This window comes from Marmota flaviventris, chromosome 4 (assembly GCF_047511675.1).
Source record: "Marmota flaviventris isolate mMarFla1 chromosome 4, mMarFla1.hap1, whole genome shotgun sequence".
Lineage (NCBI taxonomy): Eukaryota > Metazoa > Chordata > Mammalia > Rodentia > Sciuridae > Marmota > Marmota flaviventris.
Genome location: NC_092501.1, coordinates 66596753 through 66668841, shown reverse-complemented (window position 1 = coordinate 66668841; position 72089 = coordinate 66596753).

Here is a 72089-nt window from a genome sequence, read left to right as displayed (position 1 = left end):
AGCTTTACTTTTACTTCCAGTTTTGTTTGAACTATGGAAAAATTTTGGTGTATATATTTAATTGCCTAAGTATTTCTAATTCATAATAACAAAATGTACTATTCCTAAACTAGTTGCTTCTCAGTTATAATAAATTATAAAAACATTTAGATCCATAAAACACATAAAAATAAATAATAGCAGTAAATTCATGATATTTTATCCATGATATTACTCATATCTTTTTTGTGTAAACATATAATTCCAATAAAGATTAATTCACTGTCATAAAATGCATAAATTCAACCTTTTTTTTTAACATTTGACAGATTTATGTTACCATATGGACTTGATCAAGACCAAGGCCTTTCTTTCTCTTTATTTTTGTTTTGTGTTTTTCCTTAATTTCTGTTTTAGTCAGCTTTATCATTGCTGTGACTAAAGGATCCAACCAAAACAATTGCAAAGGAGAAAAATTTATTTGAGGGCTCTCAGTTTCAGAGGTCTTAATCCATAGAAGGCTGGCTCCATTCCATGGGGCTCAAGGTAAGGCAGAAAAGTGTGGAAGTGGAAAGCAGCTCACATGGTGATCCGAAACAGGGAGAGACTCCAGTCACCAGATTTAAGCATATACCCCAAAGCCACAACCCAATGTCCCACCTCCTCTTGCCAAAAACCCACCTGCCTTCAGTTACCACCCAGTTAATCCCATTATGTGTTGAATTCACTTATTGGGTTAAGGCTCTTGTAACCTAATTATTTCTTCTCCAAACCTTCTTGCATTGTCTCACATGTGAGCTTTCTGAGGGAAACCTCACATCCAAACCATAACAATTTCAGAATTGGTAAACTAATCCATTGGCTTACCAACTCTAAACAAAATGGAACTATCTTCTAAGTTGTATTCACACTGTATGAAGAAATTTTATATTTTAATGAACTTTTATTCAGATAGTTTTCTTAAAGTCCATATATTCATCCCTTGTATGAGCTCATTCATGAAAAACTGAATTTAAAATGATGTATTAAGGTGTGAGAAGAGTCCTCTTCTTTCCTAGAAGAATCGTAGTCTTGGGCACATAAGCCAGACTTCATGTTCATCAGGACATAAGCATCACAAGGCTCTCTTCCTGTCTTCTAACTGAAAACTAATACATAATGGTAATTTAAAAATGAGAGATTCAGAAGTCAAAATGACTTCAAACCAACTTCTTTTCCTTTTTTTACTGTTTCCTTCTTATTTTTTTCCAATTTGAAAGTTATTATCATATTCACTAGCCTTCAGAGGCATTGTTGAGGTTGAATATCTTGATGAAAATGAAATTTCTAGCATACTTGGCCTTCAATAAATTTTAACTATTAGTCTACTTTTATTAAATAAGGACTTTTCCCCCTAATTTTGTTGGGAAATATCATTTAAAAATTAATTGATTCTGTGAAATTGGAAGGAAAATTAGAATGATTGTCTACAGAAATAATACCCTGGTATGTGGTTGAAGGCAAACAGATTATAATGAGACACCTTTCTGAAAATATATCTACTTTCACTCTTCACCATCATAATACAAGTAGCTTAATTTCTAATTACTCAGTTAATGAGGTGAGCAACAGAAAGTGTGTATTTAATGAGAAATGCTAATTTTCAAGTATTGAGCAATTTGTGCCTTATTAAACATCAATAGAAATGCCCATATTTCTAATCAAAAGAAATATTATAAAATGAAACCAAATTTTTCTACATATTAAGTTGCAATTCTTCATCAAAAAGACAAAATTAATACCATATTTTAAAATAATATATATTTAAAAGGTGACTTTTTCCTATTAAATATTTGCATCTTTTACATACATGAAAAACATGTTTGACAGAAAATGTTAGCTATAAATGTACATCTCTATTAAGAAGATTATATTTAAAGAAGTGGTAAATCAGAGCACATTTTTATTGGTTTTAAAATGAATCCTATGATTCTGGTAAATAATAGAATAAAATGCTTTAAAAACTCATTACTTGAATATCTTAAGAATACACAAAAAATTGGCTTCATAAAAATATCATATAACTATATTAGAATACATAGGTACACATCACCATCCTATTTTTTATCTATAAACAATTTGTATTTAAAAATAACATCAAATAAGCTAGTATTAGTTACAATTTGATAGTGTTTTCAAGACCTGTACACATGCAGAGTTAAGCATCTTAAAATTAATCATTTAAACAAATAGCACTTAGAATATTTTCCTTTGAAAACTCTTTTATTTTTAACCTTAGAAAATTTAGGACTTCGTTAGGTAATAAATTCCTTAGATAGAACTTTAATTATGAAACTAAGTGTAAAATACAATGTATTAGTATAACTATACACTGTTCTCTAAAATTTAGGATTTTGGTATTAAGAAAAGGCCAACTGTTACTTGAAGATGAGTTATACTACACTTTATTTCCACTTCAAAATAGTTGTTAATTTTCACTGAATTTACATGCACATTTCACATTTTTATTTTCAAAAGTAACTTTCATTTTCAAAGAACACAGAAATTTATAGACTTTATAGAAGGATCTGAGTCTTTCCATTTTACAAATGTGAACAATATGTTTTATAGGGGTTAAATTACTTGGCCAGTCACTTGTCTTTTTTGTAGAATTTTGAGAATTTTGAGAATTTTATGAGTTCATTACTATTTTTTGTTTGTTTCAATGAATTTCTTCCTCAAATCTAACAGATAATTCTAAATTTTATAGTGAATCATTCTCTACATTCAGAATTTTGGCTTGCCTATCTAAATTTTAAAAAGGACTTTTTACTATTAGACAAAATTAAGGGGAATCAGATTAGATGAGATTTATCATGCTTTCTTTCTTTTTGTTTTTTAATGAAATGTTTATTTGAAACAATAAGATAAATATATTTTGATATCATACATTGTCTGTATTTAAGAAATACTGTTATTATATTGGAATTTGAAGAAAAAACTATTACATTTCTACAAACCAATATTCCATTAATATTCAGAATATAAAATATTTTAATATATTTTGTTGTTTTTAGATATAATGACAGTACAGTACATTTTCACATATTATACATATATGGAGTACAACCCATTCCAATTAGGATCTCATTCTTGAGGTCATATATGATGTGGAGTGACACTGGTTGTGTATTCATATATGAACATAGGAAAGTTATGTCTGATTCATTCAACTGTCTTTCCTATTCCCTTCCCTTCTCTTCCCTTTATACTCCTCTGTCTAATCCAATGAATTTCTACATAATATAAAATATTAAAGTTGAAATCTGAATTTCTTTTACTAATGAAAATAAAAATGCCTAATATTTTAACCTTATGGTTCCATTTCAAGTACAAAGAGATGATAATTCTTTTCATTACTTAATGTTCGATACACAAGAGGTGTACTGAATCAAATTGATAATTTACATTAAAAATTATAATTTTGTTTTTTGTCTGGAAACAAATTTTTTTCCAGTACTGGGGATTGAGCCCAAGTATGCTGTACCATTGATTTATATCCTCAGCTTTTGTATCTTTTATTTTGTGACAGGGTCTCACTAAATTGCTGACACAGGCCTTGAACTTGTAATCCTTATAGCTATAATAGCTTCCTAAGAGTCACTGTGATTATAGATATGTGCCACCATGCCTAGCCCTTGAAAATGAGATAAAAATAATAAATAAGTTTTATGTTATCTTTGCTATAAGACATGATACATTAATATTTTCTAAAAGAACATATTCAATACTGAGAAAGTTGCATGTCAATTAATGAAGAAAAGAAGTAATTTTCTGAAATATAATGTGTGTTTCAATATTGAAACCAACTAACTTTAAATCAAACAATGATAACCTTTAACAGGAATATGAAAATCTCATTTGCTAAATGAAAATTACATTTCTAGATTATGTTGAGCATAAAATAATGTGTTTTTGTTTCCATTTTATCTTTAACTTTCAAAATTTTTCTTTATTCAGTTTTAATACATGAAAATAGTGGAAATATCTACATTCTATCATACATTCCAAGTACTTGTGAAATTTCATCATCTGTTTTTTTCCTACTCAAAAAACAAAAAGCAAAAAGCTAGGAAACTTCCACCCTAACCAATAAAATCATTGTACAATACAAAATTAAGAGAGTTCATCTATGCATTCTATATAGATAAACACAAATTATTATTCTCAGAATTTTATTTAGAGTCTTGCAATTATTTTACTTTGTGAAACACCTAAAAATGGGACATGTCAAGTAATATTAGTCCTTAGTCCATGTTTATATAAAGTGATAGATCAATAGATAATTTGATTTATAAAAACAGCTCCTCCTTTTCAGCATGGAAAAGATGTAATTTTAGTGCAAGTATTTTCAGTGCTTTTTTACTGATATTCTTGTGACAGTGCTATAGAGCCTTTGCACTTTAACATCTTCCATCTGGCTTTACTACTATATTTGTATCTTTTATATTTTAAAATAATTATATACCTACAAGAAGTTACAAACAGAATACAGAGAGATCCAATATATCTATTACCAAGTTTTCCTTAAAAGTGACTCATTCAAAACTATTGAAATTTTCTAAGCTGGGGACATTAATTGGCACAACAAACAACTAGAATTGAATATTCACCCTTATGAAATTTTTTTAAAAATATGGCTCTTTGACAAAGACTATAACTGATTTAAGTATTTCTTATCTAATGATTCCATGCTTATTTATTTTTCTCATTAAACTTCAAATATTGCTTGAGCTTTTATCATCATTTAATTAGATTATTTTAAACCACATTGTAGTTTTCTTTCTTATTTTAAATTTATTTTATTCTGTTAATTTTCTGAATTTCCTCAATATTCTTATTCTGTCATTGCCACCTTCTGCTTTATTTCTTTCATCAGAATCACAATTTAATTTTTTTGATTGTATGTGGTTTTTATTGTATATATTAACAAGAAAACGCTATTTATTTGTAACTGTTAAAGTTTTCTGAGTTAGAACGAAACACAAATAGACATAGAATTTATCAACACATTATGTTTCCCTAGTACATGAAAGAGAAATTATAAAGGTAATTTAATCTATGTTTTTCATTGCTTTATAGAGAAAAGAAAAAAACTATTGTTTGCAAATAACCAAAAGATGCTCAAATACCGTGTATTGTATTTATAATAAAAAAATCAAACATGCAAAAGTGTAGTGTGGTGACAGTGTGATTATAAGTCGTTTTAATAAACCTAATTATTAGAATTATTTATATTGTCTGACTTTGGGCATTGCTTCACTTCAATCTGTAAGTTTATATGGGCAACACCAAGGAGAGCTCATCTTGAAACCATCACCTTTCTGTGCAGTCTACTTCCTATTTTTTATATGCAAAGACTTTTGAGAATGGATTATTTCCTAACACCAGGTGGAGGTAGTTCTTAAATTGTATATGAATGTCAAATGTAACTATAACTTGTCATTGCTTTGTTTAAATTTACATTAGCTTTAGAACTTTGAATCTGTTAAGTCATAATTTGATTTATAAAAACCAAAAATTTCCAAATTTGATTCAGTATGTAAGTATGTAGTGTCTGTGTTATTTTTTTTAACTTGAAAACCTCAAGAAATATTGACTGTATTCATTAGTTGGGTAGGCATACATTAAGTACTATATGTTACAATGTATAAGGCTTTTTAAAAAAGTCTTAACAAAAAAATCAGAGTAAAGTTTATTAAGATCTATTTGAACTGACACATTAAAATATAAAAATTGTACTTGTTTATTGGATAGCATGTGATGTCTTGATACATGTATACATTGTGTAGTGTTTAAATCAGGGTGAACACCTCTGTCTCCTCATTTATCATTTCTTTACAGCAAAACACTGAAAATCCTTTCTACTTTACTTTTTGAAATACATAGTATATGATTGTTATGTAGACAACCCAGTATTCCAGCAGCACACCAGAACTTCTGATCCTATCTAACTAAATTCTTCCCATCTACAATATGCTAAGAAAATGTCTACAGTAATTCTTCATCAAGGATATTATTTAGACAATGCAGACAACTAAGAAACATGTCGAGTTCCTCCTTTTCAGCATGGAAAAGATGTAATTTTAGTGATAGTGACTTATATTAAGTTCTACTAATGTATACCCAAGTTGTTATATGGCCTGCTCCCATGGAATTTCAATTTGAGGAACACTACTAAGCTCTCAAAAGTTACCTCAAATTTCCTTTGTATGTCTTTGGTCAACCTGAAATCTTCAAGAAGTCACCGTTTCTGGGAAGGGGATTTAGCTGCAATATGATCATTACCATTTTACAAATGTAAAAACTCAGGTCAGCATGAATGGAAGAGATGCTACATATGAACCGTGGCTCTCATGCTTGAACATATCCCCAGCACTTGCATTTACAGAATTCTGAGAGTAGAAAGTAAAGTCCCAAACCTTGGATGTATATGCAAGTGACTTTCATCTTTCCCTCTGGTTATAAACCCAACATTTTCTTTCTAATAATTCTACTTGAGCCTGAAAAACAGAGTAAATTCTTCCTTTTTAGAGTTTTAATTCAAGTAATTAAGAGTCAGTGGAACAAACCATAGTGTGCAGGTATGACAAAACAGAAAATAATAAAGTTCATTAAATATTTCTAAAAAGTCAAATGAATTTACTTGTTATAAAGTCAGAGGTTAATTATTCTGTGTTGTTATTTGGTTTGTATTTAAATGCTCTCTGAATAAACAAAACCAATCACAAAAAAATGACTCTGTGAATAGAAATATACAATTGACTTAAAAGAATGTGAAAGTTTCACTTGCACTTCACAATTTCAAAGTATTTTTCCTATATCTTTATAAAAATATTTGCCTGATACTGTTAAAATCCAGGTCCCTTTGACCTTTATGAATTATCAGATATATCACTGAGACGCATCATTTGTCTCATAAAATTCAGCCTACTCAAGTGCAGATGTTCCACTGAGATGGTTATGAGGAACAGCTGGTCAATCTCAGCCCCTCAATAAGTGATTATACGTAGCTTATCATAATCAGTGATTCACAAATGGAAAAGGAAGTGTCCAACAGAATCTTTTCATCATAAGCCTACCTATTCAAAAGAAAGAGACACAAATAGATAAAATGGTAATAAAAAGGATGCAGAGATAAAACTGAGTTTGTATGATGATCCCATATATTTATCTTCCGTAAAAATGTTTTGCATTTTTCAGAACACTTATCTCAAAAACTAATTTATTTATTAGTGGCTGATTCCTGAATTCGGGTTCCTAAACAGTATCACCTTTCAGAAGGGCCTTGCCAATGCCAAGGGTTTTTGTTTGTTTGTTTTTAATTAAAATGTGAGAGGAAAAGAAAGGAAGAAATCTTGGTCATTGTTACAGTTTATATATGAGGTGTCCCCCAAAAGCTCAAGTGTGAGACAATGCAAGAAGATTCAGTGACGAAATTATTAGATTAAAAGAGGTATAACCTAGAAAATGTATTAGTCCACTGATATGAATTAACTGAGTGGTAACTCAAGGTACGTAAGGTATAGCAGAAGGAATAGGTCACTGGGAGCATGCTTTTGGGGTTTATATTTTGTTCTTGCTGAACACAGCTCTCGCTTTGCTTCATAGTTGCCAGGTCCAGAGCGGCTTTCATCCATCACACCTTTCTGCCATAATGTTCTTCTTCACCTTAGCCAGAGATATGGAGTGGGCCAATCACAAATTGAACCTCTGAAACCATGCACCAAAATAAACTTTTCCTGGCCTACATTTTTCTTCTTAGGTCTTTGGGTCACAAGGATGAAATGCTGACAAAAACAGCCACTGTGAACTAAAGAAGAACTTTCAAGATGGGATAGAGAATACATATAAAATAACTCTAGATGCTGACGATGTCTTTTAAAAATTCCATACAAAAAGGAGAAAAGGGTCCACGTAGGAGCATTTAAGACCAGCTAGAATATCATTAAGGAGGTCAAATTACTCATGGGTGTATTACTTGTTGGTGAATTACAATGTACAATTGGTTGAAAAAGTTAAAAATGGATGAGATCAGACAGAAAAACTTTGGAATAATTTCTAATATATTTTTTCTGGGGAAACAGAATGGAGAATTTATAGGAGACTTTGCTCACAGATCTGTTTCAAGACAACTTGCATTCATGGTAGAAAATAAAAAAAAAAAAAAAAAAAAAACTATGAGTAAGTAAAAAGCAAGGCAATATGGCCTGAAAAGAAAGTTTATTTCTCAGGATAGTCTATTAGTAAGCAACTATGCTCATAATGAATATTATACAGTATATTTTCATATTCTACTGAACTCCGCATAGCTTCCCCCAAATACACAAGGAAATGAAAAAGAGCAGAACTCCAGGATTTTATTTAATTCAATATTGCATAAATATTAAATGTGGGCAGGGAATTGTAAATGGCAAAAGAGACTGCTGAATCTAAATTGTGATGAAAATACCATGGGGAAATTGTGGTCCCAATTTGCTACTTAGAAAGAAAATTTATGTGAATAACAATACTAGACTCTGAAAACCTCCATTTAAGGGTTATCTAAAATGTTCTGTTGTTAAAGAGGTCTTGTTCAATTTCTTTAATTTTCCTACCGGTGGTTCACATTGACACTGCTCCTGATGTGGGTCCTTATTCTATTCAAAATGGAAACTACACATACACTCAGTAGGAACTGATGCATTCAAAGTCATATTCTGTTCTGTGGCTAGCACCATGCCAGGACTCAACAAATGTTAAAATGGTTAATTAACTGTCAATAGTAATCAACATTCCAGCTTCAAGAGGTTCCCTCAAACACCAGCTCTTTATAAAGTGAGTTCCCAGTGTCTCATTTACTTCAATGTCCAAAACAGCTTTCACTGAGATTATCAAACATTGGGTTTTAAATACCTTCCTGAATTGATTCCTTTGTTCAGAAGAAATCAACCATATCTTACCTTCTCTCTCAATACTAAATGTTAATGTTCATTCTCACTTACCCTGTCATTTTACTCTGTAAAATAATATACAGTCCAGTTTCAGGTGTTGCTTTAAAAATTCTTCAATCTTTGATATTTGTGTGAACCTTCAAATGTATTAATTATTACATCATATTTGTAAAATATCATTAATACAATTAAACAACCTCAAAACAAAAATATTTTCATACATTTTCTTTAAATGTCTTTAGAAACTTTTGAACCACATTGATTTGCACAAAAATGGAATATAACTCATACTATTATTGAGATGATGCAAAATGAAAATAGAATGTTGCCTTCCATTTCTTTACCTAAGAACCTTCTGTACCCTGTACTGTACTACATTGGTATTTTCCTGGTTTCCCTTTCACTTAAGTAAATGCTCTGTTACATGTTTTTTTCAGGGTGAATAATTTGACATCCTCTTCAGAATTAAAATGTATAAGCTAGCATATTAAATTGTGCAGACCTCTAAAAATAATAGAAAATAATGCCCCCCCAAACTGGACAAATGTTTCTCAAAATATATTCTACACATTATTGGCATTGAGATAGTGGGCGAACATGCTGATTCATAAACTCCACAAGGGTTAATGAAATTGGCAGCTCTGGAAGATGAGGTAGAAAATATGTGGTCTTCCAAGATTTCTAGGTTATCGTATATGCAGCAATTGAAAACACATACTGAATTTCAGCACCACTTGGCAGAATTTTCTATCTCCTTACACCCTGATATTCTCAGAAACAACTCAGATGTATGTGCTGAACTATAAGCTTAATCGTCTAGTAGAATTCACTACCCTAAGAAACATTCATGTCAGAATAACTCAACTAATTAATTTCTAATGGAAAAATTATTTTTAAAAATTTAAGATGGGTAGAAATGTAGTTGTTAATATGAGCCAGGCAGCCATTTTCATGAAAAGGTCTAAAAACAATGTGGGTAAATGAATACTCTCCTTTGGATTAAAGTCTTTTCTAAGGGTCACCATAGTTTTTGTGCCATTATTGTTTCCTTAAATAAATGTTACAAATGTTCATCGCATCCTCCATTCTACAGCCTCTCCTTTCTTTGAAGCATTTCATTCTTCGAAATTTGACCAGTTTTGGCAAGTCACTCAGGCAAGAGTAGAAAATCAAAGTGGTTTTGCATGAGTTTAAAGCTCAAAGCTGGCTGTCAAAAAAATCAATCACCATTTACAGTGTAGAGCGATGTGTAAAACTTTAAAGAAGAAAGTTATTGCTTCAGTTCTGTTCTCAAAGAGTAAAAAGCAGGAGTTTAAAGATAAATTCTTTTCACTTGTGTACACCCAGAAACATATGTTGAAATGTTTGCAATTTAAGCTCCTCAAAATAATTTAATCAGTAACTACAAATATAAATCCGTAAGAGATGTAGATGAAAAATACAATATGAAATCAATTTTAAATAATTTTCAAAAAACTTTAAAAACCATTGAAGCACCTTAAATCAGTGTATTACAATGCCTTTAACTACAGTTGAGTTATTCAAACCATATTTGAAGGCTATATGCATATTTCTAGACTTTCGTTCTCACCCCAAAGAAATACAGAGTTTTCATCAACTAGATTGAAAAACAAAATGCCAGGTAATTCAGATACCATAATTCCTTATATCTCTGTCTTAAAAAAATATTCTCATTTTAAAATCATTCAATGTTGAAGAATTTCTGAATTCTCAAAGACAAAGAAAGACCATAATTACTTAATATATTAAAATACAAAAAAAATGTGTGTAATATCTCAAAGTCCATTCAGAAAAGATGGTTGGTTATCCAGTCAATGTGATCAGCTCTGTAAGATTTAATGCCTGGCTCAGTGAGAATACTTTTTTTCTGGCACTCTATGCTAGATAGCACAAAAAAAGAAATTGTGAAGATTAGTTTCCGCTTAATAAAAATACTTTTTAAAAATCAGAATAGACAGCAAATTTCTCTTGAAACTTCATACAACTAAATCAGAGAATGGTCTATGCTGGCAACTGTGCTTAGAAGGCTGACCTTGGGTAGATGTGGAGTTGAAAATCAGTGCTCTGGCAAGTCATTCATTTTCTGACTTAATCACTATGATAATCCCAATATCCTACCCAGAGCAGCATCTGGAAAATGAGTAAGACAGTCCAAAGTTTGAATCAATGGCCCACAAGTAAGTGTTTTCCTAGCATTTCATAGTTCCAGAAAGAAGTTACTCATGGTGGTATTTTAAAAGAAGAGATGAGTCACTGACAATTTCTTATTTTAGAAGACTAACAATATCAACCAATGGATAAATATCAAAATAATTGAAGCTTTATTTGCATGAAGTTGCGTTTGCACATCTGAAATTTAGAACTGCTTCTCTAGTACTGCTAATCATATTTGATATTAACATATTGAATATTGCTGTTCTGGAAATGAAAGATAATACAAAAAATGAATGTTATCTGTACTGGACAACTTGTGTATGAAGGAATCTGAATCATTATTGTTTTCTCAACTAATTTTTTTTTTCTGTTGCCCAACAGGAGAAGAGAGATTCCACTTACAGAATAAAATAATGTATAACAAGAAAGCACTCAAATTCAAAGTAAAAAGTTCTTCGATATATGAAATTATTAATTTTATTATTTAAAGATTACTGTAGGCCAGTTTCAGAAACTTTTGTTCTTAATCTAACAGTGTTTGGAAGAATAAAAAATATTATTGTTTCAAGCCAAGGAATTAGAAGATCCACTGAATCAGCTCTGAAGTAGGTGTTGCTATACAAAAGATATTAGAATAGTTAAAGATTTTATTTTATTTTATTTATTCTAATTAGTGATATAGGACAGAAGAATGCAATTCAATTTATATTACACAAGTAGAGCATAATTGTTCATGTCTCTGGTTGAACACAAAGTAGAGTCACACCATTCATGTTTTCATACTTGTATTTAGGGTAAAGATGTACATCTCATTCCGCCTTCTTTCCTACCCCCATAGTCCACCTTTCCCACCCTCTCCTTTGCCCAATCTAAAGTTCGTCTATTCCTCCTATGCTTCTCTCCACCATCCCCATTATGAATCAGCATCCTTGTACCAGAGAAGACATTTTTTTTTGAGGGGAGGGATTGGCTTACTTCACTTAGCATTATATTCTACAACTCCATCCATTTACCTGAAAATGTCATGATTTTATTCTCTTTTAATGCTGAGTAATATTCCATTGTGTACATACACCACATTTTCTTCATCCATTCATCTACTGAAGGTTATCTAGGTTGCATCCACAATTTAGCTACTGTGAACTGTCCTGCTATAAACATTGATGTGGCTTTGTCCCTGTCCCTGTAGTATGCTGTTTTTAAGACCTTTGGTATAAACCAAGGAGTGGGATAGCTGGGTCCAAGGATGGTTCCATTTCCAGTTTTCCAAAGAATTTCCATACCGTTTTTCAGATTTTTTGATTGTGCTAATTTGCAGTCCCACCAGCAATTTAAGAGTGTGTCCTCTTCCCTACATTCTTGTCAACACTTCTTGTTTGTATTCCTACTAGCTGCCATTCTGACAGGAATGAGATGAAATCTTAGAGTAGTTTTGATTTGCATTTCTTCATTATATTTGTTAATTGATTGTATATCACCTTCTGAGAAGTGTCTGTTCAGTTCCTTGGGCCATTTATTGATTGGGTTATTTGATTTTTTGGATGTTAGCTTTTTGAGTTCTTTATATACCCTAGAGGTTAGTGCTCTATCTTATGTGCAAGTGGTAAAATTTGCTCCCATGCTGTAGGCTCTCTATTCCCCTCACAGATTGCTTCTTCTACGGAGAAAAAGTTTTTTAGTTTGCATCCACCCCATTTATTAGTTCTTGATTTTAATTCTTGCACTATAGGAGTCTTATTAAGGAAGTAGGGGCCTAATCCAACATGATGGATATTTGGACCTACTTTTTTTTCTTATTTGTTGATAGATCTTTATTCTATTTATTTATACATGGTGCAAAGAATCAAACCCAGTGCCTCACAAATGCCAGGCAAATGCGCTACTGCTAAGCCACAGTCCCAGCCCTAAAGTCCAAGGATGGTTTTTCTTCTATTAGGTGCAGGGTCTCTGGTTTAATTTCTAAGTCCTTGATCCACTTTGAGTTGAGTTTTGTGCATAGTAAGAGATAGGGGTTAATTTCATTTTGTTACACCTGGATTTCTAGTTTTCCCAGCACCATATGTTGAAGAGGCTATCTTTTCTCCAATGTATTCTTTTGGCGCCTTTGTCTAATGTAAGATAACTGTAATAATGTGGGTTAGTCTCTGTCTTTTATTCTGTACCATTAGTCTACCAGTCTATTTTGGTGCCAATAACATACAGTTTTTGTTACTATTGCTCTGTATAGATCAGGGTCTGGTATAGTGATGCCACCTGCTTCACTCTTCTTGCTAAGGGTTGCTTTAGCTATTCTGGGTCTCTTATTTTTACAGATGAATTTTATGACTTCTTTTACAATATTTATGAGAAATTTCATTGGGGTTTTGATTGGAATTGCAATTAAATTTGTATAGTGCTTTTGGTAGTATAGTCATTTTGACAATATTAATTTTTCCTATCCAAGAAAAAGGAATATCTTTCCAACTTCTAAGGTCTTCTTTAATATTTTTTTCTTTAGCGTTCTGTCGTTTTTGTTGTTGAGGTCTTCCATTAGGTTGATTTTATTTATTTATTTATTTATTTATTTATTTATTTATTTATTTATTTATTTATTTATTTTGAGGCTATTGGAAATGGGGTAGTTTTCTTCATTTCTCTTTCATAGGATTTGTCACTGATATACACAAATGCCTTTGATTTATGGGTGCTGATTTTATATCCTGCTACCTCCTGAATACATTCACTAGTTCTAGAAGTTTTCTGGTAAAATTTTTAGGGTCTTCAAAGTATAAAATTATATCACTGGCAAATAGTGGTAATTTGATTTCTTCTTTTTCTATCTGTATCCCTTTAATTTTTTTTCGTCTAATTGCTCTGGCTAGTGTTTCAAGAACTATGTTAAATAGAAGTGGTGAAAAATGGCCTCCCTGTTCCAATCTTTAGAGGGAATGCTTTCAATTTTTCTCCTTTTAGAATGATGTTGGCCTGGGGCTTAGCATAGATAGTTTTTACAATGTTGATATAAGTACCTGCTATCATAAGATGAGACTGGAAGTATTGATTTTTTTTTCTATTTCATAAAATAATTTGAGGAGTATTGGTATCAGTTCTTCTTTAAAAGTCTTGTAGAACTCAGTTGTGTATCCATCCAGTCCAGGATGTTTCTTGGTTGGTAGGCTTCTGATGGAGTCTTCTATTTCATTGCTTGAAAATGTTCTGTTTAAATTGAGTATATCATCCTGGCTCAGTTTGGGCAAATCATATGACTCAAGAAATTTGTTGATGCCTTCAGTATTTTCTATTTTTTAATTGTTTTTTAAATAATTTTTATTTATATATGACAGCATAATGCTTTAAAATTCATATTACCTATATAGAGCACAATTTTTTATAACTCTCGTTGTATACAAAGTATATTCACACCAATTCATGTCTTATGCATGTACTTTGGATAATGATGTCCATCACATTTCACCATCACTTCTTAATCCCGTGCCCTCTGTCTTCCCCTCCCCCCCTCCCCTATCTAGAGTTTGTCTATTCCTCCTATGATCCCCCTCTCTACCCCACAATGAATCAGCCTCCTTATATCAGATAAAACATTAGGCATTTGGTTTTTTGGGATTGGCTAACTTCACTTAGTATTATCTTCTCTAACTCCATCCATTTACCTGCAAACGCATGATTTTATTCTATTTTATTGCTAAGTACATTCATACAATGCTGGTGGGACTTCAAATTGGTGCAGCCAACATGGAAAGCAGTATGGAGATTCCTTGGAAAACTGGGAATGGAACCACCATTTGACTAAGCTATCCTTCTTCTTGGTCTATAACCAAAGAGCTTAAAAACAGCATACTATGGGGACACAGCCACATCAATGTTTATGGCAGCACAATTCAAAATAACCAAAATATGGAACCAATCCAGATACCCTCCTGTAGGTGAATGGATAAAAAAAAATGTGGCATATATACTCAATGGAGTATTTTCTATTTTTTCAAATACCAATTTTCAAAATAATTTCTAGTTATCCTCTGTATTTCTGTAGTGTCTGTTATGATATTTCCTTTTTCATCACAGATGTTAGTAATTTGAGTTTTCTCTCTAATTTTCTTCATTAGAATTGCTAAAGGCTTATCAATTTTATTTATTTATTCAAAGAACCAACTTTATGTTTTGTCAATTTTTTCAATTGTTTCTTTTGTTTCAACTTCATTTATTTCAGCTATGATTTTAATTATTTCCTGTTTTCTACTGCTTTTGGTGTTGATTTGTTCTTCTTTTTCTAGGGTTTTGAGATGTAATGTTAGGTAATTTATTTGTTGATTTTTTTCTTCTCTTAAGGAATGAACTCCATTCAATGAACTTTCCTCTTAGTACTGCTTTCATAGTGTCCCAGAGATTTTGATATGTTGTATCAGTGTTCTCATTTATCTCTAAGAATTTTTTAATCTCTTCTTTGATGTGTTTTGCAACCCATTGTTCATTTAATAGCATGTTAATTAGTCTCCAGGTGTTAGAATAGCTTTTATTTTTTATTTTATCATTGATTCCTAATTTCATTTTATTATGATCTGATAGAATGCAGGGTAGTATCTCTACTTTTTTTGTATTTGCTAAGAGTTGCTTTGTGGCATAATATAAAGTCTATTTTAGAGAAGGATCCATGTGCTACTGAGAAGAAAGTGTATTTGTTTGTTGGTGGATGAAATATTCTATATATGTTAGTTAAGTCTAACTTATTGTTTTATGGAGTTCTATAGTTTCTTTGTTCAGCTTTTGTTTGGAAGATCTATCCAGTGGTGAAAGAGGTGTGTTAAAGGCACTCAGAATTACTGTGTTGTGTTCTATTTGATTCTTGAACTTGACAAGAGTTTGTTTGATGAACGTAGATGCTCCATTGTTTGGGGCATATATATTTATAATTGTTATGTCTTGTTGATGTATGGTTCCCTTGAGCAGTATGTAGTGTCCTCTCTATTCCTTTTGATTCATTTTGGCTTGAAGTCTACTTTATTTGATATGAGGATGGAAACCCCTACTTGTTTCTGCAGTCCCTGAGATTGGTATGCTTTTTCCCAACCTTTTCCCTCCAGTCTGTGGATAACTTTTCCTATGAGATGAGTCTCTTGGAGGCAGCATATTGTTGGGTCTTTTTTTTTTTTCCCCCATAATTCCAGTCTATGTCTTAGTTTCTCCTTTGATTAGTTTTTCCTTAATGTAATACCTCCCTCTGCTGATTTTCATTATTGTTTTTGATTCCTCCTCATGGAATATTTGTCTGAGGATGTTCTGTAGTGCCAGCTTCCTAGCTGTAAATTCTTCTAACTTTTGTTTATCATGGAAGGTCTGTATTTCATCATGATATCTAAAGCTCAGTTTTTCTGGATATAAGATTCTTGGTTGCCATCCATTTTCTTTCAGAGCTTGGTATATGTTGTTCCAGGATCTCCTGGATTTGAGTGTCTGGGTTGAAAAATCTGCTGAGTTATGAATTGGTCTCCCTCATATGTGATCTGATTCCTTTTAAAATTCTATTCTTACTCTATATGTTAGGCATTTACATTATAATGTGTAGGGCTGGGATGTGGCTCAGCACCACATAAAATAAAATAAAGATATTGTGTCCACTGAAAACTGAAAAATAAATACTAAAAAATTCTCTCTCTCTCTCTCTCTCTCTCTCTCTCTCTCTCCTCTCTTCTCTCTTTCTCTCTCTCTTAAAAAAAATAATGTGCCTTGGTGTCAATCTTTTGTGATTTTGTACATTTGTCCTCCTATAAGCCTCTTGAATTTGGTTTTCCAATTCATTCTTCATACTGGAAAATTTTGTGATATTATTTCATTGAATAGAATGCTCATTCCTTTGGTTTGGAACTCTATATCTTCCTCTATCCCAATAATTCTTAAATTTGGTCTTTTTATGCTACCCACATTTCGTGAATATTCTGCTCATGGTTTCTTACCATCTTTACTGTGTGATATACATTATTTTTGAGATTATATATTTTGTCTTTATTGTCTGAGGTCTTGTCTTCCAAATGGCCCAATCTCTTAGTGATGGTTTTTATTGACTTTTTAATTTGATTTATTGTTTCTATCTTTTCAAAAATTTCTGTTTGTTTATTTTCAGAACCTCCATCTCCTTATTGAAGTAATCTTTTGCTTCCTGTATTTGCTTATGTAGCTCTTTGTTGAAATGATATTTTACTGCCTGTATTTGTTCTCTTATATTATCCTTTAATACACAGATCATTTTAATTATGTACATCCTGAATTCCTTCTTTGTTATTTCTTCTGTTGTGCTAGCCATGATTCTAATAATGTAGTATCTTGATTTGTTTGGGGTACCTTCTTTCCTGGTTTTTTCATGCTGTTCATGTGTCTTTCCTTCTAGCACTGAGGATCCACAGCGTGAAGCTTTAGGCTTATAGTGCCCTTGTAGGGTTCCAATACCTCTCCTGCTCAGCTGGTATTCCAAGGTGAGAGTTGCCACAACTAAAGAACCAAGATGGAGGTGGCTGTTTTCAGCAATGGAGTGTCAAGTCTGGTGAGGGGGCCCAGGCAGTGGTGTTTGGCAATGTGCTCAAAGATGCAGCTTGAACCCAGTGTGGGCTCTGCAGGTGTCAGGAGGCTTACCCAAGCCTGCTGTAAAGATTATTTTTCATTTTTTTTTAATCACAGATGACTTTACTGGAGAGACCAATACATTTCCAGTGTTACGAAGACCTTGCAGTTTAACAGGTTAACAAAGGATGAATTCAGCAAACACAAACACAGACTTCTATATAAATGTAATTTTATGATGAAAGAGAAAAGTTAGAGGATCCCAAGGGAAAGAAGTATTAGTTCACCCAATAGAATTGGGGAATTTTGTTTTCTTTACAGAAAAAAAAATGAAATAATCTGGATCATCAATTTACAGGATAGCAATCAACTCCACCTGGGCATGGTAACACATACCTGTATTTCCAGCAGCTCTGGAGGCTAAGGCAGGAGGATTGCAAGTTGAAAGTCAACTTCTGCAATTTAGTGAGGCCCTAAGCAACTTAGGAAGTCCCTGCCCCTAAATAAAAAATAACAAGGGCTGGAGATGTGGCTCAGAGCTTAAGCTCCTCTGAGTTCAATCTCTGGTATCAATGAATAAGTAAATAGATTTCAAAATAAATAAAACAAAAAAGAATAGCAATCAACTTCAGAAATATTAAGAACTTATCATATCTAAGTCAAATTTTGAATTCTTATCATAAAATATAAATTAATATCATTCTAACCTTGAGATTGATATGTGTAGGTGAACTAAGACAACAAAGGAACAAATGTGAAGGAATGTGTTGATAATCTACCTATATTTTGGTTAAAACTTTTTGTTCAACGTTTAAAGAACCACGATCAAGTGAAAAATGAGTAAACTTCACAAATATTTACTTCCCAAGAAAGAAACACAAGTGACACATGAATAGATTTTTTTAAATAATCATAGGAGTTGTTGGGGAAATTACAAATCAAGTCTTTTGTGAGATAACACTGTACAGTCATTCACCTTGAAAATGTACATGCCAGTCAGATCTCTTATATATTGCTAGGGATGTAGTATAAATTGTTACAACTCTTAAAGAAAATTGGCACAATCTTACAAATTTGATAACTATTCCAGCTATTTATTGTAAGGCAGGAAAAGAGAGTATCATTACTATTATTCAAGGGCACTTGAATAGTAACAAAAATGACAAAATATCTGCAGACAGCCAATATGCCCACTGACAGGTGAATGGAAAAATAGAGATATGTGTTTACAATGTGGTCCTATAAAACAGTGAAAGTGAATAAACAATAGCCATACGTGGAGCTGTGCATGACTTTTAAAATGAATTGTTACTAAAATGGAAACACCAGTAAAATAATATTTATAGATCAATATCTATTTGACAAAGATCAGGTTCAGGCAAAGCCAAGCAAGACATTGTTAACTTAAAGAGATGTATGTGATACTTTTAAGAAGCAGGGATAGTGGATACCTTGGAAATGATAGGAGAATGATACAGTGAAAAAGGAACACACACACACACACACACACGCACACACATATTACTTTAAAGTCTGAAATTAAAAAAGAAATAAAATAGCAGCAATCATGTATTATCAATAATAATAGTGTTCCATTAGTCAAACATGATTGATCTAATTATGCTCAAGTCTCACATTATTTAAATAAAGAAAGCTATAATATGGCTATTTTTTCATAGAGAAAAATAGAAGTAACTCTCAAAGAATAGCAACAGAATATTACATCTAGCAGTAACTTTAGTGTAACTGCAGTATTCATTATTAATATTCCACACACAATACTCCAATAAAAAGTAGTAACATCATATCTAATATTTCCATGTCAAATTTAACCTTAAAGTTTTACCTTTGGAGAAAATCATGTAGCTAGTATTCTACAATTATATATTCACTGCGTGTGTGTGTGTGTGTGTGTGTGTGTGTACACATACAGGAAATCAATTAAGGAATTGTATGTGAATCATGGTGTTATACATCATTCTTTCTGACTTAATAATAATTTTGATAGAATTTATTATTATGCCTATTTTCTTTTCTTCAGTGCTGGGGGTCTAACCTAGGACGTCCTGCAGGCTAGGTAATTGCTCTTCCACCTAGCTACAACCACAACTGCCAAAGTGCTGATATAATGCAAAAGAAAATCTTGATTTTTAAATGTTTAGAAATGAAAAAAAAAGTCTGAACATGATCTCAAAAAACTCTTTCTATTAATTAAATCCAAAAATCTAATGGCCATTGGATATGTAGATAATGATGTTATAGTCTAAAAATTGTGTACTTTTAAAAAACTAATTTTGCTGTTTAATTCTGATTAAACCAAACATAATAATCTTTTTAAAAGATCAGAGTCTTATAAAGGAAACAAAAATTTAAAAAAAAACAATAAATACTAAAAGTAACCAAAGAAATTTAAGCAAATTCTTATTAGTCATATTCTATTATATGATCTGCACATATTCTCTGCATATCAGAAACATTTAACAATCAAATATTAAAATGGAACTCACAAAACCATATCTATAACTTATAATTTTGTTTTTATTGAAATTTGATCAAGACTATTGACAATTCGCATGCTGTTGTAAAACATCAGAGAGATCTTGTGTGGCCTTTATATAGTTTCCCCAGTAGTAGAATCTTGTAAAAAATAGAGTACAGAATATGTTATCAGGATATTGACATTGCTACATACAAATAATTTATTCATACTTCCCTATTTTTTTATTTAAATTTTTTTCCATATCTTTATTTTATTTTATTTTTATGTGGTGCTGAGGATCGAACCCAGTGCCTTGCATGTGTGAGGCAAGTGCTCTGCCACTGAGCCACAGCCCCAGCCCAAAGAATTTTTTTCTTTTTTTTTTTTTTTTTTGGTGGTGCTAGGGACTGAACCGAGGGCCTTATGAATGCTAGGTAGGCACTCTACCAACTGAGCTACTGAGCTATATCCCCAGCCCCCAGACCTCCTTATTTTTACATGTACATATATCTGGGTATGTATGTGTATATGTGTGAGCTTATGTGTATTAGGTTCCATAGATTTATATGGTAGGTTTGGGTACATTTTCCACCACCACAGTTAAGATGCTAAATAATTCCATTGGTACAAAGATTCTTTGTATAATACTTCTGAAGCCACTTCCCAGGCCTAACCCCTGGAAAACACAAATCTGGGTTTTTCTCCATTTCTATAATTTTTGTCCTTTCAAGAATACTGTACAAATGGAACCATATAATATGCACATTTCTGGAACTAGAATTGCTCATAGAGTACAATTATGTACATCAGTATTTTGTTTCTTGTTGTTGCTAGTCATCTCATTGCATGTTTGCAACAGTTTATTTAACCAGTCAACTCTGGAAGGACACCTGGAACATTTTCAGGTTTGAGCTATTATGAATAAAACTACTATAAATGTTTGTATGCAGGTTTTTATGTCAACATATTTTTATTCTTTGTAATAAATGTCCTTGGATACAGTTGCTGAGCCAAGTCCTACTCACTGTCATAATATAACACTGATTAATAGAAAACAATACATGTTGTTTTAAGCTATAGGATATATTACATTATGATGCAGGAATAAATATCCCAATATTTTCATGACTCTCATGACTATCATAAAGATGTTGGGATGTTCATTCCTGCATAATAATGTAATATACATTTCTGCTCACATACATTGAGAAAACAACAAAAAGAAAATGGGGAAGTTTTCAAATAACATTTTTAATAGAAATAATAATTGTTATTCATAGGCAACCCAACTTTAAAAAAATAGATTCTTTCTTTAGTTGCCTTATTTCTTCAACCATGTGGATCTAAAATTGCTCAAATGATTCTAGCTCCACAAAAAACTACAAATACTTGGTAGTATTTCCCCTTCTGTGATGGGTAAGGTTTTTACAGTTATCAGTGAAACCCCCAATTCATTCAAATCCTGACAGATATATATTTTGGGGGCAGCAGGTTACACCCTATACAAAAAGTAGTACAAGAAAAAGCATTAGCACTTCCAAATATACTTTTGTTCAATAAATCATCACCTGCTTCATCTCTATTGCCCAGATATAATCCTGTCTAAGGAAAAATAGATCAGTAAAGAAAGGAATATTTACCTACTTATTATTTTCTTTTAAAATATTTAATTTTTATATGCCTTAATTTTTCAAATCATAAAATATAGAAGCTGATAGTGGGACTTATACAGTCCTGTAATCTTTTTCTCTTTCATTGGACATCCAATTAAAAGATTTTTTTCCTGTAGCTAAGCAATGAAAAATTATAATTAAACAATTAATTAAGAATAGAGGACATTAATTATCAATAGTAACAGAGTCTAAAATATCAGTGGCATAAGAATAAGTTCAAGGACATATAACCTAGCAAAGAAACTGAAGCAATTTTGCATTAAAATTTGAGAGGAAATGTTTTACTTTCTCCAAAGGAAAGCTAAAAAAAATCACTAAAAATGGTAAATAATCAAAACTCAAATAAATGAATACACACACACACACACACACACACATATATATATATATATATATATATATATATATATATATTCTATCACATATATTTAAATTACAAGGCTACTACTATTTATTTATTAAAGATAAAGAAATCTCTAAAAAACATTGTTAAAACCAGCTAAAATATATTTATTGGAAAATCAAGATTTTTCTCTATATCAAAGTCATCAGTCATAAGATCTACTGAAATGATAATAATTTTGAATAATTTCAGCATTCAGTTAAAGGGAAAAGATACTTCTTAAAACACAAGTGGATTTTTTGCTGAATCATGCTTAGTTAGAATAGAAATCATGAGAGGTGTAATGACAGTTTATTTAATAAATACAGCAAATATTGGGGCTCATGATATCTATTTAATTTTCAATCATCATAAAATTTCAACTACTTTTAGATTTACACCTAAATAGATCCAAAACAGTTCAATGTGGACAGACACACACAATTAGGGAAAGGACCAGGTATGAAGAAGAAAAGACAATGTAAGGATTTAGTTAAAAACTAATTGAATCAATTATGTAGTTAAAAGAATTGTTTTCCAAGTAGCTGGACCTAACACCACCTAACCCATCTTGTTATTTCTCTTAGCTGTATAAATTGAATTTTACTTCTTCTAAAAATCTCTACCTCAGTTTTGAAATTTATTATGCCTATAATTTAACTTGTATTGGTCTACTAATTGATACCACATTCCATAGCTTACCATCTTTGTAACAAATGCAGGAATTGTTGAGATTTATCAAGAATGTAACTTCATGAGTAAAGCATGAGTTTTGTGCTATGTAGCACTGCACATTTTAAGTGAACCAGAATAAGGTATTCTTTTTGTCTGGAAGAATCTGCAGCTAAACTCCAGAAACATATAAAGCTTTTCTTACAAAGTATATGGCTCATTCAGCAATGTACATAAAATTGAACTGGTAAAGTATGCTGATTGATCAATAAAGTTTGTGGCTCTATTTGTAAAGTGTGCAAAGATTAAAACATTTTACTCTTTGGTTCAGTGAGTTAAGTACATAATGTTTCAAATAGTATATTACACATTTGCAGTCAAGTACATTGCACATTGCAAATTAGTCAACCAGGAAAACATGCTATTTCAGTGATTAGGTAAGAATATACAATGTGAAATAAAATTAGTAATTTGGACAAAGAATTATACAAAATGCTATTCACTAATTCTTATTTCTCTTCATCTTTTAAAAACTCAACTATTTCAACATCTATTTTATACATAGCTCTTCTTTGGAAGCCTTATATTAGTTATTAAGGACAAGCATGAAAATATACTTATCACAGCTTTAAGACTTAACAAAATATATAACAGAATTCATACATTTGATACATAAGGCTGCTATTGTAATTTAAATTATATTTGCTATTGTATTTAAATTGTATTTTAAATTGTATTTAACTTGTATTTAAATTATAATTTAAATAACTAAAAATCATACTTTAAAAATTCTGATCATTCACATGTGTTTCTAACCAGTAATATTTTTCCTATACCAAAAATGGCAATATGATATGCTAGAGGGTAGAATTTTCAGGGAGGGTTGAACCCTTTCAGTTGATATTCTGTGTGGCTATGGTTATAAAGTGAATGTCTCTCATAAATAAAGGTTTTTGGAATGTGCTATTTTCTAGGGACTATGGTTCAGAGAGTTCAGGGCTCCAATTACAGCAGAATCTGTAAAATTTGATCCATAGCTCCATCTGGAAATACTGGTAATAAGGGTGCGATGTCTCTTTCAAGAGCAAGCTGTGTGTCATTTGAATGTTAAGTTACATATTTAAGGAAAAAAGGATTTAGTCCAATTGAACAGAGGTTTATAAATCTCTGCGACTCGGTCAACACAGAACACAGAAGAGAAGTATAAATCCAGATCCTTTTTCTCAAGGGACCTACCATCTTTTGGAGACACTTTAACTTATACACAGAAAATAAAGTAAAATGAGAAAACAACTGTTAAGCTCTAAGATATATAAAGGCAACAGGGGCTGTGAATTTCCATAAATAGAGGATGCTTTGTGAAATTTGTGTGACTTGAAATATGGATAGGATTGTGCAAAGAAATGAAGTGATAACTCTAGGTCTTAGTCTTGCTATAGTAAGAAGACAGTGAATAATAGAAGTTTAAAATTCAAGTTGGTTTACAAACAGTTAAGCTTACACCACCACGTATATCATGAGAATTGGTTCCAGTAATTCAGTGAGATAATCACTTAACTCATCCAAATTCTTCATGTTGCCTGCAATATGTTACAGAAGATTAGCAGTTAAGGTTAGACAAGTATAACATGCCCAGATTTTAGAGTAATCTGAGGGGTAAAGTAGCCTGGATTCAATTTAATTGCACTTGGATTTTTTTTTTCAGAATATTTTTCTGCTATGAATTTCCTACAAGTTTTAGGAAGAATACAATCATAATAATTGCAGTGTTTTAGGAAAATTAATTTGTTTCTACAATGGGCTAAAATGAATGGAGATTACTGATAGGGGATTAATTAATTCTTAGATGATACAGATATGAGTTTATGGTGAAGTAGAACTAGATAAACATTATTAGAGACAAAATAGCTGAGTTTGAATTTAAAGGGATTATGGACAGAACTAGATAAAAAATAAAGGTTGAATCAATGTGAGATTCTAATATGATTCTCAGAACTCAATTTTAGAACATTTAATTTTTGAGACTTAGTAGTAATGTTTTGAAAAATACAGTATTGGGGTATTAGGAAAAAAAGATGATACAAGTTAGAGGTATTTGCAAAAAAGGCAATGACTAATCATGTGAAAGCAAGGAGTAGAAGATTCAGCATATGACTAGTTAGGGGATGAGCACAGGAAGGCAAAAAGGCACAGAGGAGGAGAGCAAGGAGGGTCAGATACCATAACAATAAATTATTTTTAAAAAATCAGTGATTTTTAAAACTTGCAAGAAATTAAAAAGTGATAGATTAAATTAGAAAAATGAAGTCATAGGATTTTGAGGGAAACATCATTATCCACGTATAACTTCATTTCAGAATTGTAAAGATTTTATATTTCTACCATTGTACTTTTTCCTCTATAAAAGTCTATTTGTTTTTGCTAATGGGGGTGTGGTTATGTATGTATAAGAGAATTTAGGAGAAATGGAACAACAAGAGAAGTATAAATATAAAGCATAGCATAACTTATTCAGTGCCACAATATTGCAAATGATGTCAGTGGGATTAAGTCAATAAGACCAAAGTTACATTTCTGTTTAATGACTGAGAAATCTGAGAAAGTTTGAAAATTGGTAGAGTGATTAATAAACTTATATGTCAAGTATTAGTTGAAGGCCTATTATGCCTCATGAATAATTATAGAGGAAGAGCACATAGTGGTATACAAGACAGACTGGGATATTGCACTACTGAGCTTACCTTCTTTTAGAGATAAACCATAAGTAATTGGGAAAACAACATAATTTCATGTGGAAATAAGAACTTGAAGCCAACCTATCACTGAATGGGAAGAATACTGTATGTCATGTAGTGGTATGTCTCCTAGAGAAAGTGATTTTTGAAAAGTAATTTGAATTTTGAGAAAGTGTTGGTATGCCTTGGCAGAGAGAGCAAATATCAAACAGGAGCCCTCAGTCAGGATGAGCAAGTTTGTCAGCAAGTCTGATCAGTGAATGAAGACAAGGGGATTATTAAATGAGGTAAAGACAGGTAGGCAGAGTCCATATTACATAGGATTCTGTAGAACTTTGTAAGAAATCTGGTCTAAATATTAAAAGCAAATATAATTTGGTTTTGTGCATGGCACTGATCTTTTGTTTGTGTTATCTTGTTTTTAAAAGCCTACCTTCACTATTTTATAGAATAGTTGGTTTAGAGAAGTAGGAATTGGAGATAGGCAAACTATTTAGGAAATTATTAGTCTATACCAGAGGTCCTAGCAGTTTTAAACCAAGGTTGCTGCATGAGATGTGCAAAACAGGATGCAAAGGCCTTGATTTAACTCATACAGTTTTGAATAGAAATAATGGCCATATACAGGATATGTTTGGGAAGTTGATCCAATATAATACTGGTAAATAAATAGGATATAGGGTCAAAATATAAAGAATCAATGTTGTTTTTTCTGTCCTTGGTTATTGGTATAAACAAGGGTAAGTGATGTACTGGTTAACATTTGTAGAGGTAAAATTTGTTTGGTCAAGAAAGAAGATAAAAGATTAGTATATTTTTCTTTTCCATATATCAATATTTCTAATGGGTTAAATGTATAAAGGTAATTTATATAATGTTTTAATGTAGGAATTTTAATTTTACTTATAGCTTTCTTCCTTAAAATATTCTTCATAGGCCATTTGGAAGGCAAACCTCTAGGTAATACTGCAGGATGCCAAAGTAATTTAAATATAAATGACATATGCCATATTTGCATTTGACAACTTAACCTAGGTCCATCCTACCTACAGGGCTTTTAAAGTGTTACAGAAAGAAGGAAAGCAAAATCTTTTTTTAAGTATTGGGCTTCACTTCTCCAAACGTAGTGTGAATTGTGGAAAGACAAATGCCTCTGCTTTGATCTCTGTAGGAATTTGGGGTCGCAATCCACATTTGTAGCTGATCCATGAGCTGTGTCTTGTCTAATGAACAGACTCATGGTGCAATCCTTTGGGCTTGTTAGTTTCTCTCTTATTGAGTCAGGATGCCTCTGGGGTACCTTGGTGGTCCACAAAAAGTAATACTAAAAAATGTAATCTTTAGATGGCTAAAAAACAAGAAAAAGAACAGTGAAATAGCATACCTTGCTGTGTTATTCCTTCCATGCAACTAATCAGTATTCCTCAGGCTTTATTTAAGCAGCATGAGGAAGTCTAATTAAATCAACATAAGCCTTGGCCAAACTCATGGTTATGATACATGAAATGCAATTGATATGACTCAGAATATCCTGTCTTCTTTCAATATTTCATAATAATCCTACTATTTTAAGACTAACTTTCCTCATAATGACATCCTACTGAATGGTGAAGTTCTAGACATGAATATAAAGGGACAAAGTGTTTGCCCAGTCATCATGTGGTCTGTCTTTTCCTGTTGATTGAGAGAGGTTAAGGGCTTATCTGTCATGAAAACATTCAATGTTCCAGCTGTGCACCTGTTATCATCACTGCTACCACTCCATTTTACTATGTGCATTTGTTCATTGCATCTCCAGAAGGCCACAATATTGCTATATGTTAGTGTGTTTATTTGTACTCTATGGTACAAATAGACCCACAAAATATTACCTAACCACATCGGAAATGGGACAACAAGGATCAGTTTTGATCATTAGAGAGAATCATTCATGGTAGCTTTCTGAGATGGCTACACATAACTTTAAAAGTTTAAAAAAGTTTATAAATATGTATTCTGGAAACAACAAATCTGTGATGGGTTATAAGATTTTGTAAATAATATTTTTTTAAAGTAAATTCTGTATAGATATCCAGAAAGTTTTTATGGCTTATCTTACTACCTGCTAGATTCTGTCTATTGACTTGTAATCACTGATTAAAAGTCAATTTTTATTCCACAAGCCACTAAAGAAAATTTGGTCAGAAGAAAGTACTATAATGTATTATATATATGATATTATATATATATATATATATATAGATATAGATAGATAGATAGATAGATACAAATATATGAGAGAGAGAGAGAGAGAGAGAGAGAGAGAGAGAGAGAGAGAGAGAGAGACTACTTCTAGTAACTATAAAGAATCATCTATAAATTCCATTGCATTGTTGGGATAGATATCATTTAAGTTCTTAAGTATTAAAGTTAATTTTGGTATTATCAAACCTATATATTCACAATATTGCTAATTCATTTTACACATGGTAAGTTCAACTCGTAGAAAAAATATGTAACTGGCCCAAAAGAAAATGTTAGTGCTTTTTCCAGCATTCAAGACTAGGCAATATGACATCAGAAGTATTGACCTTTAAACATATTTTATAGCTATATGTCTAATTTATACACTGATTCATTCAACAAATATTCATTGAGTCACACACAGTAGAGAAACACTATATATAATCTTAAAAATATCACAGATAAATTTTTTTAAGTATAAAAAAAATTAAAGTCTTGTGCACATGGCTGCAATCCCAGTGGATCTGAAGGCTAAGAAAAGAGGATTGTGAGTTCAAAGACAGCCTTAGTAATGGCCAGGCACTAAACAATCGGTGAGACCCTGTCTCTAAATAAATACAAAATAGGGTTGGGGATGTAGCTCAGTAGTCAAGTGCCCCTGAATTCAATCTCCAATATCACCACCCCCACAAAAAAAATTAAAGTCTAATAGAATATCTTCTTTTAGCTGGACCAAGTATGATGGAAAAATAAGGCATTTAAATAACATGTTTCTCTTAATATAAGCTAATACCTAGTCTGCCAACATCTAGACTGCTATCTTCATGAGATATTTTAGTTTGGCACACTGCTTCACATTGAAACTTGGATCTGTACTTGATTTTTTTGTGAGCATTCCAAGGTTAATTAGTGAATTAAACTATTACTTTGAAATCTTCCAGTGTCAGAAGGTATTTTCCAGAGTATTACCCTGATGGAAACAGATATATGGGAAGTAAGAGAAGAACAGGTAAGAGCATAGATGTTGAGATTGGAGATCCAGGTTAAAATTAAAACCCTCAATTCCAAGTCACATAGACTTATCAGGTTTCCATCAGTCAAGTGGAACAACCAATACTTATAAGACATGGTAAAATGAGGAGGGCAGTTTCAAGATGGCTGAATAGAGAATGCCAATTTCTGGGTGTTCCATGGAGTAAAACCAAGCAAACAAATAGGCAGCTTCTCAGCAATATGAGTGAATGAGAGAGAGAGAGAGAGAGAGAGAGAGAGAGAGAGAGAGAGAGAGAGACTGGAATTTAAAACTGGACATTAAGAGAAGACAAGGGATTCAAAAGGTTGGCTATAATAAAGTAAGGAAGAAATCCCAGCACCATAGCTCCTGACAGAGCCAGGCTGGAAGTATCAATCAGTGAGGTCTCTCCATAAGCAAAGTGGAGGGATAAGGGAATTTTAAAAACCCACATTTTTAGAAAACCTGAGGCATGTCTGGGTACAAGGCATCTAGAAATCAAGGACATTGCCTGACAAACCTGAAAGGCATGGTGCAAAATATCCCTGTGTGGGAAAGAAGCTGCAATCTTTTCAGGCACGTGTAGAGGACAAAGGAAGGAACCATTTTGCAGCCATAGCCTGGGGACAGGCAGCTGATGGAGTCTACTCCTGGTAAACCTGAGTTGGCTCAAAATACAAGCCTAGTAAACACACACTGTATGACATAGAGTGTACTTAAGTGACCAGAGAAAATCCAATGTGAGAGAAGTTTACACTGGGACAATTGGTTGAAGAAATCAATCCAGCCCCCTTCCCCTCCTCCAGTCCAATTGCTAGCAGGACCAGCTGGGAGAGACATATCTTGCCTGGAACTCCAGACAGCAGGGGTCAAAGAAACTGAGTTTGGAGACTGAATCTGAGACTAGGAAACTTAGGATCTGCAGGTGATTTAGGGGACTAAGAGCAAGCTTCTCTACTACATGAGTGGAATCTAGGGGAGATCCCTGGGGTAGAGTTTTCCAGCATGACAGCACTCACTGGGCCAAAAAGGTTTGCTGATTAAAAATTTTGAGACCAATTTGCATTCAGTGAAGAGCCTGGATTCTATCTAAGATGTAAACTCTGCCACCAGGAAGTCCACCTATGGGTTTATCTCTATCACTTCAGCAATTTGGAGGATGGAGCATCACACATCATGTAAACCCACCTAAAACTGCTGAGAAGAGAAGCTGAGACTCTTCTAAACTTCAATGGGGAAAGAATTCTTTAACTTTCATGGAAATTTTTCTCTCCCCACCACCTTTTTTTTTTTTTTCTATATTCACTTGTGGCATAATATGGACATTTATTCATACTCACATTTGTGGTTTTTTTCCTCACTTCTAGTATTTTGAAGTCAGTTATTTTTCACTAATCAGTTTTATGAGGATTAGGATGTTTGATTAGTATATTTTAGTTTTGTTTTGTATTTTTTTATTTTTAATTTTTAAAAATTTTTACTTTATACATATTTTCTTTCCTGCCCGTTTGGTTCTCTTCATTCTTCTTCCCTCTTTTCTTTCTAAACAGCCAATTTCTATTATCCTCTTTCACTCATCCTTTAAAATTTTACTTTTATTTTCTCTCCTCCTCCCTCACAATCATCACATCATCTATCACTTCTGTTCTCTGCCTGTTTATCACTTGAAATTGTAAACCCTTTTGCAAACTTGCTATTTGTATTGTAAGCAATAACTGATCCTATCATTTCTGTTTATTATTACGATTAACATCCTTGATATCATAGGAGGAATTGTTTGGCTTAATGATGTATATTGTCTGTATTTGCTATTTTTATTATTTGTCTCCTACTAAATAGTGAAGTACTGGAAAGCTTCATGAACAAAATAAGTCCACAGGGTAGAAAATCTACTGCCTCAGATCCACACTGTTAGCTGGGTAGACACACAAACAACATGAAAAAAGAGAAAAAAATCATCCTCCCAAAGCCAAGATACTTTAATAATAGGATGCATCAACACCAAGGTGGAAGAAATATCAAAAAAGGAGTTTAGAACATTCATAGTTAAACTTATCTATGAAGTAAAGAATGGTATAAGAAGTGAAATCAGAGAGAAAATACAAGAAGTGAAAGATTAATAAAGACAGAGATTCTGAAAAAAATAAGCAGAATTCATCAAAATGAAGTAATCAATAAACCAAATTAAAAATTCAATTGAAATAATCATCAACAAACTAGATAATTTGGAAGACAGAACCTCAGGCAAGGAAGACAAAATATATAATCATTAAAAGCCAAATTGACTGCGCAGAAAAGATGACATCACATCTCAAAGCCCTACAGAAAGAAGAACAAACCAACACCCAAAGCAGTAGAAGATAGGAAATAATTAAAATCAGAGTTGAAATCAAAGAAATTGACACAAAGGAAATAACCCAAAATTTGGCAAAAGTTGTTCTTTGAAAAAAGACAATAAAATTGATAAACCATTAGCCAAGCTAACAAGAAAAAGAAAATTCAAATTTAAAAAATTTGCAACAAAAATGATAATATCACAACAGACAGTACTGTAATACAGATGATAATCAGAACCTATTTTGAAAATGTCTACTCTAATAAAATAGAAAATCTTGAAGACAGCAACAAATTTCAAAGACATATGACCTACACAAATTGAATTAGGAGGACATAGATGTGGGAAGCCATCCTCACACGTGACTGGGCAACTCCCGGTTTGGGTCTGAGGCGCTCTGGCTAACTGTGTCGGAGCTTTCCTGGCCCTCTCCTGATGCGAGAGCCTGTCTGTGTGGGGGTGTGACTGACCACTGACCCCGGGGGCCAATCACTGACCCTGACCTTGGAGTGCGGCCCCCCTCAGCCTTCATTGGATGGAATTCTCCCCTGAATTTCTTGTTCCCCAATAAAAGGCTACTCCCTGGCATGCTCCCTCTCTCTCTCTCCTGCTAGCCCTGAGTAATCCTTGCCGCCCTACCGGGTGGTTGGAGGTGTGAGTCAGAGGGAAAGCCGTCTCGGACCTGGTCATAGAAAAAGGTAACTGAGTCTGTGTGTTTTATTTCCATCTTGCTAGCTAACTTTTATGCCAAGAACCTCTTTAATGAAACCAGTGTGCTGATCGCATGGTGGACATAGATTTAAACACATCAATTTTAAGCAATGAAATTGAAGATGCCATCAAAAGCCTACCAATCAAAAAAAGCCCAAGATCAGATGGATTCTCAGCTAAATTATACCAGACCATCAAAAAGGAACTAACACCATACTTCTCAAGTTACTCCATGAAATAGAAAATGAGGTAACCCTTCCAAACTCATTCTATGAACCTGGTATCCCCTGGACACCAAAACCAGACAAAGACTCATCATGGAAAAAAAAAGTTCAGACCAATATATCTCTGGTGAACATAGGTGCCAAAATTCTTAATAAAATACTGAGAAATTGCATGCAAAATGTATTAAAAAGATAGCACACAATGATAAAGTGGGGTTTATTCCAGGGATGCAAGGTTTATTGAACATACAGAAATAAACAAGCACAATTCATTATATCAATAAGCTTAAAGACAAGAATTATATAATTATTTCAATAGATGCAGAAAAAAACATTTGACAAAATTCAGTATCCTTCATGTTCAAAATACTAAACCAACTAGGTACAGTAGGAACATACATCAACATTGTAAAAGCTATATATACATTAAAACCAAAACCACCATCATTCTAAATGGAGAAAAATTTAAAGCATTCTCTCTAAAAACTGGAACAAGACAGGTATGCCTTCTTTCACCATTTCTATTCAACATAGTCCTGGAAACTCTACCCAGAGAAATTAGAGAGAAGAAAGAAATTAGAGGGATACAAGTAGGAAAAGAAACACTCAAACCATTCTTATTTGTTGACAACATGATTCTATTTTTTTTAAAGACACACACAGAGAGAGAGAGAGAGAGAGAATTTTTTAATGTTTATTTTTTAGTTATCAGCGGACACAACATTTTTTGTTTGTACATGGTGCTGAGGATCCTGAGGATCAAACCCGGGCCGCACGCATGCCAGGAGAGCGCGCTACCACTTGAGCCACATCCCCAGCCCCAACATGATTCTATATTTAGAAGACCCACAAAACTCCACCAGAGAACTTCTAGAATTACTAAGTGAATTCAGGAAAATAGCAGAATATAAAATTAACACCTATAAATCAATTGTGTGCCTTTATATCAATGACGAATCAACTGAAATAGAAATTAGGAAAAGTACCCCATTCCCAATAACCTCAAAGAAAAAAAATATTTGGGAATCAATCTAACAAAAGTGGTGAAAGACCTCCACAATGCAAGCTACAGACCACTGAAGAAACATATTGAGGAAGAGTATAGAAGATGAAAATTCTCCAATGTTCTTGGATAAGCAGAATTAATATTGTCAAAATGTCCATACTACCAAAAGCATTATACAGATGTAATGCAAGTCTTTAATAAGTTCTGATCATGTTCTTTATGGAAATTAAAAAATAATAATCATGAAATATATTTGGAAAAATAGGAGGCCCATAATAGCCAAAGCAATCCTCAGCAAGAAAATGATGCAAGAGGTATCACAACGTCAGACCCTTAAATTATACTATAGAGCTATAATAACAAAAATGGCACGGTATTGCCACCAAAATAGATATAAAGACCTATGGTACAGAATAGAAGACAGACCCACCTAAATACAGTAATCTCATATTAAACAAAGGCACCTTAAATATACATTGGATAAAAGATAGCCTCTTCAAAAAATGGTGTTGGGAAAACTGGAAATCCATATGTAATAAAATGAAATCTTTCATGCTGCATAAAACTCAACTCAAAGTGGATCAAGGACCTAGGCATTAGACCAGAGACGGTGCACCTACTAGAAGAAAAAATAGGCCCAAATCTCCATCATGTCCTCTTAGGAAACAAATTCCTCAACAAGACTCCTAAAATTCAAGAAGTAAAATGAAGAATAAATAAATAGGACTGTGTCAAACTTAAAAGCCTCTTCACAGCAAAGGAAAAAATTTAGAGCATGAAGAGAGAGCCTACAGAATGGGAGAAATCTTTTCCACCTATGTACCTGAGATAGAGCAGTGATCTCTAGTATATATAAAAACTCAAAAAAAACTTGACACCAAAAACAAGCAACCCAATCAATAAATGGGTTAAGGAATTGAACAGATGAAATAGTAATGGTCACTTAAAAACAGCATACTACCGGGACACAGCCACATCAATGTTCATAGCAGCACAATTCACAATAGCTAAACTGTGAAACCAATATAGATGCCCTTCAATAGATAAATGGATTTAAAAAATGTGGCATATTTACACAATGGAATATTACTCAGCATTAAAAGAGAATAAGATCATGGCATTTGCAGGTAAATGGATGGTGTTAGAGAAGATAATGCTGAGTGAAGTTAACCTATCCCAAAAAACTATATGCCAAATATTTTCATTGATATAAGGAGGCTGAAGTGAGATAGGGAGTGGGAGCATGGGAGAAATAGACAAACTCTAGATAGGGCAGAGGGGTTGGAGGGGAAACATAGGGACATGGGGTTATTAATGATGGTGGAATGTGATGATCATGATCATTATTATCCAAAGTACAGGTATGGAGATATAAATTGGTGTGAATATACTTTGTATATAACCAGAGTTATAAAAAATGTGTGCTCTATATGTGTAATAAGAATTGTGATGCATTCCGCTGTCATATATAAATAATAAATAAACAAATAAATAAAAATAAAAGAGCAAGGCAAAAAATAAAAATAAAAAAAGAAATCAAAGACAAACTGATTCAGACTTCAGAAAGTATTGATGGAGAAGAGACCCCAGGATAAGGACTTTTAAAATATTTTTCACTTATATTCCTCTATAGCAATGTAAGAATGTTAGAACAGTAGCAACTAGTTATTTTTTACAAAATTTTTTTCATTGTGAAATAGCTTAAAATACAGAAATGCAGAAAAATAATTTCCATTTTTGTCATTGAAAATAACTTTGATATTTGGACTTTCTGTCATAATTTTTCACATAAACTACTATTGTCTTATACATGTTATTTTGAAATATATTTTCTTTGCATAATTTAACATGATAAATTATAATTTATTATAAACTGTGTTAGATTAGATCCTAACATCTAAAATGAATTAAAGTGACTAGCAATTACAATTTTTAAAGGCTTATAATGTTTTTAACTTTGATTTTATTATTTTTTGAAACAGATGCTTAAAATGGATAACTCATTGTGCCAGAATTAATTGAAGTTATTACACAATAAAATATTTGACCATGCACAATATTACTCCATTGTACTGGCTTCTACTTTTTTTTTTTTTTTTGAGAGAGAGAGAGAGAGAGAATTTTAATATTTATTTTTTAGTTTTTTGGCAGACACAACATCTTTGTTTGTATGTGGTGCTGAGGATCGAACCCGGGCTACACACATGCCAGGCGAGCACGCTATCGCTTGAGCCACATCCCCAGCCCCTGGCATCTACTTTTGTTACTGGTGTCAACATACTTTATATACAACCAGAGATATGAAAAATTGTGCTGTACATGTGTAATAAGTATTGTAATGCATTCTGCTGTCATTCATTTAAAAAAATAAAAAGAACACATTACTATTTTTATTTTGAACTGTCTTATATCCATCATATGAAAACTAATTGTTAAACATGTTTATAACGGATGCTAACTCTTATTGGATTGACCACAATGTCAATTTAATTATTGTTAGGCGACTAATAAATGAAAAATAAAGTCAGGAATTAAGAGTTTATACAGCTCATTAGCAAGTTTTTCTCTATTCAAAACCACTTATTTTGAACACTTTTTGCATAAAAAAATAATAGACATATCTCATTGCTTTAAATTGCTTACATTTTTACCTTTCATTGTGAGTACTTGGACCTGAACAGAACTGGTCCATTACTAGACTCAAGATGAACTTGTCACCCTCCAGGAGGGTCCAGGGCCTACACTAGGCAGGGGTCCTACAAGAAATAAAAGCTAAACAATGAACTAATGTGAGGAAAGATTGAGAATCCACTGATGCAATATGAGGCATCTACTGAAAAGATAAGCGCACAGTTAAGAATTCTGAAGGTACATAGTCTCTGAAAATCAGGGTCAATATCTATATAATATATATTGAGAAGAACAAGCAGGTGGTGGAGCCAGAAAAATTACCTCAGGTGGGAAACTGGGTTAGATTGCATAATTGCAAAGATGATCATTCTAATAAAAGGAATCTTGATTTTTATATTATTATAGTTATGTAATCAAATGTAATGGGTTTACCCTTTGGTGAGTGCAAAGTCAATAAACCCAACCAGGAGAAAAGAAAAAGAAAGAAAGAAAGAGAGAGAGAGAGAAAGAGACGGAGAGAGAGAAAGAAAGAAAGAGACAGAGAGAGAGAAAGAAAGAAAGGAAGAGACAGAGAGAAAGAAAGAGAGAAAGAGAGAGAGAGAAAAGGAAAGAATTAGTAATGGTCAATAAATATATGAGAAAATTGGCAACATCATTAAATGCAAATTAAAACTACATTAAGATTCCACCTCACTCTCAGAGTGACAATTATCAAAAATACAAGTAACGATAAATGTTGCTGATAATGTGGGGGATAAGGTACACTCATACATTGCTGGTAAGACTGCAAATTGGTAGAACCAATATGGTGAGCAGTATAGAGATTCCTCAAAAAACTTAGAATGAAATTACCATTAGACCCAGTTATCCCACTCCTTGGAATATACCCAAAGGACTTAAAATCAGCATAGTGATGTGGCCACATCAATATTCATAGAAGCTCAATTCACAGTAGCTAAGCTATGGAACCAACCTAGGTGTCCTTCAATAGATGAATGTATAAAGCAAATGTGGGATATATACACAATGGAATATTACTCAGTCATAAAGAAGAATGAAACTATGGAATTTGGCATTTGCTGGTAAATGAATGGAACTGGAGACTATCATGCCAAGGGAAGTAAGCCAATGCTCCCAAACCAAATTCTGAATGTTCTCTCTGATGTGCAGCTGCTGAATCACAATATGGGGGGATTGGGGAGAGGGGAGGTTCACCTGATTGGACAGGGAGCAATGGGGAGAAAGGAGGGGGGATGGGAACGGAAAGACAGTAGAATGAATTGGACATTACTTTCCTATGTTTATATATGAATACATGACCAGAGTAACTCCACATCATGTACAAACATGTATGTATGATATATCAAAATACATTCTACTGTCATTTATTACTAAAATGAACAAATAAAAAAAGACCTAGTAAAATGAAAATCAAGTGATACACCAGTAAATAGTATCTTTCAACCGATAGCAACCACCCAAATACTTGATAAATAATGGATAGATTAAGGGGAGAAGAAATATACCCTAGGATGAAAGATTTTTACCTCATAGATTTATTTAATAGAATTATTATAAATCACAATGAAATAATTCATTATTGCAGTGGTTACTACAGGGTATACAGTGTGAATTTTGCAAGGTTAGTTTTTATTTCCCTCCTTATACCTAATGTAAGTTTTTACCTTTATGATCAGCACTTGTGATTTCACCTCATTTAATTGTAAATGTTAATTAATACGTTAACTAAATTATGGGTTTAAATAGTTCTAGTCTTTAAGAAAATTATACAATAGCCCCAATAAAAGTTATCTTCCTTTTGCAACTAGCATATTATCAAAATCAGTTTATCCTTTTTACCAATTCTCTATATTCATATTATACAAAATCTTTGTTAGGAAACTTTGTGGTGGCTTATAAAATAATGTGGTGAGGGAGGAGGTTCTGTCCTTGGTTTCCTATAATAAAATGATCTCTAATAATGTCCCTTTGCAGTATTATTTAAATAAATATTCTTCTTGTTCTAGAAAAGTTGAAAAATGTGACTCCAAAAAGAATGGTTGTGGCTTTCTGACTTCTTTCTTAGGTAAAAATAAATAAAACATCATGTAAATACAGGAAGCAGGATTGCAATATTTAAAACAAGTTGGGTGGTGAAATATAGCTTATTTGTTTAAGGGCCAGAAGATAGCAATTTGTGACATGTTACCATGTGGATCAAGAATTAAAACTGTTGACCTGCAAGATACAGTAAAAATCCAGCTATCCAATCATATCCTGTTTTTCTTTTTAAAATTACTTTTTACAGCAGGCTTGATTTTGATTCTTTTCAGTGTGTTTAAAATTGATTATGGAACACTGTTTTACGTATTTCATTTTATATTCTCATTTAACATATCACTATGTATCATAAAAATGATTACTATTATGCCATAAAGGGATAGAGAAACAGAAACTGTCCTATTTGTATTAATAACCATAGTTAGTATTGTTGTAATCACTTGTGTTCTCACATATAACCATTGGGTTATGGACTATTATCCTTTTATTTACAATTTCGGAAAGACAGAATGATTTGCTGAAGGTTTAACAGATTCTAAGGATAAAATCAATAATACCATACTCTAATTTCAACCCAACCTCACATGCTTGCCCAAACACTTGTGCACAATCACATACCAAACTAACTTTACAAACCCAGATTAATTTGAAAATACGGGTTTATTCTCAATATCTCCAATGTGTTTCAATCAATTGACATCTTAATATAAAAAGATTATTAGGGCTAATTTACTTTTAGCATATATTTAAAATTACATTGTTTTATTCTATTATATAGTGCTACTGAGAACCCTTGGAGAAAGAGTGGAAATATAAGTTCATCTCTTTTACTGAGATGTGGGGATGAAGCCAATTCTCTATTTTCTTAAGAGAATTTATATACTATCTATAAGATAAAATTATGTCAAGTTTCTTAATTTCATGGCAACAATATTGAAGCAAATTCAAGGATATTTATTGCAGTACTATTTTCAATTGGGAAATCACAAGCAAAGCAAAATGTTTTCAGTAAATTTAAAATTAATTATAATATATCAATAACAGAATTTCACAAATATTTAAAAAATGAGCTTTCAGTTCTTAGAAAATTACCATGAGTTATTATTAGTTTTTTTAAAAAATGCATGTTCACTCTCAGTGCCTACATGATTATTTCATGTAAGGTAAAAAAAAATTACACAGGAAAAATGTTCAGATTATTACGTATCAAATTCTTAATAAAGATTAATTCCAAGATAGATGAGGGACTGGTGATGAGGAGATGTTAACCTTTTATTCTATATCCTTCTGTACTTCCTGAACATTTTATGGTGCAAAATATTTATGTATTATGTATAAAATAAACATAAACATGAATTTTAAAATTCATAATTGTAAGAAGTTTTGGTCTGTTAGTGACCTTAACATTTTCCATTTATGAGTTCCTAAGATAGAATCTATTATATAGCTGACATAAAGTTTGCAGATTGAAACCTACTGGTCTTTGAAAGTAGACAATGACTCACTGCTGAAGTGAAAATTTTCATAATGACTAGATATCGCAATCTCATTTTTTTTTTCTTCCTAATGTGAACAGAAAGGAAAGTAGACCAGATGGTAGAAAAGTGTATCTTAGAAAATATTTTGAAAATAATTTTCCAAAAATTTAAGGTATCTTCACGAATTAAATCATTGCTTTTGATTCTTTGGGGCTTTTCTCATGGAAATATAGTTATTGTTCTCTGATAGTTTTGAATTGGTAGATGCATTTCTTCTCTTAACAGGAAAATACATTATTAAGGTAAAAAGAGAAAAAGCTATAAGCAATGGACAAGAATAAAAACTACAAAGGTGTTTTAAAAAAATCACCATTTTGCCATCAGATAATTTCATATTTAATTGAAAGGAAGAATAATGGACCAACTAATTTGCATTTTCTAGCTCCCAACAAGGATACCAACTAGGAAGAAAATGGGTCATTTTAATTGTTAACATCAGCAAGTTGAAGCACTGTCACCTCCTATATTCCTCATGAGCCTCCTCCTGATTCTACCACACACTCTAGAAATAGGTTTTTGTGCTTTGTCCCTTGGCCCCTAATATCTTCAGTTGTTCCGGGTTTGCCTAAAGCTCAGTTGTCTTTGCCTCCCTGCAGATTGCCAAAACTGACCTTTCTGAATCCAATGAAACTTCTGTCCCATCAGAGATCCAACTTTTCATTCACTAAATTTGCAATTATTACTATCTCATATAAAAATTTTTCTAAGAGAAAACACAAATACCCATTTTTACTAGAGATATTTAAGCAGGGATGATAGGGGAATTGATTCCAAAGAAAATCACATTATATACATATATAAATATATGACAGGGAACCTCACCTTTATGCATAGGTAGAAAGAACCAATGAACTATAAACAAATAGAAGAGTGAAAGGAAGTCTAGTAGAGTAGGGGAAGGAGAATGGGAGGGGGAAGGAACAAGAAGGGAAAAGGAGAGGGAAAATGAGTAGATTGTGAACTTAAATTCCATGCATTTATGAGCTTGTCAGGATGAAACCAACTATTATATATAACTGTAAAGTTCTAAAATAAAAAAAAATCTTGTAAGTAGTGCCACAAATAAGACACATCTAATGCCATTATGAGTTAATAGTACCCACTGTCTGAAGATAAAACAAAAATAAGTAATGATTTTGAGAAAATGAATATGCATATGTGCTTCCTCTATTATATTCCTTCTATAAGAGTAGCATATTAAGAATAGTAGAGAAATTAATAGTTATCCTGAAACTTATGCCAGGCAGTTAAAAAGCTAATCAGTACTTTTGGAATCTCTCAATCTGTTAGTGAAAAAAAGAATCTCTCAGTCTGGCAGTGAAGAAAACAATCTGTGGTAAAACCAAAATACTCAGGGAAAATTTTTTCCAGAAATGAATATCCTAAAAATTACAATCTGTCCTTCATGTTAACTCATGTCACAGCTTGGAAGTTGAATATTTGTATTAGGACTTATTTTCAAGCAAGCATTCTGAAGGCAGGACAAGACTCGGCAGGAAGAAAAGAAGTTTTACGCTTTCCCTTCTATGTTCTCTTCCTTGAATTGACTTTCCTACTCACAATTCCTCCTGCACTCAACCTGGCCAGCATATCATATCCTGCAAGATTTAGCTGTTTTTATTTCCCCAAGTCCCAAAATACTCCAAACACATCTTTACTGTAGCATTTAACAATGCTCTATTAAAAGCGATTGCTGTGTCTATCTCTCCTCCTAGGAGACTATGAAACTGTGAACAATGAAGGCAGAAATCTTGTTTATTTATTCTTACAGACCTAAGCAGAATGGTGTAAATTGCCTGGAGATAATATTTTCAACACTGAATAAAAAATTATAAAAAAATTTTTTATAGAAACTGTTCATATATCATGTGTTGCATGAGTTCATTGCAACCTATATTTAAGTAGTTTTATTATACTCATTTTACAATTAGGAAACTTTCTAAAAGAAATCAATGAATTTATTTTTGTTTACACAGATAATAAGTGGTTAACATTACAAAAACAACTTTAGTTCTCTCTCAACATTATATTCTGCCTCTCATAAAGGGAAAATGAAAAAATAACAAGCTTATTTATTAAATTTCAATCAGGCAATGGCCATTTATCACTGATATTGACTCTATCTGATTTGTCAAGTGTCTTAAGATAGGAGGTAAACTATCTTCAATCCAACTGTAAAAGTGGGAGCCTAAATGAGTGGAAAACTTTTGATGAGATTCACAAAGTGTGTGTATATGGATGGTGTAAATGAACATTCAGGTACATATACTCTTTTTATTCCTGTAAAAAGACAACTTGTTTTAAAACCAATAAGTTATTATTACTGTTTGGGAAATCTCCTCATGACACCAATGCAATCTTTGTATTAAAATTTTTCTTATATTCTAGGCACCCATTTTTCATGAAGAAGAAAAGTAGAACACAAATTGCATTCTACAGAGCAGTGTGTGTTTGCATGTACTGAGAAAAGAGGGGGAAAAGTTAAGACATGCTACACAGGCAGAGAAGAAAATCAGTGTAAAGTTAATACACACTATGCATGTGTGTAGCAGGTGTACATATGGTCTTACTGAGTCATGTGTAACTTGTTATTTTAGGTTTAATCTCTTTGTTAGAAAATTTCCAATAACTGTTCTAGTTGGAATGTCTACTGAGCCCAAACCTTTGCATTTGGGATGGCATGACAGATGCTACCATATCATCTTGCCTAACACAATTGAAATATGCCTTCCTCCCTCAATAACACTGATTTACTAGACCCCTGATAGGATCCATAAAAACATATATTAATATATTCTTGTGTCTTCTTTATGAACTATGGTACTTTTCCTATTAACATTTCTAATCTACATTAAAAATGACTCTTCATGGTTGTTTTTATCCTGGAAACAAATATAAAGTTCCTCTGATCCACATATAAACTTTCAAAAATTTTTATGAGTTGGGTTAATATCTGTGTATTGTATTTTGTTTCATTGAACACTTTATCGATAAAACAATTACAATTTGCCATAAGTATATTTTTAGAAGTCTTAAAAACTAGTAAGTCCTGTTCTTTTTCCTTATATTTTAGAACACAGTTTTCAAAATCCACCAAAAGTCTCTTGGAGTTTAAAAGAGGAATTTCATTGAACTTATTAATCAAGTTAAGGACAATTGATATGTATATGATATTGATTATTTCTACCTAATACCTAATAATGAGGTATACATTTATAAATATTTAAATCCTCTTTAGGCTTTCCATTTTATAATTTTATTCATAAAAATATTACTTCTTTTGGGGGAGGGGTGTTGGTATCAGGGATTGAACTTATGAGCACTCAACTACTGAGCCACATCTCCAGCCCTTTTTTGTATTTTATTTAGAGACAAGGTCTCACTGAGTTACTTAGTGCCTTACTGTTGCTGAGACTGGCTTTGAACTTGCAATCTTCCTGCTTTAGCTTCCAAAGCCACTGGCATTACAGGCATGCACCACTACACCTGGCATAAACAGTATTATTTCTATGTATTTCATAGAATTTTTGCTATGATAAATGATTCCTATTTATTTAAGTACAAATTTTAACTGTAGCTGGTTAAAAAAAATCTTTTCTATAGTTGATTTTGCATACAGTAACCTTAATGAAATGCTACAGTTAAATCTAAAATTAAATCTGTGGAATTCTTTAAGTTTTCTGCATCACATGGTATTGCAATTTCTTGTTTTACAAAACACATTTTGTTTCTAACATAATTAGAATTATTCTATATACCCATGAAATAGAAGTAGTGATAGTGGACATCGTTGATATGTTCTGGATCTTAAAGGAATATCTTTAACAGTGTGCTATTAAACACAGCATTAATGGAAAGGATCACTGTATGAGGGAATAAATGGATTTTATGGATCTTATAAAATTTTTATACCATTTCTAATTTAAGGATATTTTATTCTAAATCATGAATGAGTACTTAATCAAAAATATTTTAAATGTATTCATCTTGTAACTTCTTTCTTTTAATATACTGAATTTCTTTACCCAATTTTCTAATACTAAAGTTACCTTGCATTTTGGTATTAAATACAATTATACCTTAAGGGTATCATCAACCAGAAGACACATGAAATTATATTCATACTTAGGGTATTTTTTCATAATACATGTGTACCAGGATGGAATCTACTTCATCTACAATGCATTGTGATTCTAAAATTTTAGGATGAACTTATTTTTTTCTACAACCTAAGCCCTAGAGTCAAGACAAACAATGCACTTATCTATTTGAGGTGAGAGGGATACATCCACTAATAACAATAGTCCTACAACCCTTTGGTTCACCAATCTATGTATATGGTCCCTATTACTACACAGATTGGGAAGCTATTAAGCTCATTTCTTCTAATTCCCCAGGGTTCTCAAAGTAAATGATCAACTCTCCAGGACTGATGAATTCTTCAATATGATTGTTGGCTTCAGATATCCTATCTTGAGTGTTCCTGCTTTGGCTTTATTGAGAGGAGCTACAGATTCTTTGAAGATTATATATCTTATTTCCTTGTTTGACTGACTGTCTTGGTTTGACACCGTCTTGGTTTTAGATTGACCATCAATGAACAAGAGAATAAAAACCTTAAATATAAGTTTCTTTTCAACCCAGTGAAATCTTTTTACAGGTAGTATATGATCCATTAGTATAAAATACCAGCTTTCAAGTAACCATGTTTTATAACATAACTCATTTTGAAAATAGCCTTGTGATATATTTTCTATTAAAAGAGGAGCTCATTTTGAAATGTGGCTCTCTACCCACATTTTTCAGTTTAGGCAAGTTATGGATATTATACAATAGACATACCCATATTCTTATAAATACTTACACATACTTCTTTCTTCCTAGATATCCATCATCCTGAAATATCTAACAAAGGGGATCCAAAAAACAATAAACCTGAATACTACTGAGATAATTTTATCTGCTTTGTTTGAAGCATAAAAAGCTAGTATAATGACAGAATGCTAAAAATAGATAATGGTCCTGTCTTGTTTGTTTTTATTTTTTTTTCTAAGATGTATTATAGAGCTTCTCACAAGGTAGTTTTGAAATGATAATTTTTTTCTCTACTCAAGAACTGGAGTAATTATCTTCTGACTTTGTCTCTGTAAGAAGCATCTCTATTATGTTGCTACCATTAACACAGTAATTACAAAGGCCATCATGATCTCAAACTCTAGTAAGTGATGAGATTCCACCTCATAAAATGTTCATTAGAGGAAAAATTACCATATTTAAATATAGAAAATACCTTCTCAGAATATGTCTCTTCTCATCTTTTTTTCCCAACATCTCAGGTTTGTTTACTTCTGCTATTCATTATTATTGCCACTAGGACTATTTAAGCTTAAAGGTAATCAAGTTCTGAGTGTGATTATTTTTTGAGCATTAACTCAACATTTTAAAATGTCTCTGTGTTATTTGATTGGACAGTAAGTCTACTGCCTGAAATCTATGTAATTACAGTTAAGGGATATGAATAGATAATTCAATATGCTGCTGAGATTGCACTGAACAAGCACAGTTATCTATTTCCATGTATGGTTTTGCTACTTCACTGGAATCAAACAGAATATAACCTTGTATTTTTAAAATTTTTGTTGATTTGCTTTTCTTTTCTTTTCTTTTTCTGTTTTGGTCATCTTTGGTCATCTTTGTTGGGGAGGTCACTCATTACTTCATGAACATTAAAATGCTAAGTGAAGTTAGCCAATCCCCCCAAAAAAAATTCCGAATGTTTTCTTTGATATAAGGAGGCTGATTCATAGTGGGATAGGGAGCGGGAGCATGAGAGGAAATAGACAAACTCTAGATAGGACAGAGGGGTTGGAGGGGAAAGGAAGGGGCATGGGATAATCAATAATAGTGGAATGTCATGATCATTACTATCCAAAGTACATGTATGAAGCCACAAATTGGTGTGAGTATACTTTGTATATAACCAGAGATATGAAAAATTATGCTTTATATATGTAATAAGAATTATAATGCATTCTGCTGTCATATATAAATTAAAAAATTACATAAGAAAAACAAAGACACCATAAAATTTAAAAGCTTAAAGGAGTTTAATTGTGGGTAGAAAATTTATGGATGTTTTAATGGGAAATCATATATTTTTGCCATATTAATTTTACCTTATTTTGCTTGTATTTTTGTCCTTTAGATTTGATTTTTATTTACACGTTTTAATTAGTCTGATATACTGAAAAATGATCATTTTCATCCATGTAAAACAGCACATTTTAATAAAAGCACAATATCAAATAAGATAATTAGTTTAGCTAGAATAGAAGACAATTTCTAATTTGAATCTTTCTCATTTCAATTTTGTATTTATAAACTTTATAAAAATGTTTATTAATAAATTGACAAGACAAATTAAAAATACCATTGAATCAGGGACTAGACTATTTCAAGGGTTTCTCATTTCACCTTCTCCATGTTTCACTTTAAAATTTCTGAGTCAGGACTCTAATGTCTTTCAACCTGAGAAGTACCCAAAGTCTGAGCTCTCCTGATAGCATACAGAGCCTGAGGCAAGCCCACACTCTAAAACAGGCTGCTTCAATTTTATACTCCATTAAACACTTCATTTTTATACTCAAACTTCATTTTAGTCTGCCGTGTTAAAATTCTAGCATTTACCTTATTCGGGCAATGGGTTTGAATTAAATACTCATGAATGGTAGTTTGGTCAAATCTAGGCTTCAAAGCCTGAAAGGGAGAGGAGGTACTCTGTCTATAACTGTGAAAACCTCACTTGATTTTTAAAACTTAGGTTTTAGCACTTTGTGTACTAAAGCTACACAAAAGGGAGGCTTAATTCAAAGGATCTACAAAATTTACTGAAAATAGTGGGAGCCTTGCTATCAGATGGTGTCTTGATCATCTGATTGTATGAGAGAGCCTTTGGGGGAAAAGTGCGTACATGCGCATAGATGTTGCATAGGTAATTGCATTCAGAAGAGTATAGCAAGGATAATAATTTTTTACTTCTTTTGGATAGGAGCATGAGTTCTGAGAAACAAACACTAGTCTTGTGTTAGATTTCCTTAAAAGGAATTTCAGGTCCTTGCTTAGGAAAATATCAGGATTTTTATAATTTTATCATCAGGCTGATCTCATAAGCAACCTGCACAGCTGCGTAGGGACTACACTTAAAAGGTTTCCATGTTTGGATTAATGTTCTGATGTTGACATCTTAAAATTCTTCAAAAATTTTGAACTAGAACAAAGAAGTGCCATATTGTCCCAGAAATTATGTTGCTTATCTTGCTGTTTTATACACAAGTGAACATTTTTAAAAAGAAATCTGCCCAACCTCAATTGAAAGAGGCACCATCATTTCTCCTAAGTTGTGAATGGAGCCCATGAATGACCATGCTGAGTTTCTCATGAGAATATGTCCTGTAGACATGTGGGGATATATATATATATATATAGATATAGATATAGATATAGATATAGATCTCAATGGTAATGATAAAGACAAAGGCTAGGGTATGTGAAGAAAGAAAGGGATATTATTGATTATTCATATGCCACATTCATTGAATAACATTAAACAGGGATATGTCGATTCATATCTATCAGAGTAATAAAGGTATTTTACTTAAATTGAAAATATTTCTAAATTGATAGAATCTAGCAAGGCACATTCACCGAGAAGAACTAAAACTAAGATTTATTTTATAAATTCACATTTATAAATTATCCTTTCATGACTACCTCAGGGTTCTACTTCAATTCAAAATTAAACCATGTACCATGAAATATTAATGTGAAAAATTAGGTCCATTTATATTTTATGCTGAAATGTAGCCAATTCTTCCATAGTGATAATACAATTACGGAACTAATTTGACGTATATAATGGATTTTTAAAAGTTTTATCCATAACAGGCTGCAGCCAGATGTTATATAAAATATCGATTGGGAAAATACAACAGCACTTAACAATCTAAAGAGAAATACCCAGGTGATTATAATATTATGTGATTAATGAAAATGTGTGGTAATTGTTGTTTTCCTTAATATTTTTGTTTGCTTTTCTGTAATATTTCAAACAGTCTCCTCTTGCATGCTAGGTAACTAAGGAGTCCCTTGATTTAGAGACCACATTTAGTGAAGGGCATGGGGATGTGGACTAATAACATTAGAGGAAAGAACTTAATAAACCACTGATCTCCATTTAGACAGTGTCTCCTGAGCTCTTTCATGGCCTCCATAGTACTAACATCAGTGCCTTATACTCAAGGAAACACTTTTGTTCCATGAAATTCCTAGCTCCTTAGACGCTTGAATCTCTTCTTTCCTGTGCTTATGCCATTCTTATTCAGTTTCCTTCCAGATTCAGAATATTCTTTTTGTTAAATGAAGGCTATTCCTGGTTTTCTAGCTCTGACTATTCACAAAAAAATCTCACCCACACTTAATACTTCCATAACCATTGATCTGAACAAAACTTACGCTTGTATGTGTGTACCATTTTCTCTGTGGATCAAATGTCTGTATTATAGTGGCTCCCTAAAACTTAGGTTTCTCAAAGAAAGTGAAAATAAATTTTCTACTCTACCAAAAGATAAATATGATTCCTATTCCAGAATTCTATTTCCATAAGTGCTGTGACAATTTAACTACATACGCATGAAATCTGGTACTCATTTCTCATACTTTTCTCATCTATACTTACCTTTCTAAAACACTACCACATTATATGGTTTACCTTCTAATATTTATAATAATTATTAATTTCTCTGCATCTCAGCAACAAACACCTTACTATGAATAGCCATCATTTATTATCTAGGCTCATAAAATAGCTTCATAGCTATTATAGCTATATTGACTTTGTTAACACCATTCTGTCGTATTCAGAAAAGCATAAAATCAAAATTAAATCACTTAACTTCCCTATTAAATATAGGGAATATATATATATATATATATATATATATATATATATTAATATATATATGCCATTAATATATATATATATATACACTATCAAGATCTTTGACACAAACTACCTATGGCATTGTATCTTACTTTCTAATCTCCACCTGTGCTGTCTGCTTTCAGTACTATTTAAATACCAAACCATTTCTATGCTTTGAGCCTTTATACACACTGTCTCTTCTGTTCTCAGTATATACTTTCCTTTTTATTTCTACTTTTCATCCAGTTAACAGTTTTCAGATTTTGGCTCAAATACTACCCCTTAAATAAAGACTTCCCCATTTGCTCTAATTCAGTCTAGATTAATTCCATCTGTCTGGCACTGTTGTTTATACTGCATTCTCAAATTTGTGGCACTTTCCACAGACAGAATTTCAAATTGATTTTAATGATATTGCAAATAGATGTAAGAATTCATTTTTAATAGGCCAGGTTCCCTAAGAGTAAATTAAACTTTAATCTACTTTATGGGGACTTCACAGTTGTTGAGTCTATCATTATTTATTTTCAAGGATAAATTTCCAATAAGTACATGAAAGCCAAATTACCAAAAAAAATAATAAAGATAAAATAAAAGAGAAATAAATACAAATAAAATAAAGGAGGAGCTTTGAACAGTTTTAACAATTCTTACTATTATCCTTTCTTCATTCTTTCCTCCTTAACTATTTTTTTTTCTTTTACAGTCCAAAATGACAGAGTGTCAAGATGTGCTAATTACTGGCACTTAGCACAGAGATTTGTACATCTTAGGTGCATAATAATCTCCATTAAATACCTGGGTATAGTGGAACATGCCATTAATCCCAGCAACACAGGAAGCTGAGGCAGGAAGATAGTAAGTTTGAGGTCAGCCTCAGCAATTTAGCAAGACTCTGTTTCAAAATAAAAAAATAAGAAGGGCTGGGGATGGAACTCAGTGGTAAAGTACCTTTGAATTCAATCTCCAATACCAAAATATAGAAATAAAAAAATAAACTTTGTTAAATGTATGAATGAATATGAATATTTTCATCCATTATTTAATAATTTTGAGTTTTATAATTCATCTTCTATGATTCTCAATGACCTGTCATGTAGAAAAAGAAATGACATTTACTAAAATGGATGCTTTGAAACTAAGTAGAAAAACAATTCATAAATGTACTCTGTAAACAACAGACACAAATAAAACTGTCAAAGTCATCATTTTTGAATATCTGTTACCATTCAGTAAAATGTGGAAATCAAAATTAAGCTCTCTAGAAAATACTTGGGATATCACAATAATTTATTATTAAGCTAAATCTTGACTCAAGCCATTTCTTAAGGCTCCTCTGCGGTGATGCTCATTGGACTGTTTCCCTGCCCTTTCAGACCACGGAGCTGCTCATTGGGGGACTTTTTTGGCTCCGCCCACGTGACCCAGCCAATCAGCGTCAAGAGCAGGAGGATTGTGGGAGGTGGAAAGAAGCTTGTGGTGGGGAGAGAGAGGCTTGTGGAAAGCCGGTGATGGCAGTTGAGGCTCTGAGGGTTTTTCCTGAGAGGCTGTTTTATTTGGCGTGTGTGGTTCTAAAAATAAAGTTAGTTTCTTTTGACAAGTGGCTAGACTGCGAAACTGTGAAACCCAGAGAGATTGCAAAATATTCTCTGGTCATCATAAAATTTCACAAAATTCCACATTATAGAGACTACTGTATATGGTTTTCTAATCAAAACATTTGGTCCTTTATGAGTTATAAATACTTTAGAGAGCTACTCCCACCTATACTATCAGGTTAAAGTTCTTTTGAAAATGTGTACATCTTCCTAGGGGACCATAACGGAAGTTATCCCAGTAAATCTGGATGGACTGTGGACTTATGGTGCACTCAATTTCCCTTTGAGAGAAACTGCACATATTCTCAACAGGATATAAAATCAAATTCCACTATGAGTAGAGGCCATTCCCAGTTTTTTCAAAAAATATTTGAAAAAATAAAAATGAAGAAGTATATAATCTCAGAGATTCTGTGCTATTTACATCAAAGTGAGTATGTTCATAAAGGTGGAGTTTATTCAGAAACTCTAACATAAAATAATTCTATGACTCTGACATCTGCACATATCTCTAACATATAAATTTATTTTTCGATTTCTCATTGTTATATGCCAATAATTGAAATTAACCAGCCATTTAACCGTTTTTACTACAGTAAATTTTTTAGGGCATTTGTCCTCTACTGTCCCATTTTATTCCTCAAACTGTATTTTTTGGGGGGAATTTAAAACATCTGTTTTCCTTTTTATGTCACCTGTAAATCATCCACTATTTGGTCAGGAAAGTAAGAGAGAGAATATTTACGGGGCAGTTACAAGAGCATAAGAAATGAATGAAAAAGTCTCATTGTATATCTTTATGTACTCTATGGTTTGTACAATGCTAATTATTGGCTTTTTCTGAATATTCACTGGTAATCAGAATTTACAAAAAGAAAAGAAATGATCAGCAGATGGTATAAACATCAGGGGAATCCTAGATTTGGAGAAAATAAGGAAAATGTGATTCCTTCAAATTCTAATAGAGTAAATTAAATATTAACTATTGTGGAACAGTTTCCTTACTCTTTCCAAAGATATGGAACTTGCTTGTATATTGTCTACAATTCTCTTAGGCTATAAATACAGAATTACAGTGGGCTATCCTCTCTGCTGCAGACATGCAATACATTTTAAAAAATGAAATTTTCTGATAATGTCACCAACCAGACATAAAATGTTAATTTTTTGGTAACTATTAAACAATAGTAAAGCAGTAGTAGTTTATATAGTAGTTTATACATGTAAATATATTTTTGATTTCCACAAAATATTTTTCACCTTGCATTTTTAAGAAACTTTATGTGTACATTTTATGTAAATGAACACTTTGTAAAGCCTCATTTCAAGCCATGATGATATTTAACTTAAAATGTGCAAGTACATTTAATTAACTTCCCTTTCTTAGAACTTTAGGTTGTTCTGTTTCTTTTTCTCTCTTGCTTTCTTTTTTTTATATACTTGTATAGACTGCTCTGATTAAAGTTTATTTCTAATCAATATTATTTCCCTATGATAAATTCTTACAGCTAACATTCCTGGGTAGAGTGATGTGAAATGTAAAACATATATGAACTTTATAAATATTTACTGAATAAAAATTTGTTAAGGTTGTAAGAGCTGTTACCTCCCTAATTATCATCTCTTTCTGCAAAGAATGAGAAGATAACAAGAGTAGCCATAAGATCATAATCATTCTATAATGACAGTCTTTAAGAAGAGCAACCTTTGGAGCCCACTGAGCTAAAACTCTATATTTTTATGCAACATTTGAAAACACCTAGCTGTGCCAAGCACAGTCATTTATTAAACTGCTTTAGTGAAATGTGTGCTGGTATTTAACCTAAAGTTGATTGCAGATACACTTGGGAAGGAAGATGTTCTTTTAGTTATATTTTCATGCATTATTCAAAGATTTAAACAATAACAGCTGTGAAGATAAATTCTCAAAGATTATAAAAATGGAGCTTTCATCTTCAGATTCGCATGACAATAACTAAGAAACACTCATAAAATATCGACTGATTTTTTTTTATGTCCAAACTAGAAAGAAAAATTTGCCTCCTGAAATTTCTCTTATGTGTTAATATTGTGTTGAAAGTACTTTCTTTATAGAAAATGACTGCATTCAGACAATATTATGCAATAATTACAGTTCTTAAAAACTGCATACTCCCCAGCTTGTTTTAGCTGAATGCTAAGTCATTTAAATCTTATTGTCTGTCTTCCAACACAATATTTGATATGAGAAACTGTTATAATTATGTATCTAATTCTATTTTTGTTTCTTGGTAAGGAAAACTCGAAGAGATTTGGGTATATCTGTAGCCATGATCTATGAATTTCTTTTTCTAGATAATTTTTCCTTCTTTCAGCAAATACTTATTGAATGCCACCTACATTGGCATTCAATGAATATAACAATGAACAAAGATGGTAAAATAGTGAATCTATTGTTTACAGTTATGTTTTAAAACTTGGTCAAGAAAGAGGCCAAAATGAACTTCCCAATCATTCTCTGCTGAACTGAACTTCTCCAATCGGTCACAGTTTTTGCCTGTATTTTGCATAATCACTTTTTATATTGAAAAGTTAGATTTATCCCATTTCCCCATACTCATGATGAAGGATATTTCTCTTTGCATCCTCACACTTTCTTAAGTTTTATTACATATTTCTTTCCATGCATTTGTATGAACCAAGTACAGATTTAATGGACTTGCTATTTTAGGATCCATTTGTTAAACCTTCAATTTTCTTTTAAAGTCTCAAATCAGTTCCATAATTTAAAACTAGCATATCATTACTCTCTTATTTTTTTGTCAAAAATAGTGTGCATTTATTTATTTTATATTTAGAACTCAAAAGCATTTTTCCTCATTAATACAGATGCATAGTGCTAATACATAAAAGCTATTGATTAGAATATGTTAAATATGCACAATAAGAAAAAGAACACCACTTTGATTTTGTCAGAGCATGAAATAAAAGAGAAAATCTTGTATTAAGAAGGAGTTTTAACTCAAAAAAAATCTTTCAAGATAAAGATTCATTGAGTTTGTAATCATTTTACTTAAATGTCAATAAGTTTAAAATAAGTATGCATATTTTATAATGGAACTGTGTAATATCCACCTCTATAACTTTGATCCTATAATATTATCTTTAATATTTGATCAATATCAAATATCAATTAATAAACCAGTAAATGAAATGAATTTATAGAGATTGGTAATCTAGCCAATACTAATATGATGACACTACATCAATGATTTAAAAATATAACCTTTGGGTAACTAACATGGTAATACAACACTCACCTAGCAAAAGGAAAAGAAGTGACCATTGCAAGTGGGTGAACTGTGAGCAAACTTTGAAGTTGGTTTCCAAATATCTTAGGCAGTGACATGAGCAATGAGCACTGTGATAGATAAGTATCTGTTACCAGGTCAAATAGCAATATGTTCTGACAACAGGAAATTGGCATATTCATTGAGTGGTGTGTATGTGTACACTTGATTTTTCTTTTTGGTACATTGTGGAAGAATAATTTACACACTGGAAAGGGAAATTTATTACAAATGTGAATAACTTTTAGAAGATACAAGGGAATTATGAAAAGGTAAACTTTTCAGAGACCACATCTTGCTTTCAGTTCCTTGTACATTTTAGCCACACTTAATTACCATAAATCTTTAAGCAATGTCCATTAGAAACAGCCCAACCTCATGTTGAGAGGCATAGAAACTAGAATAAGTCTCTCTGGGTTTACTTAGATATATTATGTACTAATTGAGGTGATGAGGAAAGATTCTTAATTGTGTCACAATATTCCTCTCTGAAAAATGTGAATGATAATATTGCATACCTTATACGGTTATAATAAAGCTTCAATAAAATTATATTTGTAAAGTTCTTAGAACAATTCTTGGCTTATAATAAGTAGTATAAATGCACTTAAGTTTATAATGGCATGAATGATTCATTATGCATACATGTATATGTGTGTGTATATGTGTGTGTTTGTGCATGTGTTTGCATCTTTTTAGAAATATTGTTCTGTTTCTCAATCTAGAAAATTCAATTAATTATACCCTTTCTTTTTTATATACCAAAGCATAGAATTATAATACATGTAGTTAATATGAATGAAAGCATTGTTTGGGGCAAAATAATTATTGAAAACACAAATTTGCCTAATATTAAAAGGCAAATTTTAACAATATTATGGAAAGTAATCCATTCAGTTTTATATCACAGCAGTCTCAACTGAGCAAGATAAAAATAAGTAATCTAAATTCAAGCCTATCAGGAAAACTGAAGGAACTCAAATCAAAGAAAGACATAAACACACAATAAAGTATTGTAAACTCTAGAAGATAAGTTCCATAGCATATTTCATTTACCTTACAATACTGAGGCATTGAACCCTTTGACCAGTAACTCCTCATTTCCACCTTCCCCCAGCCCTGTAACCCCTAATATATACTCTCTGCTTCTTTGAGATTGATGATTTTTAAATATCTTTGATAATTTTTAGAGACCTCACATAAATGGAATAATGGAATATGTCCTTCTATAAGTTCTTTATTTCACTTTCCATAATTAATCAATGCTGGAGACCTCACAGTACCTGATCTCAAAATATACTATAGAGCCATAGAAACAAAAGCAAGTTATTAAAAAAAAAAAAAACATGAAGATCCATGAAACAGAATAGATGACACAGAGACCAGTTATTTTATACACAGATGCAGTTATTTTATACTCAACAAAAGTGCCCAAAACATTTGTTGCTCAAAAGATATCCTTTTAGAAAAAGGTGCCAGAAAAACTGGATATACATATGTACAAGAAAAAATTCGATCCTATCTTTCACCCTGAGTCAACTCAAAGCGAATCAAACAAATAGTAATTAGAACAGCAATTTGCAACTTCCAGAAGAAAACATAGGCTCAACACCCCCACATATTGGCATAGGCACCAATTTCCTTAATAAGACTCCTAAATGTCAAGAAATAAAACAAAGAATCAGTAAATGAGACAGCATCAAATTAATACACTTTTGCACAGCAAAGGAAAAAAGAGCATGAAGAGAGAGCCTACAGAATGTGAGAAAATCATTTGCAATTACTCTTCCAATGGGGTATTAATATCCAGAATATATAAAGAACTCAAAAAACTTAACATTAAAAAAGTGCAATAAAAAGTAAATAGGCAAAAGATCTAAAGACACACACACACACACACACACACACACACATACAAACACACACAATACAGTTTTAATCAGCCCTACAAAAGAGTGAAATTGTGGCATTTACTGTTAAATGGGTGATGAAACAATATATAAAACGGGAGAAAATATTTGCAAACCATATATATGACTGAGTGTTGATATTTAGAATATTTAATGAACTAAAAAACTCAACAGCAAGCAAGCAAAAATGACTAAAAAAAATGGGCAATAGATGCTAATAAACATTTCCAAAAGAAGTCATGCATATTCCCAAGAGCTACATGAAAAAATGTTCAACTATAACTATTCATCAGGGAAAGGTAAATGAAAGCCAAAATGTGATTATTACCTCATAGTTGAGAATGGGTAATATCATTTAAGAATGGCTGTTAACCAAAAGACTAAAGATAAGGATGTGGCGAAAAGGAAACTCTTCTATGCACATTGTTGTTGGTTATATAAGCTGGTACATAACCTATTGCTATTATGGAAAAATCACATGGAATTTCTTCAAAAAATTAAAAACAGAAGTACCATATGATCCAGTAATCCCACCAGGTATATATCCAAAAAAAAAAAAAAAATGAACTCAGTATGTCAAAGAGACATCTGAATTCCCATGTTCATTGAAGCACTGTTATTGTTCACAATAACAAGAAATAGAAACAACATAAGCACTTATCATACCATGAATGAGTAAAGAAAATGTGGTACATACACACCATTCAGCCATAATTAATTTGCGTAATTTGCAAAAATATGGATAGAAATAGAAATCACTATTTAATAAACCAGGCATGGAAAGACAAGTACCAATCTCACCTGTATTTGGAATAAGAAAAAGTTCACTTCACAGCAGCTGAGAGTGGAATGGTGGTTACTAAAGGCTAGATGAGGGAGAACAAGAAGGGTAGAGGTTGATCAATGGAGCCCTAAGTTATACTTAGGAATAAGAAGTTCTGGTTTGATTTTGCATGTTGAGATGACTAGAGATAACAATAATGCACTGTGTTTTGAAAAAGGATGCTTGTCCTGATTTAAATATTACACAATGTATACATGTATTGAAAAACAACATGGTACTCTCAAAAATGTTCCAATTTTGTGCTTGTATGTATCAGTAAAAATAATTAAAAGTGGAAGAAAAGAAACTCATAACAATTTCTGGTTTTTATGAAAATGCTCTCATTGAAAGTGAAAGATTGTCTTTTCTTCTATTTCTCTGGCCTCTGTACCTCTTTCTGTTTCTCTTTTTTTCTCTCTTACAGTGTATGTGTGCATGTATGTATATTTACTTCTCTGTCTCTCCCCTCCCCCATCCCTTTAAAAGAGAAAGTTGAAAAGTCCTAGATAAGAATTGAACAATACAAGACAACAAATATTTAAGACATTATGGAATGACAAGAAAATATTTGTTGTTGTTTTAATCTGTTTTAGAAGCATCTAAAAATATGACTAGTGCAAAAGATGAGTCCATATTCATGATTTGCTTAACAGCATATTTATAATTTCCAGTGAAAGGTGAACATTGTTATTATTTGAATTTAAGTAGAGAGTTTAAAAAAACTAAATTGTTAATGATGCCTAGCAGGGTATACAATTATGCTTCTGCAATATAATTCAAGAAAGCAGTTGAAATGGGAAATTTTTAAAAAATGGCATTCTTGATTGGTAGTAGATATTTTGCTCATAATAATCAAAGTTAATTCAAAGGAGAAAATACTTCAAATTCTCAGATTGAGACTGTCTTTTTTTAAGTCACAAAATAAGAAAAGGTCACAAGTTTGTTATTAATACCATGAATCACTGAAAGTCAGAGTTTGTTATTTATAGCTAAATCTTGAGCCAAAAAGGCCAAAATTATCAGTTAATTTTCCTCGATTTGAGATATTTCCACTATCAATAACTTCAGACTAAAGTACTTATCTTACAGAGCTTTTTAAATTAATTAATGTGCTTATTTTTAAGTGGATATCCTTGGTGAGACTGAATAAAAATCAGTGGAAATAACTCACCATTACTGGGGAAAGTTTCACCATTCTTGTGTCAGAATATATTCTTTACATAATTATGACAGTTTATTATCATATGATCTGGTTATTAAATGCCCTATTCATTCTGTTACCAAATCCCTGTGATATTGCTTTGCTTTTAAGAGTTCAACATATATATAAGCCTGTGAATATAGTGAAATCAACTATGTAGGTACTTGAACTCAGGAAAAGTCAACTCTAGCATATAATGTTTTGGACCACAGCTAAAGAACTTATATTAATCAAGGTTATATTATAATAATTTTCCAAATGTAAAATAGCTTAGAACTTTAAGTGGAAGATAAAACATAAGCACTGAATACAATTTTACTTTGTATTACATAGAATGTATTTACTCTGGTCATGTTGAAAGGCATAATGGTTACTTTTTCAGAACTATTTTAATTGAGATATTAGTATTAGGGGCTGGGATATAGGTGACTGTTACAGGATGTGCTTAGCAGGTACAAGGCCCTGGGTTAAATCCCTATCACCAAAAATAAAGGTATCACATGTTTCACTTCCTTTAATAATTGTTTCTCTGAAAGATAACTTTCTACATCATCTACTATTTCAAAGGCTAAAGGCATCTACTATTTCAAACAGCTAAAAGCTGTTTTCTCTGCTAACTTCTCCAATATACACATGAAAATGACTTTAAGTAAACATTTAAAAAAGAAAATATCATTTCTCATTTCTAATATACATCTTTTGTACATATATAAATATCTAGTCTCAATTATACATCCTTCTTCTACTTCAACTATTGTTTCCCCTCAATTTTTAAAAATATTTCAAGTTTTAAAATACATCAAAAGAAAAACTGGTTTAAAACTATAGTTTCAGCATTAACTTTTCACAGCACAGCAAGGATTACTTCTGTTAATATTTTCAGCAATGAACACTTTCCCAAATGCACGCACATAAAATCAGACTTAGGCCAAGGATTTCTTTCAATTTTCTGGTCAAAACCAGCCAATAAGTATTATTAAAAAAAAATAGAGCCAGGCCATATATATATAAATCTGTGTCATAGAACTTCTCCTTTTTTTCATGGAAAAGAGAGTTGGAATTCTTTTCAATCAAGTAATGAGTCGTGCTTTAACCTAATATGGTCTTGGATATACAATACTCACTTTGTGAGACTGGCCAGTAAAATACATGCTTCTGTAACAGTAACTCAGAGGCTTCTTCTGCTAAAAGCACTGATCTTCTACTTGGGCTACCCATTCTCAGTGGGTAACTGAAGGCAAGATAAAGGCTTGCATTTGCATTTATGTCAATTTATGTCATCGTACTGCTTCTAATTCCTTTTCCTACTTTAAATTTGGGTCTGGTTCCTGGTCAACTCAGTCCCTAAACATGTTAGTCATTTAGGAGTATTCATCTAAAAGGGGAATCCTGCCCTTTGAGGTGGAAGGCACCACAATACAAGTAAGATATTCTCAAGATTTGCAGTGACCTTGTAATCAACAAATTATTAGCTGCCAGATTTTACAATGTCTGGTTCCAGACCACTTTAATGGTCATTGCCCTAAATCTTAAGGAAGACTGTCTCATTGTCCTAACTGACTTTGTCTTGCCTCTCTGACTTACTCCTTCTCTGAGTCATTTCTTCCTACTATCACCTTTGGTTCCAGGAACAGCAGATTTGATTCATAAACAAATTGTGACAAGTGTAGAAATTACAACCAGGCAGCAGCAATTTCTTATCATGGACAAGACTGTATGTGGCTGATCCTGAGATAATGATGAACCAGACCACAGCTTAAGGAACACTGTTTGACCACATGTTTCTTACCCTCCTCCCCTCCCCACCCTCTTTTGTGCTTTTGTTTCAGAATCCTGAATTTCCTATATAAAGCAAAGCTCATGCTAGCTCCTTTCATTTATTTATTTACCTATCTATCTATTTATTTATTTATTTGGACTGGGCAAATTGTCAAACCCAGTCTGTTGGGAACGCTGAGAATTGTGCCTTTGGCCTGGGATTCAGGTAACAATTTCCTTCTTTCTTATATCTTCACAGAATATTAATTAGGGTAAAGAAAAAGCTTTCTTGCTTTTTTTTTTTTCGTTTCTTTTTCTTTCCTTGTTTTGTATTCACAGGATGCTTCTGACCCACAATGTGTTTTTCCGCCATACCAACAAATTCTTCAGCTTCCCAGGCAACAATGGCATGTCTTACAATTTAATTCTGATACTTACTACATAAAGTTATCTCAGAACCCAGAGGTTAAGGACTCAGTCTTAGAAGGCTGCCCTCCTCCACTCTATACACCAATCACAGGTCAAAGTTGTCACCTTTATTTCTGACAAACCAGCTACAAATCAGGGATTCCCACATTCCCTTCCTAAGGGTATTTTTAAAAATTACTGTAATGGCTCACAAACCTCAAGGAAATACCTCACTACAACAAGTTTATTATCACAGATACAACTCAAGGACCAGTAAGATGAGGCACACTGTACAAAGAATGGGAAAAGGAGTGTGGAGATTCCATGTCCTCCTCAGGTACATCACCCACCCAACATGTCCATGAATCACCAGCCCGGAAGAAGCTCTCCAAACACCATTCTTTAAGGATTTTAGGGAGATGCTATCACATAAGCATTATCAATTCAATCTTAAGGTGCTCTCCTCCTCCTTGGATACCTGGGGTTGGGGCAGATAGTCCCAATCCTCTAATCATAGGATTGGCTCCTCTGTCAGCCAGCCCCCAATCTCCAAAAGTTGTTTTATTCATGAATTCACATAAGGTTAAAAGCAGTTATTATGTTTTGTTATTACGAATAACAAAAGATATTTCTTTTACTCTAATTACTAAGGAAATTCCAAAAGTTTGAGAAGCTTTTGGGTCTGGAATCATGAAATAAGATCAAATCATTAGTATAACAAAAGATAATCCTATTACCTATTTCATTCAGGTCCTTATAAGGGCTTCAGAAGCTATGCCTAGGATCTGGGGACAGAGAACAAATACATTTCTTCTTATGTCACAGAAGTATTTATACATTGATTTATAGGCTTCTTTTTTATTTTAAGCAGATCTGCTTTTTATTTTTTTTTCAATATCCATATATAAGGTCTTTTTTGATTGCTTTCTTTTTAGTTTTCATTGTATAGATCTTTCATCTCTTTCATTAAGTTGATTTCCAAGTATCTTATTTTATTTTATTATTTTTTAGGTTATTGTAAATGGAGTAGTTTTCCTCATTTCCTTCTCAGAGGATTTGTCACTGATATACAGAAATGCCTTTGATTTATGGGTGTTGATTTAATATTCTGCTACTTTGCTGAATTCATTTACTAGTTCTAGAAGTTTTCTGGTGGAGCTTTTTGGGTCCTCTAGGTATAGAATCATCTCTTCAGCAAATAGTGCTAATTTAAGTGCTGCTTTTCCTATAATTTCTTTCATCTGTCTAATTGCTCTGGCCAGTGTTTCAAGAACTATGTTGAAAAGAAATGGTGAAAGAGGGCATCCTGTCTTGTTCCAGGTTTTAGAGGGAATGCCTTTAATTTTTCTCCATTTAGAATGATGTTGGCCTGAGGCTTAGCATAGATAGCCTTTATGATGTTGAGATATGTTCCTGTTATCCCTAGTTTTTCTAGAGTTTTGAACATGAAAGGGTGCTGTATTTTGTCAAATGCTTTTTCTGCATCTATTGAAATGATCATATGATTCTTATCTTTGAGTCTATTATGTGATAAATTACATTTATTGATTTCCATATGTTGAATCAACCTTGCATCCCTGGGATGAATACTGCTTGATCATGGTGCACAATCTTTTTGATATGTTTTTGTATTTGATTTGCCAGCATTTTATTGAGAATTTTTGCATCTATGTTCATTAGAGATATTGGTCTCAAGTTTTCTTTCTTTGATGTGACTTTGCCTGGTTTTGGGATCAGGGTGAGATTGGCCTCATAGAATGATTTTGGAATTGCTGCCTCTTTTTCTATTTCCTGAAATAAATTGGAGAGTATTGGTATTAGTTTTTCTTGAAAAGTCTTTTAGAACTTAGCTGTGTATTCATCCGGTCCTGGACTTTTCTTGGTTGGTAAGCTTCTGATGGTGTCTTCTATTTCATTACTTTATATTGGTCTGTTTAAATTGTGCATATCTTCTTGATTCAATCCGGGAAAATCGTATGACTTAAGAAATTTGTCGATGCCTTCAATATCTCTATTTTATTGGAGCATAAGATTTCAAAATAATTTCTAATTATCCTCTGTATTTCTGTACTATCTGTTGTGATATTACCTTTTTCATCACATATGCTGGTAATTTGAGTTTTCTCTCTCCTTCTCTTCATCAACATGACTAAGGGTCTATCAATTTTATTTATTTTTTCAAAGAATCAACTTTTTGTTTTGTTATGGAGACCAACCTTGTACGTGACTGAGTCACACTCCCTGGCTGGGTGCTGAGGCACTCAGTCGAAGAAATGTGGCAGAGCTTTCCCCACCCTTCTTGGGTCCAGGGTCGGTGTCTCATGCATGGGTGTGTCTTGCTACAGCCCCATGGGTGAAGCTATGCTCACCTGTTCTTTTGTAATATAACCCCTTGCCCTGTTTAGGATAGAATCTTCCATGGAAGTGCCTTGTGTGTGTCCCCTTCTCTGACTGTGTCCTTGGGTGTGGTCTACCCAGGTGTCAGTCAACCTGCTGACAGTGGACATTATGAAGATAGACTCAGCCTCCTGAAACCTGACCCCTTGCCTCATTTGACTAGCTTCTCCTCAATAAAAGGGATCAGCACATGCTCTTGCCCTCTCTCTTCCTGTGGACCCTTAAGGTCAGAGGAGCTGTCACAGCAACCGCAAAGAAAAAGGTATTTGAGTCTCTGGTGTGATTGTTTTGAGCAGCCCAATTAGCCCAGTTTAACTGGAGTGACCTCTGAGCCTTTTAGTCAGAACAGAAACCCGGCATTTTGTCAATTTTTTCAATTGTTTTGATTTCCTTGATTTCAGCTCTAATTTCTGCTTTTGCTGCTGAATTTTTCTTCTTTTTCTAGGGCTTTGAGATGTAGTATGAGGTCATTTTTGTTGACTCTTTCTTCTTTTAAGGAATGAACTTCATGCAATGAACTTTCCTTTTAGAACTGCTTTCATAGTGTCCCAGAGATTTCAATATGTTGTATCTATATTCTCATTTACCTCTAAGAATTTTTTAATCTCCTCCTTGATATCTTCTGAAACCCAATGTTCATTCAGAAGCATATTGTTTAGTCTCCAGGTGACGGAGAAATTTTTGTGTTTTATTTTGTCATTGATTCCCATTTTCATTCCATTATGGTCTGATAAAAAAAAAAGTAGTATCTCTACTTTTTTATATTTGCTGAGAGTTGCTTTGTGGCAATATTATATGGTCTGTTTTAGAGAAAGATCCATGTGCTGCTGAGAAGAAAGTGTATGTGCTTGACACAGGTTGAAATATTCTATATGTGTCAGTTAAGTCTAAATTATTGATTGTATTATTGAGTTTTATAGTTTCCTTATTCAACTTTTGTTTGGAAGATCTATCCAGTGGTGAGAGAGGTGTGTTAAAGTCACCCAAGATTATTGTGTTATGGACAATTTGACTCTTGAACTTGAGAAGAGTTTGATGAACATAGCTGCACCATTTTGGGGGCATATATATTTATGATTGTTATGTCTTATTGGTGTATGGTTCCCTTGAGCAGTTTTATGTAATATCCATTTTTATCCCTCTTGATTAACTTTGGCTTAAAGTCTACTTTATTTGATACAAGGATGGAAGCCCCTTCTTGCTTCTGCAGTCCATGTGAGTGGTATGATTTTTCCCAACTTTTCACCTTTAGTCTATATATGTCTTTTCCTACCACATGAGTCTCCTGTAGGAAGCATATTGTTTTGTTGTTGTTGTTGTTTGTTGTTGTTGTTGTTTTTCCCCCTGCTAGCCTATGTCTTTTGATTGGTGAGTTTAGGCCATTAACATTCAGGGTTATTATTGAGAAAAGGTTTGTACTTCCAGCCATATTTGTTTATTTTTGTTATTTAACTTGATTTTCTTCTTTGATTAGTTTTTCCTTTAGGGTATTACCTCCCTTTGTTGAGAAACCAAAGAAAATCTTTGGAAAATGGAAAGATCTACCTTGCTCTTATACAGGCAGAATTAATATTATCAAAATGATCATACTCACAAAAGCACTATACAGATTAATGCAATTTCAATCAAAACCCCGTACTTTCTCTAGAAATAGAAAAAGTAATCATGAAATTCATCTGGAAAAATAAGAGACCCAGAATAGCAAAAGCAATCCTTAGCAGGAAGAGTGAAGCTGGTGGCATCACTATACCAGACCTTAAACTATACTACAGAGCAATAGTAACAAAAATAGCTTGGTATTTTCATCAAAACAGACTGGGAGACCAATGGTACAGAATACAGGACACAGAGACTAACCCAAATAATTACAATTATCTTATATTAGACAAAGGTGCCAAAAACATGTATTTGGAGAAAAGATAGCATCTTCAACAAATGGTGCTGGGAAAACTGGAAATCCATATGCAGCAAAATGTAATTAAACCCCTATTTCTCACCATGCACAAAACTCAACTCAAAGTAGATCAAGGACCTAGGAATTAAATCAGAGACTCTGTGCCTAATAGAAGAAAAAGTAGGTCCTAAACTTCATCATGTGGGATTAGGCCCCAATTCCCATAGCCCAAGAATTAAAACCAAGAATCAATAAATGGGATGGAATCAATCTAAAAACTTTCTTCCCAGCAAAAGAAACAATCTGTGAGGTGAAAGGAGAGCCTACATTCTGGGAGCAATTTTTTACCCCTCATAATTCAGATAGAGCACTAATCTCTAAGGTATATAAAGAACTCAAAAAGCTAAGCACCAAAAAATCAAATAACCCAATCAACAAATGGGCCAAGGACCTGAACAGACACTTCTCAGAAGAGGATATACAATCAATCAACAAATATATGAAAAAATGCTCATTGTCTCTCACAATTAGAGAAATGCAAATCAAAACTACTCTAACACATCATCTCACTCCAGTCAGAACGGAAGCTATTATGAAGACAAACAACAGTAAGTATTGGCGAGCATGTGGGGAAAAAGGTACACTCATACATTGATGGTGGGACTACAAATTGGTGCAACCAATATACAAAGCAGTATGGAGATTCCCTGGAAATCTGGAAATGGAACCACCATTTGATCCAGCTCTCCCTCTCCTCAGTCTCTACCCAAAAGACTTAAAAACAGCACACTACAGGGACACAGCCACATCAATGTTTATAGCAGCACAATTCACAATAGCTAAACTGTGGAGCCAACCTGGATGCCCTTCAGTGGATGAATGGATAAAAAAAAAATGTGGCATATATACACAATGGAATTTTACTTAGCAATAAAAGGGAATAAAATCATGGCATTTGCAGGTAAATGGATGGCATTGGAGAAGATAATGCTAAGTGAAGTTAGCCAATCCCAAAAAAACAAATGCTGAATGTTTTGTCTGATATAAGGAGGCTGACTCATCATGGGGTAGGGAGGGGGAGCCTGGGAGAAATAGATTAATTCTAGATAGAGCAGAGGGGTGAGAGGAAAAGGGAGGGGCAGGGGTTTAGCAAGGATGGAGGAATGTGATGGACATCATTATCCAAAGTACATGTATGAAGACATAAATTGGTGTCAACATACTTTATACACAACCAGAGATATTAAAAATTGTGCTGTATATGTGTAATAAGAATTGTAATACATTCTGATGTCATTTATTTTTTTAAAAAAATCAATAAAAAAGGAAAAAATGTATTCTCATGTGAAAATATGACTTTGATTATTAATGGTTCTGATATGAAGTACCCCCCCCCCATATCAAAGCAGGGATGTTTGGTTGTAAAATGTTTGGATTGTGAGAACTGTAACCTAATTAGTCCACCCTGGTTTGAATGGATTGACTGGATGGTAACTGTAGCCTGGGAGGTGTGGCTGGAAGAGGTGGACCATTGGGTGCATGCCCTAGAAAGGTACATCTTCCCTTTGGCCCCTTCCTTCTCTCTCTCTGCTTCCTGATGTGCTATGGGCTGAGCAGCTTTCCTTTACTGGACCTTCCCCACATGATGTGCTCCTTCAACCTGGGCCAAGAGCCACAGAGTTGGCTGTCTATGGGCTAAGACCTCTGAAAACAGAAGCCCCCAAATAAAATTTCCTTTCTGAGAGAGAGAGAGAGAGAGAGAGAGAGAGAGAGAGAGAGAGAGAGAGAACATGAAGGTATATTTTTAATTTGCCTTAGAAAGTTGGGATTATTCTTTTTTTCAATTCACAAATGACTTGTTTGGAAGTATTGATGTTAGCAAAGCATAGATATGCCAAACCAGACCTTGTGCTTTGGTCATTTTTTTTGTTGTACAATTTCCTAAATACGTACTAGAGATGGGCACACCACCCTTTCATTTTATCTTCTCCCACTTGCACCATCTATCTGTCTTTTGTACCTTCCATCAAGTCTTATAGCGTGTGTGTTCCATATTGTATCACATGTGCCCCTTTTAACACAAAGAGGTGCTACTCCTTACATTTTTGCTACTAAACATAATTCTATTTTTTTTTTCTATCAGGGATTAAACCCAAGGGTGCTCAACCACTGAGTCACATCCCAACCCCTTTTTAGTTTTTATTTTGAGACAGGGTCTTGCTAAATTGCTTAGGGCCTTGCTAAGTTGCTGAAGCTGCCTTTGAATTTGTGATCCTCCTGCCTCAGCCTCCTGTGTTTCTGGGATTACTGGCATGCACCACCACACCAGGCTCCATAATTCTTTGCATACATAGCAGGTCAAACCATATGAAATTTTTGTTTTAAAATCAAACATTAGCATCTTCTCTATACTAATACATATGTTTGCATATATGTATATGAATGAGGACAAGTTTACCCAATTTATGTTGGTTTGGGTTTCTGTGTGAATCGGCGAAGGTAGAGGGCTAAGAGGGTAGAGAATTAACTTTATCTTTTTTTATCTTTTTATTGTGTTGTTTTATTTCTCACAAGTAGATGCATACTAAGATTTTGAAGTGAAAAATGTCAAATAAAATACTTAAAATATTGAAAAAAAAGAAACCAGAATTCTTCCTTGCCTAGGTGAGTCATAAAAACTAGAACTCCTCTTCCCCTAAGCAAACCATAAAACCTAGAAATGTCACTTTTTCCTTCAATGGCCTTATTCCAAGGGATCTGGCCTCCTACTGGGGAAGAAGGCATGTTCCACAGAGAGGCAAAGAAGAATCTGTACAGCTGGCCCTACTGGGGTTTCTCCCTTCAGTCTATCACTATTCTATTAGACCCTTTAGCCACATCACATTTCTACATTTCCATCTATTCTTCATTGAATCTAAGCATAAAAAGCAGTCTTTGTATCTTGATTTATGAAGCTCCTTATCCACTTTATTTGGGGGTTATAAAGATTGTTCTATTTTTAAATCCTTATCTGACAAATAACTGGGAATTTTTAGCTGTTTTTTTTATGAATTTACATATAAATGTATTTCAATCAATTTCCCATTTGAGTTTATACAACCATATCTTTGATTCTACTTGCCTCATATTGCATTGTTTTTATTTCTTGTTTAGCTCATCTCTTCCATATAAATTTGTAAATTGGCCTTTTACAATTTGACATTGCATAATGTTCTCCTTTAGAAATTATCTTTATGAGCATCAAAATGTATTACATTGAATAAGATAGGATAGTCAATGGGTTCCAATTAAGACTTTTTTTTTTAATGTAAAGGTTATCTATCTCATTAGGTCAATTGGTCTAAACATTCCAAACATTCCAGCCACTCCTTTATCCTGTGGTGGAGGGACTATGGGGATAGTACAGACTTGAGTAAAGGCTGTAGATTCAAGGCCTAAGCCATAGCCTTAACAATTTTCCAATATCTATTTAGCATAGATTCTAACTAATAGAATTGGCACTTTTCCAATATGTGTTTAGCATGGATTTTTTTTTTAAATTTTTTCATTTTCTCCCCTATCCTGAAGCTACAGAAGCCCCTAGACTAGTACTTAGGTGGTAACCTGCTATCAGGTCTCCTCTCACCTTGCAGGAATTCTTTTTCTTCTCATTTAAATATATTCTATACTTTTACTCTTGCCTTCCGTTGTTATCCATGGATCCCGTTCTCCAAATTTTCAAGACAAGAACCGAGAATGTAATTGGCAGTGAGCTGCTAGGATCTGCCATTGAGAGATGCAACATGCTGCTCAGTAGTAGTGGAGAAGAATTGGCTTTGCCAGCTGTGACCCTCAAAGCTGACTGTGGCAGGTATCCCCTGCTGTGATTAGCTGCTAACACTAAAATGGGCTCTCTCAGATGCAGAGGCCTGCAGCTTATGCAGGCCCCACCTGCCAGCAGAAGCAGAGAATCTAGTTTCCTTTCAAACTATGGCTTCAACAATACAATAGTCATTGGAAGACATAAAATTGTATCTCCATCCATTCAAAGCCTGATTAACATGACTTCATGGGACTTAGAAAGTTAGTAATGAAACAGGCTAAATTAAGGGTCTAAAATGAAGAGCAACTTAACTTCCTCATGCTAACAGTAAAGGCTGATGGGTAACAACCCTCCACCCCAAGAGTCCCAAAGAAGCTGAGAAGCCTAAGAATGAGACTGTCCCTCCTCAAGCCTGTCTAGCACAGCATAACTAAACCTCTGCATTTCCTGTATTTTGTCTCACTTTGCAGTCTTTTCTTTAAAAACTTTTCTCCCCCTACGATATTCTGAAGATGAAAGTTTTGAAAGAGTAAGTTTCTTCAGTCATTCTTCAAAGTCAGCTTTGAAAATAATTGTCCAACCAATATTGACTCCAAATATTTCTGGGGCAGTGAGTTGTGTGGCCTCGCCTCTCCTCCAGCCAGTATTAGTGCCACGCTGCAGCAGCAACTCACACATATGAGTGATGTTATAACAGAGCACCCCACTCAGGAAGCTGTCCTTAACAGAATTACTTGTTGCATCCTCTTCCTAATTTTTTCCCTAATTTTTTAATGATCCATTCCTTTCACATGGTATTCTAAATTCTAAGGTGAGGCCAGTGTAAATGTCTTCTCCTTCATCTCATTAATTAGTTTTAAAAAAATTAATGTATCTGTGAAAATAAAATGCAGATGCAGGCCAGGGTCTATTTTGTTCAAGAGAAGAAGAGACAAAGATACTCTCACTCTAGATAATAAAACACTGGCCAGTGTGTAGACTTCCACCCCATTTTGTCATTGTTCACTCTTTTTCCTTATTAAAACTCTTCATGCCCTGAAACCATCTAGGACAGAGATTTGAGACACACCAGGTTTGAATGTTATGTATTCTTTCCACCAACTCTCTCTCCCAGGTTTCTGCTCAAGCTATGGGCAGTAGGGACATTTATTCCAGCAATGTCAATATGTTTCTCCAAGTTGGAAAACTAAATACTAGGGTTTATACCCAAAGGAAATCAGCCAGTCTAATTTCCAATACTCCAGATGTAGAGGAACCAGATCCCAAAGAATAAACAAGACAATCTGAAAATTACAAGGAGCATCAGTGCACTTGTGTATGCATTTACGAGTCTTCCACAGGGTGGAAAAGTTACTAAAAAGAGATTTGGATCTCATGGACACCACATAAAGATGGGACTGAGTAAGTGAGTGGAGTATAATTACAACAATAAAAAATGGGGGGAATAAAATATAAATCTACAATCCTAACAGCTGCACAAATAAAGTGATGACATTTTGTCCTCACTTTGATAACTCCCCACCTACTGGCAAGCATAGATATTTAGTCTCCAACGAAGAAACTGGAAAATACTTCCCTTGAGAAATGAACCAGTCCAGTAGTAAATATTACTAGAATACTAACAGGGAGAGGGGTCCAAAGAAATGAATAAGTTTGCTCTTGATTGCCATTAAGTAAATTTCATCTACCAACAAGCCCTCCTCATCCACACAGAGCTTCCAAACAGATCCTCACTGTCCACTTTTATCTATGAAAAGATGGCAGTGAGTCAACAAAATTGAAGAAAGACTTTCATATGCAAGAGAAAAATATAAAATATGCAAAAAAGGAGGGAGATTATAGAAAAAAAGTAGCTTTAAGTTTTCTTCATTATTTCGCAAGGATCAAAATATTTTGAAATTTTTAAATTTAGCATAATGCTTAACTCATAGTACTTGCTCAGTAAATATTTATAGAAAATAATAAAACCAAGTGTATATATTCTATACAAATACTTACACACACATAGACATATATTATGCATTTACATTTTAAATAACGACATCTAAAATATTGCATATCAGTATAGAAATTTACCTGTATTTTGCATATTATAATTTAAATGAGAATAAAATTTCATTTTTAGAAGATATACATGCTCAGCTGGATACAGTGGCACAGGCCTATAATACTAGTGGTTCGGGAGGTGGAGGCAGGAGGATCAGGAGTTCAAAGCCAGCCTCAGCAACAGTGAGACATTAAGCAACTCAGTGAGACCCTGTCTCTAAATAAAATACAAAATGGGGCTGGAGATGTGGCTCAGTGATTGAGTGCTCCTGAGTTCAATCCCTGATTACCCTCACCCCCCTGCCCCAAAATGAAAATATACATGTTCAAGAAGAAAAATAGCTAATAATTATTGAGGTCCACTATATGCTAAATATAGTTCTATATTTTTACATAAATTAAATGAATATTATCATTAGAGAATGTCATTTTCAAACTGAGATAAAGATTTATTCAGGTTACAAAAAGAAAATAACTAGGCCTATATTAAATCTAAGATTTTATAAAATGCACAAAAACAAATTTAAATAATAAAAAATTTATAGTCTGATCTATGAATTACTTTTAAAATATCATACACTTAGGTTTATTAACAATTTGATTCCTAGGATTCCCAGATATAGGAATACTCCCTATAAGAAAATACCTACTAAAGGGTTTTCCTGAGTTAATCTAAGAGTAACTAGTGTTTCTGGGGAATGGAGGTAAACAAATCTGGGTTGATGTCAACTGAACTCTGAAGATAGGACAAAGAAACCTTTTAGGATACAACTAATGAAGGGAAGAATTCACATTCAAGCACCTAGTTGTATATTAATTGGATAGTGCCAACTTTTATTTGAAATTCAGTTTCAGTGTCTGAGTAGCTTCTAAAATCTCTTCATAAGTATTAGATTCAATGCTATGTATCCAGAAGATTCCTCCCACAGATCTCAGTGATAACAAGATGATCATTTATGGCATAGTATACTGGCTATCGGCTTACTTCTAAAGTTATTATTTCACTGTATATTTTAATCTAAAACCTTATTTTAATATATCTGATTTAAATGAATGATCAATATTCAGTCCTAGATTGACTCCTTTTATGATTTATATCTGATGCTACAAAAGATAGGTTATTTTCAATGAAATAAGACCTCTGGTAACCTTCTCATCTCTTGGAGAAAAAGAAACAAGATGTACACCATCAGTCCCTGTGGTGATCTTCAAAATGTCAACTTGAAGCCCAGCAAATACAATTCATCATTGCTTTTAAAATTAAAAATATGACTTACCAACTCATAAATAAGTTATAATATGATATTATTCCCTATGCAGAATGAGATAACTCAGATCTTATGTTATGACCCTATCCATAAATTAGTCTCATCAGAAAATACTGTTCTTCTTACTGTAAGGCAAAGTATTAAACTCCTGGCTAGCAGGACTATGAATCAGCAAATAATCAAGGATTTATCTGAAATCTGAAGAATCTTGTAATTTGCCAAGTTTCAGTAAAATCTCAATCTGATAATCACTTGCATTTTATTAGCAAATTTATATTCTTGACAGTTTCAAGTCTTTAAGATTCTTTACTATTCTCAATAAAAGAAGCTCCAACCATGAGGTGAACCTTCATCAAAATGCTGAAAATCAGATTTGGACTGAATTCAATTAGGCAATGACAGTTAACTTCCTAGGCTACTTGATACTGATTTAAGTCTTTACTTCTGGTTCGACCAGGTGGCCACAGGTGAGAAGATTTTAGAGTTCTTCTCAAGGTAAAATTATCTCCATGAAACCCACCAGTTATACTGGGTATATATTATATCAAATTTAATGGTCAAAGGAAATGAATACAGTGTATTATTGAAGAATAAAGAATTATGTGGCTAATTTACAATGTTTTTGTTAGAAATGTCTAAATTCATTCCTCCTGTATCAATTTTATAATAATAAATGCCCTAGATATATTCTAATAATTTTCAGTAGATATCTCCTATGTTACATTATTTTTTAAATGTTTCTATACAGTCCCTAATTATGCAAAACCTGAGATTATATTTTTCCCTTCCACTTATGAACTCAAGTTTAACTTCCATTAGACTCTAAAATATATTTTCATTTTCCACGGACACTGAAACCCAAATTGAACATACTTTTGACACCAATAATTTTCTTTTGAGGCCACTATTCAAAGTGAAGTGCTTCTTTTTGACATATACAAACACCATCTAAACAGTCTCTTGTATAATCTTATCCTTTACCAGACAGAGACACATTGATATGCATGCCAAGTAAAGATACACTGTGCAAGATGAGGTTGACAAAGAGATATGCCCTATAGGTCCCATGAACATCCAAGACAAGGGAGAAAAAAGATCCTGAAAAATTTGTGCCATATTTTCTGTCAGGGAATAGACTTCTGTGGTTGTCACAATGACAGTGTTACTTATAGAATCATAAACATACTTCCATAAACAAACAATAACTAAATTAAAGAAATGGAAAATACTCAATATATTAATCACAACGTGTACTTTTTATCTATATATTGATGAGTTTTGACAGCATTTACTAAAAATTGAGGTCAAGTGTTATATT